A 72089-nucleotide genomic window follows, 5' to 3' on the forward strand; every position below is an offset into this window, starting at 1 on the left:
CCATTTATTAATAAAAATTTATTGTATACCTAACATATAACAATATCACATGTATAGGGAAAAAAAATATTAACCATAAAGACAAGTTATCATAAATATTAGCAAAGCCTACATGCTTGTGACTGTTGGAATTATACTTAAAAAGTAATAATTCAAGAGAAACAAATATATTACATCTATCAATTAACAATTATATCATGTGCATATGTAATAAAAATCAACAATAAGATGTGAGAAATTTACATACTAGATTATGTTATTCAAGGACCTCACAAGCAATCAGGATGCTCTCCCTAACTGGTCAAGATTAACAAGAGCTTTATTTTCTCTTTCACACCCCCTTGCAAGTGTGGCCTTGACAATATTTATAATATTTAGAAAGGACATGACCAGCCATAAAATCCTTCCTATCATAATAACACTTCATGTAACAGAAATGTTACATTTGTTAATAAACAACTTTATTAATTAGATTCATTAATGAAGAAGTTCATTAAAGTGTTATTACTTTTATAACTCCATGCTAATACATGGATTCATCTATCGTTCATATCCAAAACTACTATAATGACAACACCTTTAATAGGAGTTCAAGTTACTAGTATTGACACGATAGATTTATTAAAGCCAACACTCAACGTGCATGAATCTCATTATGGAAGGACTTCCGAGATTATTATGCACTAACCATTGAAAGACTAGCCCTTATTGTCTTCCATAGTCTAAGCAATTTTAACTTGCACCTCCTTTCCATCATGGTCCAACAATGTACATATCAGAATAGGCTACATCATGATGGATATGGTCAAGCCAAGGACTATAATGAATGCATTCATAATCTTAGTCTACTAAATCAAGTAGACCTATTTCAATATATCAATATCTTACATCATAAAAATATTGCATAATTTCACAAGAGACTGAATATTTATTTGTTAATAATAAAGGCATCATATATATTATGTTGGGTCACATTATTCTAACAACGTTGACATATTTATGTAGGATAACTATAAATATATTTCATAATAAATCTAAGGTTTGAACTGACATTTCCCTCCATTATCTGCTTATCAGTATATATAATTAAGAAATCAAGATTTCTATAAGACTAAATTTTAAGGTTTGTTGATTAAGTTGGACACGTACTTATGTCATTTTGTGATGATGGTTTGCCTTTTTTGTTATTGTAAATTGGTGAAGAACACTATGGACTCAGTGGTTCGAGCACTAACTAAGCCAAATTCCCACCATGAGCTGGGACAAATGTTCTCCATGGAACCATTCTTTACTCATTTGAATAACTTAAGGGACTTTTACTCTTAAAATTTTTTGTCTTCTTGAAATTGTTTGCTTGTAGTTTGATTGTTAATATTTAACGGTTGAAACAAATCTACTTACAAAAGCATCTCAAACTACAACCAAAAAAGGAAAGACATATTCAATAGAAAAAAAAAAAAAAAAAACCAAGCTATTATTAGGTCTTATTTTCATTCAACTTTATCACAACCAGTACTATAGCAATTAAGCAGCTTGCAATTTTAATAAATAATTCTACACTTTGTAGGATTATGGGTTAGCTATTGAGTTTTCTCCAGAGGGGTTAAACTCTTTCCAAACTTCAATCCAAGTCACCATGGCATCTATTAGCATGTTAAAGAGCAGATCGAGCTTGCTAAGCTTATCATTGACCAGCTTAGAGAGTTCCATGTAACATTTTTGAGGAGTTATGGATTCCTTAGAAAGAATGACAAATTGGAAGAATGGGATCAGCTCTTCTTGCCAGAAGAGACCATTATACTCTGTTTTAAGGTTAAAAAATGGATTGCTGGTTTTGCTGTGCCATAAGTAGGGGAGACTAGTCTTGACTCCCAACCCCAAATGGTCACATACAACCTGCAAGTGCATCAATATGATGAGTATATTAGTGACGAATTAAGTGTAAAGGTTGACACATTTGATTCTGAATAATATATTGAAAAGGCAATTAGATTGAGCTAGGCAATATATTCACCCTATAAACCTAGTAACCATTTATAAGACTAGGACAATAATTTACACCATAATGAAGACAGACTTGATTATGAGAATTTTGCTTGTTAAGATGAAATATAGGAATTATCAATACAACTAGATATCTAAACAAAGTCGTGTATGTTATCCAGAAAGAGACTAGTGTAGTTTCAAATGCTTACAAAATTATGATAAATGTAGATTTCCTACTAGATTGAAAAAATAACTTCAAAGGAAGACTTTGTCATGATCAGAACCCACTATCAAATCCTTATTTTTAGATAATTTTGTTATTTAAAGTTTAAAACTCTTCAATTGTATGACTATTGATGAAATAATCATCCTAAACTTACTAGATTTTCAAACAGAACCATGGAAAATAATGAATGGGAAAAAAGTGGGAGAATAATATGAATAATGACTAAAAAAAGATTACCTTAGAGCACCAGCCAGCCCACATATCACCATATCTTTGAATTGGCTGACCTTCACCAAAGAGTCCAAAGTACATATATTGCAGGTCCAGTCAATTCACAATTGAACACTAGATTCATACCACACACGGGGTATAGGGTTCCCTAGGGTATTGTCAACACAGCATCAACATACCTGGGGAGAAAATTGGTCAAGGCATACATATATTTAGCCTGTGCTAAACAAGTATATGTTCATTGAAAACATTTTACAGGGAAACAAATGAAGCGTTTAGATAGATGTATACATATACCTGGTATTTCTCTCCCTTGGCTTAACAAGTTGGGTAGGAGCATCATAGTCAGTGATGTTGAGCCAAAGGCCATGAGAAACAGCAGTAGGGACACCCTCGCAGAGACTGAAAGGGAATCCATGGATGAAGTCAGCACCCTCTCTGTATGGATCGTAAAGAGTGTTGAAGAAAAGTGGAGTGGATGGAGTTAGAAGATTCTCTATGTTCTGTTGAAGCGCATTGATGTCTTTCCCGAATAGGTCTTTGGCAACCTGCATATAAAATGTGAAATCTTACAACAACTTTGGATAATGCAAAGAACCAGATGTAATTCATGATGAAAATAATAAAAGGTTTCTTGAGCATGAAAGGGGCATGCTGTAAAGATCTAGCTCATTATCAAGTAGTCGAGACCTGGTTAATGGGTATAGGACTGTCTCCATCCAAGAAGCAAATGAAAAGTAGATTAAATATTATCATAAATTTGTAAACCAATGATGGATCATGGAACTTGGAGGATTACTAGTCCACTCTACACCTTATTAGCAAACTACACCGATTCAAATTAAGGGGAAAAACTAAAGAAGGAATATTTAAATTCTAGGCACATTTTTTAAGCACATAAAAAATAAAAAAAGGAACTAGAATAATGGAGATCTAAGTCTAATATACCATTTCAGCGATTTGTCCATATCATAAAGAATGCTGAAAATGTCACTACAAAAAAAGAGGGCTATAGATGCATTTGAAAAACGCAGCTATAGCCCATAAAAACGCAGCTATAGGCTATAACTGCGTTTTTATAGCCGCGTTTCCAAACATGGCTTATACTATGCGGCTATAACCCCTGTGGGGACCTAGAGCTGCATTTCTAAAAACGTGGCTCTAGATCGTTGTATAGTTGCGTTTATTTAGCCCTATAGCCGCGTTTTTCCACACTCATAGGTTCAGGACCTATAGCTGCGTTTTGTAGAAACGCGGCTATAGGCCCAGTTTGGGCTGCGTTTTATATGAAGTGCGGCTATACTACGATCTAGAGCCACGTTTATAGAAACGCAGCTCTAGGCCTTGGCCTATGGCCGCATTTGAAACGCAGCCCAAACTAGGCCTATAGCCGTGCTTTAAACAAAATGTGGCTATAGGTCAAGGCCTAGAGCTGCGTTTCTATAAACGCGGCTAGATAATTTTTTTTTCTTCCTCAACACATTACTGCCCAAAACAAGTCATGTAATTCCTGCCAACACTCAAATGCAACGGTACTAAACCAACAAAACAAATTGCATAGTATCAAATCATTACCAAAATATTAATTACATAAACAAAACAATTAAGTTCGTTGCCAAAAGATTAATTACATAAACAAATAATTACATATAAAATACAAGTTCCCAACAAACTTTGGTTTTTACATCACAAAATAAAAATATCCCTCAACGAATTTCCAGCAAGCGTCATGGTACAGCCAATTACCTGTGACAATGAGAACACCGGAAATAAGCTAACGTTTTAAGCTAAAACAAACAGACTCAAAACAAAACCAAGTATTTTGCTAGTTGCACTTTAACAAGGCCAACATCCCTTAAATTTTTAGAGTCTTTTTGTTGTAAATTCATTTAAAAGCATAGCATCTTAAAACAAGACTGAGAGTGAGACATAGTTCACAAGCTGCACTTTTAAAGGTTTAAATCTTTCCAAACTCTATACAATATCATAGATTCCACTCTCTTCAAATTCATATATATACATACATTTACATAATCCATATTCACTGCCATTTTATAAATATAACAACAAATGTTATAATTTCTTAGATGGAATGCTACCTTCCAGTAAGGTCCCTTCACATTCAAGCTCACTAGTCATCAAATTTCAATTCTTTCAAGTTTCAACAATAAAATGCGAACAATACTCCATGTCGAGTATACCATGTTCTAATTAACCACATTTCATGAAAGCATTTTCATTATGCAACAGTTCCATTAAGTAGAACCAGCCATTATTTCCAAAAAAGACCAAAAAAATAAAATCAAATATGTGTGTGTGTGTGTGTGTGGACACAATGGATAGGAGTCGCTACTTAGTTTTTGCAATGGTCTAGGAACCATATATATAGCGTCCTCTCAAGGAAGGACTATTGATCTTACTACCAGAAATATGGATTCGAAGTTAAGATATGGTCTTGAAAAGGTGTTAGGCACCCAAAACCGCCAAACTTTAAAGTTAGCTTCCTCTCATTATGTCTTATGTCTTAACCCTATTAAAGGCACACTTAATATTGTTATTCTAAACTCACACATACACACACTAACATTCATCTTACAATTAACATGGCTTCAAACATCCCTAACCACACATCTATCATGCTTGTCATCACATCATAAACCCTAACATGCATCTAATCATGTATATCATCACATCATAAACCCTAACATTCATTTAGCATGGCATCTCCTAACATTCATCTAACATACATGTCAAACCAACCTAGCATTCATCTAGCATGGTATGGCATAAACCCTAGCATATATCTATCATCATGTCATCATATTACATCCAAGGTAGAAACATGTAAACATTAAATCAAGGAAGACACACCAATATAAAAAGATTCAAGCAAACATATGATTAAGCATAACTCTTCCAAACAAACATGTTCAAGTCTATCATTAAATAAAATCATATTCAAAGATGCATGTTCATGTGAATACATGACTTACCTCACATATCTTGCAGCAACTCAGCATCTATGGCATTCATGCATGAACATGTGAATGTGTGTTCATGGCATCAAAATAAGAAAACATAAGATAAACCCTGATCTAACATATGAAAGGCAAATAAACAAACAAGCATGTGAAAGAGAAGCTCAAAACCATGAACATATGAAAAAGGATCTAAAACTGAGGCATTTCATGTGAATTCAGAAACAAAATCAGAAAGATTAGGGTTAGGATTTTTGGGCAAGATCATGTGCACGCATGAATAAGCCTGTGTGTGCATAATTTAGCCTACGCATGAAGCCAGGATTATGCGCACGTGAGTTTCAGCCCAAAAAACCTAGTAACACTTAAAACAGAGCGAAATTTCTAAACAAGAATTCTAACAACCTAACATGCTTTAAAACATAACAACTACAAGAACCTAAACTATATAAACATATATGAACATAAAGCAAGCAAAGAAACAATATTGGAAGCAAGACTAAAATAGAAAAGAGAGAAAAGAGTTTAGAACTCAATACCTCAAAGCTCCTAGGCTTGATTTTTTACCTTTCCCCTTAGTCAAATCTATTCACAATCAATAAAAAAGTGATTACTAATCTTAAACTCAAATATTAAGGCCAAAAAATGCCTCAATCAAAAGAAAATTGACTTAATGATGTTTTGTGAAAAACTCCCTCTTTGATTCACTATTTCTAGTGAATCTTAGTGTTTTCTTGTAGGATTTCTATCTCCTTTTGAAAAGGTACCATGTATGGCTATTTATATTGTGAAAATAAGGGTTTGGAACGACTCCCAGACAATGTGGGATTCATTTCAAACCTCAGTCTTTAATATAGAAAACTTGTCTTTCATAGTTTTTGGAACCCTTCATGCGCGAGCAAGATTGGGCCTACGTGCGCATGCATCATGGTTGTGCGCATAGGTTGATTCCTATGTGTGCATGCCAAAAGTTTCTTGGCTTTATTTTTCCAAAAATAGATTTATTTGCTTATTAAAAGTTATATTTTTCATTTTAACCTTTCTCAAGTCAATTTAACATTTGATTGGGCCCTAAACCAATCTTGGGTTTTAGAATTTCAGTATCATTGAGAAACAGGGAGCTGAGTTGTAAGGGGTACAAAATGTGGTGTCTACAATATATATATATATATGTACATTCTTTTTTTAAAGAATATTGCTACTATAAACTGCAATTTATAATTAAAAGCTTTCAAAATTTTGCTAAAAGAAAAACAGTTGTGATATTATGAATTTCAAGTGACATCTTACACCTAGTGATGTAAGGAATAAAGGCCCTTTATAAATTTCATTACTATAATATATATATATATATATATATATTGTCATCTTATACCTATTCAAGTCATTTAAACTAAAGATTGAAATCAAAATCTTATCTTAGAATTCCTTTCTTCATGTTAAAATCTAAAGATTAAATTGTAGAGATTGATGCAGAGAAGTGGAAGCAAGAAAGAAGAGAGAGATCACGAAGGTTATGTGATTCGGCTTAGCGGTCTACATCCATGAGATAAAACCTTTTAGGGCTACATCTTTACGGCACCCTCAATTCTGTGTTTCAATAAATCCAATGTGAGAATATTTAGAGCTAAATACTAAATTAACCATGAAATAAAGTGTAAGGGCACATTTTGGTTCCTAAGCTCAAAAAGTAAAAGGATTAAGGAGGCCCAAAGAGCTCAACACAATGAATTTGTAGAGAGTGGGCTGGAAACTAGACTTCAATGAGTTAGACAATAATCACAGTAGGTTGAAGATGACAAGAAAACAAATATAAACAGATTTAATGCAAAGAAAATCTTCCTCAGCAAAGTCCGAGGAGAGTAGTTCTTGTATATATCTCTCTTGAATTTGATTACAAGTCCAGTTCTTATTGCTACAGCATTTCTTCTTGTAATTGGGGTCTTTCTTCTTTGTATTACCCTCTTTTGCTTCATCTCAGCCCTCCACATGTAGATCAAGCTGCTGGCTTTGATTCTTGTCCTATTAGCCCCTTCCTGAAGTCCTTGGGAGTAGCTGTAAGGCTGAATATTACTATTCAGGTATCACCTCCACATTAATGTGACCAGAAAGTTAGCTTGTAGAGCATTCAATGCAAAGGTAGCTACTTTCCTCTAGATATTTCTCAACTTCCCTTTGTCATTTTCTCTCCTGATGCTTATCTTCACCAGTAAGATTATTCGGTGTATCATTCTTGACGGAAAATCAACCCTTTGACCTCTACCCTACTTAGCCAAGGAGGCATCTCTCCTCGGACTACTTTCCCAATCTTTTTTGTCTAGAATCCTTCTATTACTTACTGATTTGTATATCTTCGTTAATGTCTAACTGTCCTCGAACTGCTAAATATTCTTAGACAAGGCCGATGTCCAAATATACATTCTTGAGCCTTTCATCCCCACATAAAGTATGGTTAATGGACTAGTAGTATAAGTAATATCCTTGGTTTAAACATCAAGGATTGGGCTTAATACTTTTAACAATCCAAATGAACCACAAAGAAAAAACATAATTTTTATATCACATACTAAATAAAATACCATGAACAAGCAATTTTTTTTTTTTTAATAAAAAAAGTACCAAGCACAAAGTGCTTAATTGGCACCTCTTCATGCACAAAATGTTTAGAGGTAAGGAAAAGAGTTCAAGCAAAAGGTTTAGCACCATATTGTAATTATCTAACAAAAAAAAACTTCATACCAAACTTAAAACCAACCTCAATTAAATGTCTGTGTCGAACACGAATACGCCTTATGTGTCCTTGTCTGACACGAATACACCTTGAACATGGTTGCATGCATGTCCCCAACGTATTTTGCCAAAAATAATAAATGTTTTTCAAAGATTATTTTACTAACTTTAACTTCAATTCTTTGTTTAATATTTTTTTAATTGTTAAAAATGTTAAAATTTGGTTATTAATTAATGATGGTCTTGTTAGTATTAGATGGGTTAGACTCTTTTTTTTTTTTTTTAATAAAAGTAATTATATTTTAAACATCATTTAATCATAAATTCACTTTATTATCCATTAGTACTCTTAAATTGATATATGTTTAACAGTATATGAAAAATAAATGCTTAACAATATATACAAAATATTAGACAAAAAAAAAACTATATATAAAAATTAAAAATATCTAATAATTAATATATATATATTTATTGTCATATTCTAATTTTTTAGAATCTATATGTGTGCCCTTGTTCATGATTTCTAGCGAATATTATATGCTCATATATCTCAATTTTGCTACCAAAAACAAGATCACACAAAAGTCAGTTCAACAAACCACTTTCTCTTCCTTATATCAAAGCGTACAATTAAAAACTTTTCATAGCCACCAAAAAAAAAAAAAAAAAAAAAAAACCTTACAAAGCAATCATCATCAATAGTGAAAATATACTTCTTCCTGGAGAGAAGGAAGGAAAAGAAATGACAAGATGAGTCCTTGTAAGAAATGCAAGAATCCCTTGGACCTAGAATCCGATTAATATCATTACGATTGTATATCTCATAGTCGAAGCTTTTTGGGACCCCTATGGTCTTTGATGGGTCACCATCTTGCACTATGATCAGATGGTACTGCTTGAAAAAAGGCCTCCAACTCTCTAAGAAATCTGAAGTCCTGAGAGTGGGGATCACTATGTCTAGCTCATCTTTCAAGGGGGGTGTGACTTTGGTCAAAGGCTCTGCAATTAGTAACAAACAGATAGAAAGAGAGAGTTGCAGAGGTTTTAAGAGACAAACAGTTGGGTTGGACAAGGAAAGTAGAGTGATATATATAAAGGGTCATGCTAACGAGTGTCCTAGGGGCACTCGTTAACAATTTATTTTAGGAAAATTTTAATATCACTTTTATGGGAAATGAAAAAATCTGTCAAAATATTAATTAATTTTTTTTTCCCATAAAAACTTTCTTTAACTAGATTCTTAACCAGTGCCCTAAGGGCACTTGTTAGCATTTCCCATGTATAAATAACCTTGTGTATTTTTTTGTTGAAACTCAATGGGATATTTGAATTTATTGATTGAAATAAGAATTGTAATAAATAAAAGAAATTTGAGATTTGAACAAAAGAAAGATGAAAATATTTTGGTATGCTAAAAATTGAAGACGAAATACATCTGGAGTAATTATTTGCCATAAACAAAAATGGTAGAGAGGATGACTTGAGTTATTACTTCCTTAATTAGACTTTACCTAAATAATGGAGATAATTATGAGTGCAGGATATGCACTTATAATACTTTGATCTCACCTATGAAATAATTATGGAAAACTTTCAAGGTGTAATCTGGTTGAATATGATCCTCTCTAATCAATATGTTAATATTCCCAATAAATATATATAAATATGCATTAAGTGTGAAGTTGAGGCTAATTTAGGTTTTTAGCTGTAAATTTAAGCGGTAATGCAATCTTGCAAATCGCATGATGCTGAAAAAACAGAGGGAAATTGCATTTTCTATAACAACTCTCTTATTTGACTTGAGAAATTGGTTTAAGAAGCATGCCTCAGATGTTTGGAATCTTGTGATGGCTTGTTTGATGTGGTCAATATGGAAGCAGCATAACAATCATGTTTGTGAGGATACATAAAGATCCCTTGATCAATTGCAATGTTTATTGTTACCTACTTTCATTGGTATCAGGTTTGGGGTTTTACACATATGTTATGGAAGTATATGTTGCTTTACTAAAGAACAATTGAATATTTTTCTGCATTTCTCATCCTTAAATGTAGTCTCACCCACCCTGCCGTAAACCATGCCAAAATCGAACTTATCAGATATTTACTTCATAAAGATTTGATAAACAATTATGTCATAGATTTTACCTCCCAATCTTGTATCACACAAATGAGGAAAGGATTTCAAGTGAATAGCTAATACAACTTTTCGAGGGGAAAGGTATAGATTTTCTTTGGGAAATCATTTAAAAAATAAAAAAAAAAAAACCTACCACCCAAAGTGGCTTTTTTTTTTTTTTTTTTTTTTTTTTTGTGGCGTGTGACATTAGGGAGGATTTTAACAACAAATAAGTTTAGGAATTACAGAGTGATGTTTCATGTATAAAAATGACATTTTCTTTGGAATAAAATAACCTTTCATAAAAAAAACCCTTAACCTATATATATATAAACAATTGTTGTTGTAATGACTACCTAAAGCTGAAAGAGAAGAGGTAGAGATGTGTGCTTGTTCTAGTGCAGTGCAATTTGTGATGGAAGTTGGGTTCAACTAGTTATTGAGGGAAACAGTGGTAGTGTTATGAAAGCTATCTCTGAATTGGGGCCCATCTCTCTCGTTTGGGCCATATTGTAGGTAATATACAGTCTTTAATTTTGGGCCTTAATTGGTTCTCTATTAGGCATGTTAAACCGGAAGCAAATTTAGTTGCTCATTCTTTAGCTCAATATGTTAGACATATTCTTGAAGATGTATTTTGAATTGAGGATTCTCCCCCTCATGCTCGGAAGATTTTGTATTTTTTTTTTTTTTTATAAGAAGACTATAACAATACATCTTTTTTTTTTTTTTTTGAAAAGCTATAACAATACATCTTGAGTCAGACTCAATTATATATGTAATTTCCTCTATTCAAGTTACAAAACCAACAATATGAAAAAGCATACCAAACTAAAATATGAGCAGGCGATTACCTTGTCGACAAATATAAGAAACCTTGGTCATACTGAAATCATGCAGCTTTTGCCTGATGTCGTGTATAATATTATCTATTGCAATAGGTGGCTCACTGAGATCATTTAATTTAGTTCGGTTCATATATTAGCATTGAATGAAATTTAATCTCTTTTTTCAAAAGAAAAAATTACCAATTAAAAAAATATATATGCAGGTAGGTCATGACTCATGAGATGGAGAAAATCTACCTTATTTCCGTTGTATGCTTCATCTCCCTCACATGAGGTGGACCCCACAATTAAGATGCCACGTTTCTCTCTCTCTCTCTCTCTCTCTTCGCAAAACAAATAGATTATAATAAAAATTAGCTAGACGGGGGTTAGACTACACCACCTCTTTTCTATAATAAATGTTAAATTCAGATCATTTTTCATGCATATACACATGTAGTGGTGTCACTAGGAATTTTTCTTAGGGTGGTCATTAAAAAACTTAAATTAAAAAAAATAAAATTGTAAGGACACGATTCGTAACGACCCGTAACAGTGTTGGGTTCGTACGTAAAAAGGCCCAAACAATATCATTTGTAGACCGTGGGTTTGAAAGGCTAGGCCTTAGTCACCAGACGGTGGGTTTTTCGTGGTTTTCATACATGGTTAAGTCGTCTTCGCCCTAGGAGTCGTTCTCCTGGAGGCGGGCTGGGAGGCTCTGGTTTTTGGCCATTTTTCCCAGCCTCTTCTCTGGATTCCTTCCTTTTCCTTTTATACTCACATGTGTTCCTTATCCTTCGTCCACGTGTAGGATCGACTTTTCTCAGACTGATATTTGTCCCATCAGCCCATACCCAGAGTGGTTGGGGGTGGTTGTAAAAGCTGAAGAGTATGGCTCTGTCAGGTGCAGAGTATCGAATGGCAGTAAGGGCAGCTTTCCCTGGTCGTTATACTTTCCAGCGTATCCTTCTCTATTGACCTAGATATTTTAGATTTTCTTCCAAGCTAGTCTTATACCGTTTTTGCCCTTCCTTCCGGTGAGACCTCAGACATGCCGAGGACTGAATCATCCTCGGCTGTATCCCATGGCTATTTTATACTTGTATTACAGAACCTGGGCCATAACTTTCCTCGGCTTGGGCCTTTGGGCCCCAACGAATAAATGGGCCTGGCCCACAAATTATTGGGCCCCACAATAGCCCCTCAAAACCCTGCTGTCTGACCTCTTGGTTAAAGAGGAGGGTTTTGGTAATACCAAGCCTTTATTACGGCTCGTTTAACTTAGCCTTTCATTAATGTTGGCGTTTCTTCATTTGCCCAGGAAACGTACCGGTCTACTAGACATTCCTCTGAATTCATTCACAATGCATTCCTGCCGTTTGGTTATCCAAAACGTGCCTTTAATGATTTCCCTTTACGAGACCATTTGAATTCGACGGTTATTGATGGTGTGGGGAAGTGGAACGGGTATATTCTCGTTTACAGATTTACTTGGAAATCTGAACAGATTAAATACATTCTGTTTCGCCCTTCATATAAGAAGAAAAAGCAGGAGGTTATTTCTCCTGTATAGAGACCCGATTAATTCTTCTGAAATCTGAAACCCTTAGCCTCCTCCAGAATTTACTTTATCCGCTAGTTTACACTTTAAATTGTAATACGTTCGAGATAGAAGTAAGTAATGAAGGAACCATACCCTTCCCAGGAATACCATGTTCTTGTGAAGCTAAAAATGGCTCGGTCAGGGTAGGGATGGCAAAGACTCAAGATACCTCTCCTTCTCCTTTCAGCCAAAATCCGAAGCAGGGGTTCATCGCGTCAAACTTTTGGCGCGATTGAGCTGAGGTTACCCATTATCAGTACCAGCTGCTCTCTCATGAGCATATCTAACATGGCACCAACGTGTTAGGAGTCAGGACTGACGCAGGGACCAAGTATCCCTGCTTCTTCCTCTCTTCCTTCACTGGTGCCTCCTTTTGCCTCTCTTTCTTCTTCTTTCCAACACCAGATCCATCCTGGTGCTTTTCCTTCTTCCTCTTCTTCTCCTCATTCTTTCTCTTCTTCTCCTCCTTCTTTCTCTAAAGAAGGTCCTCCTCTCAATATGAGCGCTACTGGGGCAAAGTTTGGATGGACTTTGGAGACGAGTTTAAAAAGATATCTGACTGTTTATTTGTCTTATTGTTGTTGTTTTTTTTTTTTTTTTATTTATTGTTTTTGTAATCCACCTTCGTATAGGTTTGTTTAAGCCCTTCTTTGTACGTTGTAATACCTCTTTATATTAATAAAAGTCGTTATTCCTTTATTTCACATGTTCTATCTCTTTATTTCTGAAATGGTTACGCCGTGAATAGACATACTATCCTGTGAACTCTTTTTATTTTTACACTTTGACTGATGTCTAGGACCGAAATCCTAGTTAATAAAAAGATCTTACTCTGTGTTTATAGAAACTATCCGACTTAATAATACTGAATCGAACCAATGATACTTAGGGCTGAAACTCATATTAAGAAGAAAAAGAAAAGATATTATGATGAGCTTATTGGGGCGGTCTGGCACAATACCGCCGACCTTAGAGCACAATACTTAGGGCCAAAATCCCTTATCAAGGAAAAAGGCGCTATTATGAACTTACAAGTGCTGTTCGGCACAATAATTCCGACTTGAACTAATGACACTTAGGGTCAAAACTCTTGCTAAGGAAAAGATATTATCATGAATTTAATAGAGTTGTTTGGCACAACAATGCCAACCTGTGAAAACAACACTTACCCCAAAATAGCCGAGATGACAACTGAATGCTCGGTGCGGTGCAGGAGGTAATCATCCGAAGACATATAACCCAAAAATGAGCAGCCCTTCCAGGTTGCTGAGTAATAGGGTGTTTCACCATCTTCCTAACAACTGTCATAGCTTTAACCTTTTCTGGTATTTGAGCCGAGGATTGAGCAACTTAGAATTTTTATTAAGTAGCCGACCTTACCATAGGTTTGAGTCCGAGGACCATGCAATACCTTGGTTCTGTCCAAAACTCAGTTTTTCTTATCTAAGTAGTTGGTTTTCCCATAGGTTTGAGTCTGAGGATCATGCAATACCTTGGTTCTGTCCAAAACTCAGTTTTTCGTCCAAGTAGTTGGTTTCCCCATAGGTTTGAGTCCGAGGACCATGCAATACCTTGGTTCTGTCCAAAACTCAATTTTTTGTCCAAGTAGTTGGTTTCCCCATAGGTTTGAGTCCGAGGACCATGCAATACCTTGGTTCTGTCCAAAACTCAGTTTTTCTTCCAAGTAGTTGGTTTCCCCATAGGTTTGAGTCCGAGGACTATGCAATACTTTGGTTCTGTCCAAAACTCAGTTTTTCGTCCAAGTAGTTGGTTTCCCCATAGGTTTGAGTCCGAGGACCATGCAATACCTTGGTTCTATCCAAAACTCAGTTTTTCGTCCAAGTAGTTGGTTTCCCCATAGGTTTGAGTCCGAGGACCATGCAATACCTTGGTTCTGTCCAAAACTCAGTTTTTCTTCCAAGTAGTTGGTTTCCCCATAGATTTGAGTCCGAGAACCATGCAATACCTTGGTTCTGTCCAAAACTCAGTTTTTCGTCCAAGTAGTTGGTTTCCCTATAGGTTTGAGTCCGAGGACCATGCAATACCTTGGTTCTGTCCAAAACTAAGTTTTTCGTCCAAGTAGTTGGTTTCCCCATAGGTTTGAGTCCGAGGACCATGCAATACCTTGGTTCTGTCCAAAACTCAGTTTTTCTTCCAAGTAGTTGGTTTCCCTATAGGTTTGAGTTCGGAGACCATGCAATACCTTGGTTCTGTCCAAAACTCAGTTTTTCTTCCAAGTAGTTGGTTTCCCTATAGGTTTGAGTCCGAGGACCATGCAATACCTTGGTTCTGTCCCAAAACTCAGTTTTTGATAAGTAGTCGGGGGAAATAACCCCTCAGCTATGGCATGGGACCTTGGTTTTAGGGGAATTAGCTTCTCGGCCCAGCCCCTGGAACCATCCGTGCGGCTGACACTATGAAGCGTCGCCCCTAGTAAAGAAACATAGCCCCTAGTGGAACTTTACGCTAGAACACTAAAACCGGCTGTTAGACATGACAAGGGAACTGTCTCGACCTATCGCCTATGCCAAGACACAAGCCTTTCCCACAGACAACGCCAATTGTAAGGACACGATTCGTAACGACCCATAACAGTGTTGGGTTCGTACGTAAAAAGGCCCAAACAATATCATTTGTAGAGCGTGGATTTGAAAGGCTAGGCCTTAGTCACCAGACAGTGGGTTTTTCGTGGTGTTCATACATGGTTAAGTCGTCTTCGCCCTAGGAGTCGTTCTCCTGGAGGCGGGCTGGGAGGCTCTGGTTTTTGACCATTTTTCCCAGCCTCTTCTCTGGATTCCTTCCTTTTCCTTTTATACTCACATGTGTTCCTTATCCTTCGTCCACGTGTAGGATCGACTTTTCCCAGATTGATACTTGTCCCATCAACCCATACCCAGAGTGGTTGGGGGTGGTTGTAAAAGCTGAAGAGTATGGCTCTGTCAGGTGCAGAGTATTGAATGGCAGTAAGGGCAGCTTTCCCTGGTCGTTATACTTTCCAGCGTATCCTTCTCTATTGACCTAGATATTTTATATTTTCTTCCAAGTTGGTCCTATACCGTTTTTACCGTTCCTTCCGGTGAGACCTCGAACATGCCGAGGACTGAATCGTCCTCGGCTGTATCCCATGGCTATTTTATACTTGTATTACAGAACCTAGGCCATAACTTTCCTCGGCTTGGGCCTTTGGGCCCCAACGAATAAATGGGCCTGGCCCACAAATTATTGGGCCCTACAAAAATAAAATAAAATTTGAATATGTCGATATCACAAAAAAACGCAAATACATAAATCTTTAAAATTTTATTCTACAAGTTTTCATATTTTGAAATTGATATATGATAGTTTCATTATCAATTCTATCAACTGCATCATTTTCAATGTATACAACCAAACAATTATTAAACTACTGATATTCCATCCAATCACGAACATCTTGCCTAATAAGTAACAATATAAACAAAATACATCATCTTTTTTTATGATCTATTCCAACCAATTTTTGTATTCTTTAAACTAATTAGTATTAAATCAACACAATGCTCCATTAATTTTTTCTTTTAGGGAAATCATGGCCAAGAAATTGACAAAAACCTCTTTGTAAATATGCTCTTCTTATTTCAACCTGATTTTTAGGATGAAAAAATGAGACATTTTCTCATAGCCTATGATTTGAAAGAAAATTATTAAAGTCAACATAGTTTTGCTTAGAATATTAATCTTGCAATACAAGCGATTTCTTTATAAGAAATTTATTCATGGTGCAAAATAATAAAGGGTAAACTATAAGTTCATTTAATATATTCAATTTAGCCATTCAATTGTTATATTAATCATATTCAATAAAGTATTCAAGCATTACTTAATTTAGTACATATGCATATGTACAAAATATATCACATAAATGCAACAAATTTAGCTAAAGACTAAAATAAACACTAATAGACTAGCCATTTGAAAAGGGTGTCTTTTGAGAACACAATTTAAAAATTACAATTAGGGTCTATTTGAGATCTGCTTATTTTGTTGAAATTAAAAACTTTTTGCTGAAAATACCGTAGATAAAGGGAAAAGTTAGCAGAAATAGTACAGTGGGACTCATGAATAATACCAAAAAGTGTAATGAGACCTATAAATAGTAGTAAAAATAAGCTGAATAGTAAAATAAATTGAATTTTAAATTTGGAGCCAAAAGCACACTTAGATGAAATCTCTTCCCTCGTAAATAGGAGAGCAAGCAAGCCAGCAAGACTAGTAACAGCAGCATTATAAATATTTTCAATGTAAAATTGATGGGGAGAGCAAGCAAGTCAGTAGCATTATAAATATTTTCAATGTAAAATTAATGGGTAATGGTAAAGTCAATGGGTTGTTGGGATAGATAATGAAATGAATTGGACTTTATCACATGATTTTATTCTGGCACAAGGCACAAAGCACATCCATCCATAATACATGGTTCAAGTGTGGAGGAAGTTTGTTCTCTTGAAACAACAATTTTATTATTATTTTTTCAATTTGTATTAAAATTTTTGATATAAAAGTATTAAAAACCTCATAGATTCACTTCCCAAAAAAAATAAAATAATTGTTTGGTCACTAGATGTGATACGGATTACAAGTCTCTTGTAGTTTGTACATTGATACATTGTCAACGGCTTATATTGGCATTATTTAAACAACAGGGACAAACTGGGATTCTTAAAATATTTTCCTTCTTTTAATTATTATGCTTTGCATAGATATTAAAAGTGTTACTTTGTCAAATGGATCCAAAACATTTTCTTTAAAATAACCACAAAAAACAAAAAGGGTACTAAATGTTCATTTGAGAACAACTTAAGGTTTATTTGAGATTCGTTTATTTTGTTGAAATTGAAAGCTTTTTGCTGAAAGAACTATAGATAAAGGTAAAAGTTAACTGAAATAATACAGTAAGACCCATAAATAGTATCAAAAAGTGCAATGGGACCCATAAATAGCAGTAAAAATAAGTGGAATAGTAAAATAAGTTAACTTTTTAATTTTGAGCCAAACACACACTTAAACATTTGATTTGCCTTTTGGACTAAATTGTATTTGTTTGGGCAATTTTTTAGAAGTGTTACATTCGCAACATCTTTACAACACTTTTACAACAAATCCTAAATAAGCAGTTTTTACTAATTCTAATTTGAACCTGCCACAGAAATCACTTTTTTGTTTATCAATAACAACCAGTAACAACTTACTACTTAAGATTTATTTGTGAAACTATTGTAAAAATGTTGTAAAAATTGCATTGTTTGAAATTCTTTGGTTCAACTTTCCACGGACCAAAATTTTGGAGAGATCCAATTTTATTTTAAATGGACTCAAATTTTTATTTAGGGTGTTCAAGTTTTTTCAGGGTGGTCAAAATTTTTTTCTACGGTGGTCAACAACCCATATTAATTGAAAATTAAAAAATTTTAAGGTATTAAAAAAAAAAAAAAAAATCAGTTCAGGTGGTCATGTGACCACCCTAAGTAACATGTAGAGCCGCCAGTGTACACACACTACACAATGGGATTATAACAAGAATTAGCTAGATAGGGGTAAGACTACACCACCTCATTTCTGTAATAAATATTACATTCAAATCATTTTTCATGCATATACACACATGTAGCGTGCAAAGCACAAGACTTAAACTTTAAGTTTAAACTTAAACTTGGTAGGGTGAAACTCACTCAAGTTTCATGTCTTCTTCCATGCTTTCAATGACAAAAATTAAATTCTCATGTGAGTCTCTCTCTACTCCAAATTTTTAAATGTTTAATAATTTAGATTGTTCTTAATTATTGAATTGAGGTTTCACTTAAACATTAATTCAATTATTGTTTTGGATAGTTTTTAACTATTAAATTCAAGGGTTTTCCATTTAAATATATGTGATTAATTAATCCTTAAAGTTCAATGTATTATTGAAAATCATTTTATATATATTTTTGGGTACCCCTACTGTCACGCCCCAAACCCGATATCCGGATTTGTGACCATGACCGGCATGCTAATATCAAGTTTAAACCTGATATTAACAAGAACCAACTTAACTTTTACAAAACTTTTCCAAAAGCTTTCCTCTTTCTTTTCATTTTTGTTTCTTTACTTAAAAGATATAACATTTCACTTGACATTCAGAGCATCTACATTGTACTCCAAAGAATAACATAATTCACCAATTTCAAATTCGGAATTCCACATAATACATCTCTTAATACTTTAAGGTATACGCTTTCATTAGATCCTAAAATAAACAATGCTACAAATCTAAACATCATATTGCTAATTTAGGATCTATACATATAAAACTAAACCAGCTCCTTCCAAAACTCGACTAAGGCTCCCTCTACTCCAAAATAAAACCTGCTAACTGAAAGAGTGGAAGGGGTGAGCTACACAGCTCAGTAAAGGTAAGATATATGAGAATTCAATAAGGATACATGTAAATCAAATCATTTCATTCTATAAATATTCGAATAGGAGAACATCTTTTCATGCATAGTATTTAATACTATTCATAATAATAACTTATACGCTCTTCATAGAAAACAATTGTTCTTCTTTTTCTTATTAGGTTAACATTACCAAACCTTTCAGATTAAACTTCTTTCATTTCCTACAAAGTCACCATATATATATATATATATATATATATTCTCATTACAAAATAATTATTTTAACTTAAATCAGATAATCGGCAACTTTGTATTAAACTAGAAACATCTTGACTAATAAGAGAACTTTTCTTTATAAACTTCTTCTCATAGAATACTGTAACTTTCATGGTCATAAAACTTAACGTTTCATAAAAACAGATATCTGATAGCTTTTAAACATAAACTTGTACTTTTATTAGAAACTTTATCTTTATAGCACAACAGAATTTCAGAAACTTTTATCTTTAATGAACAGCTTTTTTTTCCTCAAAAACTTCTTATTTTCATTAGAGCTTTTAACTTTTCACAATGCATTTAACAAAATCATTCTCTCATGATTAATAACATAATATAGCTATTCATAAATAACTTATTGGTTAGCCCATATCTGATAAGTCTGTACTTATTTGGGAGGCTTCTAGCACCACGGTGCATCCAGCATTCCCCACAATGCCAGGTATTCCTGGGATTACATCATAATACATATCTTCCAACCATGGGGGTAGGTTGGCTTCCCCCACAAGTTGGCCGTAACCAACAAGGGGCGGGTACAGCAGAGCCAGTCCCACTTAATGGCCAATCATATAACATTTTCCACGGAAAGCCAGTAATTAACCCCTACTGACAGAGTTCAAATTACCAGAGGACATAACCCGAAAACATTTCGTACTTTACATTATACTGAAATTTCTTATTTTGCATAACATCTCATAATAATAGCATTTCCATTCTTTTCATTAAACATCATGTTCGTGGAAATTAGTAATGGCATCAATATGCTTAAATCATATAAATAGGGTTTTGAGAACTCACGAACCTATCTTGTCAGAATAATGATTATATGCCATATCTCTAATCAAAACATTTTAATGCATAATATCCTTTAAAATAATCTCATGACTTACCAAATACCCATATAACTTATCTCTTACCTGAAAGCAGAGGAACCGAGAGCCTAAAGTCGAAGGAGCTTTGACTTGGATACTGGTAACACCTAAACCAAATATCAAAGCTTATTACTATCTATAATTCCTTATCATAAACTTCACATTCATGTCAAAGCCTATCTCTTAGAATCAAGGAAGTCCTAATCCCACCTCAAAGAGTTTCCCACAAACACAAAATGCATTCATCAGACAATATGATGTACTAAATCATAGAGAAACCAATTCATAAAATTTATATATGATTCTAACATACTAAAGGATGAGCATATTAAATTATAGCTCAAAACATTCACCCTAACTTTGAAATTAAATCCTCAAATTTAGGCATGTCCCTTACTGTTCACTGTTTTATTCCAGCAGCATATGTCTCATTTGTAAAATACAAATGGGCTGTTCACGCATATCCAATTGTCATGAAAATTTACATAAATACTCCCCTTTATGTCCAGTATATACCATAAAAATTTCGGAGTCAAATCATAAACCCATGATTTACTAAAAATCACGCAAGACAACATACTCAAATCTGTCCCGACAGAATTTCATGCAACTTATAAATTAAACCATTATTTTTGTATTAATCCAAATGCTGTGAGACCAATTCAATAACAACCATAATTGTCTTAGGTTTCATAGGAATTATCTCTAGCATCCAAATTCACTATATAAAATTTAATACATAATTTAACATGCATGAACACAGAATCTGTCACAGTGACAGCTTTGCAACGTTTTATCGTAAATTCACAAACAATTATCAAACAATGGTATTTTCATATGGGGATTTTTATACACTCATAAGACATGTTATAAAACACTTACACACAGTCATTTAACCATTTAGAGCAAAATAAGCACAACCAAAAATCCCAGCAGCAGCATCAACAATACTCATCCTGACTTTTTCTTACTTCCTTAATCATACAAAATCATTAATTAATAAAAACCCTAATCTACCTTCAACAAATCACCAAAACAATTTCAAGGCTTCTTAAAACAGCATATATATATATATATATATATAAATGTAGACGTACATGAAAGGATTTTCCTTTCCTAGTGGCTGGACCAGAAAGTATGAGAGGTAGAGAGCTTGAGAGAGTTGAAAGAAGCTTCCTTCTTGCTGCTGGACTTTCTGTCTGGTGCAGCCAAGAAAATGACATAAGGGGAAGACTTTTGGGTGGGGTTTTGTCTTTCTTTTGGTGTGTGAACCGGTGGACTTGAGAGGAAGACTCAAGGGAGCTTCCTAGCACTTTCCTTAAGAGAAAAGAGTGTAAAGTGAGGTGCAAATTTCTGATTTGCATGGATCCTTGGGAAATGGGAGCAAAAGAGTTTCTTGAGTCTTCTTTCTTTGAGAAAGTCAAAGAAGAGATAAAGGTGCAACCAATAAGAACAAAGAAGGAAGAAAACAAAGAAGTAAAGCAAGAATGACCGAGGGAAATTTCTGGTGCAGCCAAGAAGTCCAGCAAAAATATCTTGGGTGAACTATCTTGGGTGACATACGTACATTGCTAAGGAAAGGGAGGATAACTCATCTTTTCAACTTTCTTGCATTCACACTCACTTTTCTACCAAAATAATTTCTTGCATTCACACTCACACTTTTCTACCAAAATAATATCACTTTGCATATACACACACACATATATAAATATATATATATATATATATATATAATATCCTTACCTTTATACACTTATATTCATCACATTAAAAGAGCATATATGTTCTATAATATCTCATGCATCATACATAGTTGAAACACCAACAACTATATATATATATATATATATTTATATATATATAATATATATCTCATAACTTAACCACTTAATATAGTTTTGCACATACTAAGTATATATTTATAATAAAAATAGTCATTTCAATTATTTATAATCTTTACAATTTTCATTCAATGACATTATAAAATAATATGCTTATTAAATACTCTTCTATTAATTTTTGTAAGTAAGTGGTTTAAAATATTAATAATACTTAACCACTTAAACACATAGTTTAATTAAAAAATTGGGTCGGGTTGTTACACCTACTATCTTCCGTTCAATTATATATATATATATATATATATGCATTTTATGATACCTTAGTCTCACACAACATGCATTCATTATGTAACTTAAAAGTAAAATATTAATTTATTTTTATTATTTATTTTAAGTAAATTAATAAAAAAATTATTTACATATGAATTTTGATTAAGTTGTGCATCGCACGGGCATGATGCTAGTCTTCAACTAAAGTACGTATAAAGTGGGTTGAAGTCCTTATTATGGGATATTTCTCAACATAAAGTATCTTTTGTAATAGGCATGTTAATTTACCAAATGTAACAATTTGATTGATAAGAGTAGCATATGAGAAAGCTGGTATAATATTAAAAATTTGAAAGAGATTCAATTTATGGTGTCCGCTCCTAATGATAGTTCTTTATTATCAGACCAAGATACCAATCAGTTCTTAGTGTCGGCAGGAAATGACCCTAGATATCTTATAAAATTATATGATATTCACTTCTCAAGTTTATCAAATAAATACATAACAAGTTGTGATACATTGAACATAAAAAATGGTTAAGAAAATTTGTATTTGTGGCATACGTTAGTTAACTGTCTTGATCTCATTTGTCTAACATTTGGTTTAGGAAAAGGTAATTGGCGAAATAAGAAATCCTTAAAAGTCAAATTCCATGCCAAGTATCTTGTAATTCAATTGTCATTTTTTTAGTATTGCAAAGAGATACGTTAATGGTTCAAATTCCACTCCTCAAACTATTGAATCATTAGAGAGAAAAAAAAATTTCACAACATTGGGGTTAAAATCGTAGTGGAGGCCAAGGTCCCCTACTAATATTATAAGCATACAAGTAGTTAGAGAGTGAGTATCACGGGGTTCCCATACTCGACTCAGTTTTTTGAAATTGGGTTTTTTGAAAAAGTGGGGGTTTCAAAAAGTGCGTTATAAAATTGGGTTTTTTTTAAAAATTGAGTGTTTGATAAAAACTATTAAAAAGTGTTATTTAAAAAACTGAGTGTTTGGCTAGTACTTATAAAAGTGGCAATTTGAGTGGAAAATTACCAAAAAAGACAATGTATGTATAAGGGAGTTTATTTCATACTTAAATTAACTACTTAATAATACTTACTCAAAATAATAATAATAATAACATTTATTGTTAACTAAAATTTGTTATAAAAATATTGTTAACTAAAATTTGTTGTAAAAATACTTTAGAGATAACATTACTCTAATATAATTTTTTTTTCATAAGCTTACTTAAAAAAAATAAAAAAAAAAGAAGAAGATTTGTTCCTGCCCTTGCCTCACACCACACGAATAACCAACCCAACACCCTTTTTTTTAGATTCAAATCCTTTAGATTTCCTATGGTACTTTACTAGTAGATTTCCTTAAATCCTAACCACTCTTTAATGATTTAATGGTTAAGATTCTGTCATGTCAGCATTCCACTAACAATATTCTTAAAATAATAAAATAATGTTGCAAACAAAACAATTAAGATTATTGTTAGTGGAATGCTAACATGACAGAATTTAGACCATTAAATCATTAAAGAATGGTTAAGATTTAAGGAAATATTTAATGGTCTAGATTCTGTCATGTCAGCATTCTACTAACTATAATCTTAATTGTTTTGTTTGCAACAGTATTTTATTATTTTAAGAATATTGTTAGTGGAATGCTGACATGACAGAATCTTGACCATTAAATCATTAAAGAATGGTTAGGATTAACAATATTCTTAAAATAATAAAATAATGTTGCAAACAAAACAATTAAGATTATTGTTAGTGGGATGCTGGCATGACAGAATTTAGACCATTAAATCATTAAAGAATGGTTAAGATTTAAGGAAATATTTAATGGTCTAGATTCTGTCATGTTAGCATTCCACTAACAATAATCTTAATTGTTTTGTTTGCAACAGTATTTTATTATTTTAAGAATATTGTTAGTGGAATACTGATATGATAGAATCTTGACTATTAAATGATTAAAAAGTTGTTAGGATTTAAGAAAATCTACTAATAGAGTACCCTAGGAAATCTAGAGGATCTGAATTTTTTTTTTTTCTTTTTATTCTCAGCCACATTTTCTTCACCTTTTGTCTTCTTTATTTCTCCATCTCTATTTTCTTCCACACACACACTTCTTTACATTTTGTCTTCTTTGAAGTTTCAACACCTCTCTCTCTCTCTAACTCTGTGTTTCACATATTGCATGCTTAACCCAGTACCCACACTCCAACTTTGCTATTGTGCTCTAAAACCAAACCCCATTGATCATGGTTTCTCATATTCCCTACTATGTGTGCCTTATCTTTTTCTCAATCTCTCACCTTGTCTCCACCTTAGCAGAATCTGATAACTATATCATTCACATGGATGTATCAGAGAAGCCCAAAGACTTTGGTAGCCACCAAGAGTGGTACTTGTCCACTCTAACCTCTGCATTAGAAACTTCTAAACTCAGCACCACCAATACATTTTCTACCTCCACTTCTAAACTTATCTATAGCTACACTCACGTTATAGATGGTTTTGCTGCAAGTCTATCACTTTCTGAGCTTGAGGCCTTAAAAAGCTCTCCAGGTTTTGTTTCTTCAATCAAGGACTTGCCTGTGAAGGCTGACACAACTCACTCACCTGACTTTCTTGGCCTTAGTGGCAACTCGGGCTTATGGCCAGTGACAGACTATGGCCAAGATGTCATAATTGGAGTGGTGGATACAGGAATTTGGCCAGAAAGTGAAAGTTACAATGACATGGGCATGTCCGAAGTTCCTTCAAGGTGGAAAGGTCAATGTGAATTTGGCACCAAATTCAACACATCTTTTTGCAACAAGAAGCTAATTGGTGCAAGGTTCTTTAACAAAGGTCTAATTGCCAAATACCCCAACGTGACCAATACCATTAAAAATTCCACACGAGACACAGCTGGTCATGGGACCCACACTTCAAGCACGGCTGCTGGGAATTATGTGCAAGGTGTATCATATTCTGGCTATGCCACAGGAACCGCTAGAGGCATAGCTCCAAAAGCCAGAGTGGCCATGTACAAGGCCTTGTGGGATGAGGGTCTTTATTCATCTGATATTATGGCTGCCATTGATCAAGCAATTTTGGATGGTGTAGATGTCATATCCTTATCATTCGGCATAGATGGTGTACCATTGCATACTGACCCAATTGCCATAGCCACATTTGGAGCCTTGAAAAAGGGTGTGTTTGTGTCCACTTCAGCGGGAAATCGAGGGCCTCTTCTTGGGACCTTACACAATGGCATACCATGGGTTTTAACCGTTGCTGCTGGTACCATGGACCGTGACTATAATGGAGTTGTTACTCTTGGCAATGGAGTTCAACTCTTGGGCTCATCTTTGTATATTGGGAAATGGAATTCATCTTCCAATAAAATCCCAATCGTTTTCTTTGATGCTTGTGACAATCTCAAGGCATTGCAGAAAGTTGGGTACAAGATTGTTGTGTGCCAAGATAGGAAAGGCTCATTGTCTAACCAAGTTCAAAATGCTTACCATGCAAAAGTGGTAGCTGCGGTCTTTATAACCAACGTCACTGACTTGGAGTTCTACATCCGAACCTCATCTCCAGCAATTTTCTTGAACATGAAGAATGGAGAAACTGTCAAAGACTACATCAAAACCAGCAAGTCCAACCCAAAAGCAAGCCTTGAGTTCAAAAAGACAACTCTTGGTATCAAACCATCACCAAGAGTTAGTAGCTACAGTTCTAAAGGGCCATCTATAAGCTGCCCATTTGTGCTGAAGCCTGACATAATGGCTCCTGGTTCATTAGTCTTAGCCTCATGGCCACCAAAAATCCCAGTTGCCAAAGAGGGCAGTTCCTTTCTATATAGTAAGTTCAATTTATTGTCTGGTACATCCATGTCTTGCCCACATGCAGCAGGAGTGGCAGCACTATTGAAATCAGCACACCCTGATTGGAGTCCTGCAGCCATTAGATCTGCCATGATGACCACATCGGATGTATTCGACAACACACTCAATCCAATCACAGACCTTGGTGATGATAACCATCCAGCTAGTCCTTTTGGCTTTGGAGCTGGACACATCAATCCCAACAAGGCATTAGACCCTGGTCTAATATACGATGTGAATGCACAAGATTATGTGAATGTTCTATGTGGTCTAAAGTATACCAATCAACAAATCCAAATCATCAACAAATCAGCTTCAAATAATTGTTCCAACAAGTCCTTGGACCTTAACTACCCATCTTTCGTTGCATTTTTCAATGCCAAGGGCTCCAATTCTAGTTTTAAAAGTGTACGAGAATTTCATAGAACAGTGACCAATGTTGGAGAGGGACAATCAACCTATGTTGCAAGTGTGACACCCATTAAAGAAATTAAAGTCAGTGTCACGCCAGAGAAATTGGTGTTCAAAAACAAGAATGAGAAGCAAAGTTTCAAGCTGAGTATTGAAGGTCCACAAAAGCTGAAAGAGGAGTTAGCTTTCGGTTATCTTCGTTGGGTGGATAGTGCAAGTAAACGAGTGGTCTCAAGCCCCATATTGGCCACAAGTTACAGCTCGAAATTTGTGTCATAGTCCAAACTTTAATTGTCTCTCTTTTTGCTTGTGATATTTTAGCTAAATAAAGCTTGATTAATTAGTTTCAAGTTAATCTATTTCTAACCGGTTGGTAATGTGAAGCCAAAGAAAAAAACAAAACCCAGTTGGTGATAAAAACATTTTAGTTTATTTTTATTGGTTATGGTTTTGTGTGGTTGTTAAGTTGTAGCTTGTTACATCACAAAACTATCAATCAAAAGAAGTTTCATACATTTAGCATCTAGCTAATAGTATAATTATACTTAGGGTGTTTACCAATCTGCACAAACCGCACAAACCACAAAAATCACACCTAAACCGCCCGCAAAATGGCATAACCATACCATACCGCAAGTAACAATGCACCGCATCACACTGCACCGCATGGTACAGTGCAGTTTGCAATTTTATAATAAAAAAACTGCACCGCACCTTCTCTATATATTAATATATTTATTTTTTTAATATTAAATATATTATTAATTAATAGTTTAATACTTCTAAAAAAATTAATTAATAGTTTAATAATCCTAGTTTAAAAATAAAATAAAATAACCCTTGTAAGTGTTAATTAGGAAAGTCAACCCAAAATAAAGAAAAACTAGCTCAATATTTTAAGACTTGGCCCAAAACAAATGGGAAAATCAGTTTTTTGCTAGGCAGGAAAAGCCCAAAATCTGAAATTTTAAATTGCATCTTATACACCTCACCGCATAAGTGATCGCAAAAATGAGGTGCGGTGCGGTTATGGTTTTTGCTAACTCTAAATTGTACCGCACCACACATGTAACTGCAAAAATAAGATGCAATGCAGTTATGGTTTTGCATAAACTGCACCGTAAAATGCGGTACTAAAAGTGGCTAAAAATCGTACCGCATCACACCGCGAATACCCCTAATTATACCGTAATATCTTGTGGGGGACAAGTCAATTAGTACCTAACGTCCATGTGGAATAAAAAGGTATGGGCAAAGTCAATGACGCATGGAAGACATTCAGCAAAAAACAAAAAAAAAACAAAAAATTGACACATGGAAGACAGAATATTGCATAATGAAAATTTTTATGCAATGATCATCTTTTTTTTTTTTTTTCTTGGCTTCATCATGTGATTAATTATGTATGATAAGGTTTATGAAGTCAAATTCGCACTATCACTAACATCATCACATTATTTGTTTTGTGCTAAGAGCATCCTTATCAAGAATTCTAAAATTTTTAGCATTTAACACTTCAAAAATCTACTTTATTTATTATACCATCCCACTTTAAAATACATCAAATATCAAAACTTCTATATTTTTTACCATTTCATTTAAATAATATAAACTATTCATTAAAATAATAATAAAACAACTTAACACAAACAACCAGCCAACCACCTCACCACATGAGAATAAAAAACTATTTTTGTTTTACAATTCAGGCTACAGTGAGCTTGTATTAATACCAAGCTCACTGTGCAAGTATGTCAAAAATTAATTTTACAATTTGAAAGCTTTGATGGAGTTGCTTTTTTGGTGTTTTGATGCTAAAATTTAGCATATACCTCTTTTAGCATCCTTGATAAGGATGCTCTAAGTGGTGTTAATAACGGGTATCAATTGGCATAATTATTTTAAGTTGGGTTTACTGAGTTGGTTTGAAATATGACTCATGGAGTTATGTGTTGTAAGCTTATACTAAGCCATTTATATATATTTAAAAGTTGAAATGTAGTATTTATTGTTACTATGCTTCAGTTGAGCCACATTATCACAATGTCACAAAGTTTTTTTTTTTTTTTTTCTTTTTGCACTTCACACATTCTCTTTAATCAATCTCATTTTCTCTCTCTCAACTCATCATCTTCCCATCAAACAAACAGCTAATGTTTATACTATTAATGAATTTCCATTGAATCCAAATATCCTTAAATTCAATAATCAACCCTTCTCTCTCTCTCTCTCTCTCTCTCTCTCTCTGACTTTTCATCTCCTTATCAAACAAATGGTTTCTCTCCCTCTCAAAACATTCAATTGTTTCCCTTTGAATTTAAAACCCATTGATTTAATTTTTTATATATATATTTTGAATTGCTTTCTTTCCACACCAATAGTTACCAAATTACAACTAGAATTAGAAAGTCCATTTGAGATCAGTTTTTCTTTTTCTTCCCTTGAACTTCTTTTCTTTTCTATTGCAATTTTTATGGTTTATACTGGATTTTCTTTTCCGAGGTTGTAAATACCATGTTTCTTTTTTCTTTTTTGAATTTTCAATTGATAGTCTATTTCTTTGTATTCATATTTACAATTTTTCTTTACATAATTGTGTTTTACTATTAAAATTTTTTATGCCTAAAGAATTGGAATGTGTTTTATTGATTTAGTACATGATCATTTCCCTCCCATTTGTTTATTTTATTTTCTAAATGGATTTGTAATTTTTTAAATTAAATACTACATAAATTCTTGCTAATTTTCTTTTAATCTCATCTAAATCTATGCTAATTTTTAACTTCTTAGGATAACTTGGAAGAGGAGACAAAATATTATGATTGATAAGTATGGACTATTTGGTGTTCATCTTTTTCTTAGTATTTGGGATTATAACTTAACTTTATATGATTATTTTCATTAATTTTTCAACAAATTATGATGTAAATTACATTATGGTAAGTTAGACATACTAAAGTTTTTTTATTAAAAAAAAAAAAAAGATCTAATCTCTAATTCTTACCATATATCTTCTAACCAAAAAAAAAAAAAAAAAATCTTACAATTTATAATTTAAAAAAAAAAAAAAAAAAAAACTTTGGGGTGCTTACAATGTTAAACTATTGCATCCATTTTATGATTGTGGACATACAGTATTGCTTCATGTTTTTCATGGTAATATTAATGTCCATTACTTTGGAATTAAAAAATTCTCTTAATTGAAGCATATACCTCAATGCGATCTCATTCTCAGGAAATTTTGCAACTTAATTCAAATCATGCTAACCAATAGATATTTTATATATACATATCCAACACGAATAGAATGATTTTGTACAGTCCAACACAAATTAAATCATATTACCTTAGTTAGATTAAATAAACTTGTCTAATTCTCAAGAGAAGAAAAAAAAAAAAAAAACCTTAAACTTATATCTTATATCTTATTTTGAGTTCAATTTGGCTATGATATGTTGCGCTTTAATCCATCATACTCCTTAAATATACAAAAATGTGATAGAAATAACATGGGAAATATAATTGATAAATACAATAGGAAATAATCTAGGCATTTCTTTTGTACTTGAAAAAAAAAAATCTTAATTGCATACTATAAATTCCACTATTATAATAATTCTTAAATAATATGTACTTTTTTTTGAAGAAAAAAATAAAATGTACTTAAATATTCACTATTAGCTCTTTTAGATATGCAATCAATTTTTTTTTACCCTAAAGTGGGATTAATTTTCCTCTTAAATTATTCATAACACACACACACACATACACATATTAGTAACTAAAAAATCTTTTTTTTTTTTTTTTTTTGGGAAGGGACCTTGGGGGGGGGGGGGGGAGGGGGAGAGAGAGAGAGAGAGAGAAACCTAAAAGGCAAGAGTTAAAATAGTTAACTTCTACATACAATTTCCCTTTTGGTATAAGTGGGGGTGAGAAGTCATTCCCTACCTATATATTTCTTCTATCCAATTGAAAAAAAAAAAAAGAAAAAAAAAACCATAAAATTCTCATTTATGAAGGAAATTATTTTCTCCGATAAAAAGTTTTGGGAAAAAAAATAATAATATGGAAAGTCTCAAATTTCTCATAAACCTATATGGTACCCCAAAAGTCCTCTATTCGGACTTTCTACTTATGTTACCACATTGGATTTGATGAGTTTTTTTAATTTATTTATTTATTTATTATTATTATTTTAAAGAATATACAAGGTCTCTTCCTCTTTCCCAACCTTTCCCTTCCCTCAACACTTCTGTATCGTATATACCTTTTTCCTTTCCCCTACATATATATTTTTCTTATTTATATATGTTATCTTTTAATCTCTCTTAAAATCAATAAGAGCATCCGTAGTAGCTGTTGCAAAAATTATGCCATTTTGCCACACTAAAAGCCTACTTTATTATTCTACCACATCATTTTACAATATCCCATTTATCAGATGTTCTATATTTTTACCACTTCATTTAAATATTATTTTTAAATTTTTTTTAATTCTTATTTTATTCTTTCTTTATTAGTTGTTCCTAACAGTAATATTTGTTCCTAAACAGTCATATTTTCAAATATTCTTATTCTATCGGTAACATTTTCAAACAATCCTCTTAATTCAACTGTCATATTTTTAAAAAAGGATATTTTCTTAAGCAATTTTTAAAAAAATAAAAAAACTTAGAACCTACCACCTTCAAAAAAAAAAAAAAAACTTAGAACCTGTCACCTTAAAAAAAAAATGAGAAGAAGGCACATCCGAATATCAATATCAATATCATTGTAAAACATCAAAAGATAAGCAATTCATCATTGCCGTATCAATATCAATACCTAAATCCAAATCTTTGTTTTTAAAGAACTAATTGCAATTACACATCCGAATCCCCAAAAACCAAAACAAAACAAGAAAAGTTTTTGTGTCAAAACAAGAAAAGTTTTTGTGTCAATACAAGAAGGGAATTACAACTTTTCTTCCCTTGGGATAATCCTCCCCAAAATAGTTTGGACAACTCACAAGCTCAAACAAACCTCCTCTTGGCACCCTATAACCTTTACCTTCCTTTTTCAGAGCCACCAAAACTCTATCTGACCAAATATTCAAAAGCCATCACGTTCATAATCCTTATATTGAGACACCCTGTCAAGGCTCATATCAAAAGCCAAAAACATATGCAATCTACAAGCCAACCTATCAAGTTGAAGTTGTTCCAATTGAACTAAACTACCAATGTAGTCCATAGAAAACTTACACAAATAACTTATACCCAATAACATTAACTCACACAGAACCCATTGAATTAAACATAGTTAAGCTTGCCACTTCCTTGATGACAAATGGAACTTAAATTTAACATAACAAAACAATTGGCTAATACTTACCTACAGTGCCCATTGAAGTAGACACCGAAATACCGAGAGAATCACAGAGAAGATGGAGAACTTACCTGTATGCAATAGATGTAGAACAGAGAATTGGTGATATCGAGATTGAAAAGCGAATCGGCGACTCTGAGAACAATGAACAGTGAATCAGCGACTCTGAGATAGAACAGAGAGGAGAGAGCGAACAAAAGGGGAAAGGGAAGAAGAAAGAGTATGGGAGAGTGGAGATGGAGGCGGTGAATAGTTGAAAGAGAAGAAGAAAGAGATATGTGAGAGAGTGGAGATGGAGGTGGTGAATAGCTGAAGGAGAAGATGAAAGAGATATGAGAGAGAGAAAGAGGAATAAAAAAAGAATAAATCCATATGCCACACCCGTTCCGTACCATGGTAAATTTGTGACTCTACTGTATCATGTTGCAAAAAATATGAGATATGACACATCTGATATATGGGGTCAAATGGTGTTTGGTGTGCCAAATATGCCAAATATTTAGCATTTGGCACATATGGCACATTTGCTGTGGGTGCTCTAAGCATAATATATTTTTTTTTTAATTATCACTACATGTTTGTTTTTTATATCTACTATCAAAGATACTTCTCTCTCTCTCTCTCTCATTTCTATATAATCTTGATCTTTTATTTGTTAAAATTTAGAAAAATTAGAAATTGTGCTTGGCTTCATCTTGCTAGGTTCTTTTTTTCATGACCATTGGTTTATATGTTGTGAGTTGGGCTAAAACTAAAGACCTAGGAAATATCAAACAAGATATAGTTGCTACATGAATATTTTAGAAAACAAGAGCATTAACATATACAAAAACAAATATGGACATATATAAACAATTATACCATGAATATGTTTGCTTTCCCCTACCCCCTTTTATGTTATTTATTGATTGACTAAGATCAACTACACATTTAGCTTCCTTAGTTTTTCACATTTTTAAAAATTGAATGGTAGGGAAAAATAGAAATCAGTATATGTTTTGTAGAGAAATTTTTTTGTAATAGTTGATTCTCATATAGGAGTTTAGTGATTATCAAAATATAAATTGTTATAACTTTGTTTAATAGTTCTTATGTGATAAAATGGAAACAAAGTTTGGATAAATTGCACACTTAACTTCTCCAAAAATGCAAAATAATGTTAGCTTTCATATGAAACCATCAAGATTCATTTTCATGTTCTAATAAAAATTATACATTTTCCATTTTCTAATTCTGTTGTGTTTTGATGCATATCTCACTCTATTATAATGTATGTCATATATAATAATTGAAAGTAAAGTTCAATAAGATTTGGAAAAAAAAAAGTGTAGTGTGTTTCCTTGCCAAAAAAAATCAAGATATAGACTTCTTTACTTAGATAAAATATATTATATATATTACTTATATATAGTTTCACAGAATATTAAACTCCAGCAAACCGTTACTTATGAGGGTATCCATAACTTATGCTTTGAGTGTGGAAGAATGGGCCATAAAAGAGAGGCTTGTCCTTTTGTTATTAGGCCGGTGCCGCCGTTTGAGGAAGCAGAGAAGGGAGGTGCAAGTGATACAGGGGCAAGCACACACATTGTGCATGATGCTAACAGTGCTGAGGTAAATTTGGGACCACATGGAAAGGACGATGCCGTGCGAGAGGACGTGCATGAGGGATCGTATGGACCTTGGGTGGTCGTGGCACGTAGAAAGAAAGAGACAAAATTCCAGAGGAGTGGTGGGTCCTTACCTAGCCACGGTCTTGCTTTGGAGCAAAGAAGTAACGGTCATTAGATAGCTAATAGGAGGAATTAGGTTGGTGTGGAGAAGTCTGAGGATTCCAACGGGCTTAATAGGGAGGCAAAAAGGAAGCTGGCCCCTTCAAGGATTCTAGAGAAAGCCCAAGTGGAGCAAGTCTTACATAGAATTGGGAAAGAAGCCCAAAATGTTTCGGCCCATAATGCAGGTATGAAAGCTATTATTCCAAAAAATGTTAAAGCCCGTAAGGCTGGATCAGTCAAAGCAATGAGGTGGAGGCACGTGCAAGGGCTGGAAGCATGAGTTTGATCGGTGCTGCTGGGGAAGAAAACTCAAGGGATTGCTTGCCGGCACACATGATGAGCCAAGCCGGTGCCGTTGCCGTCGCAGGGGCAGAGCTGAGGCAGATCGATGTGGCGCACCTCAATGCACCGTCGCCTAATGGAGAGTTCCAGTTCGCTGTCGTCGACGAGTCCGAGATGGGTCTGGTTCGAAGAGGTGGTTCCGGTAAAAATTATGGTGATCGGAGTGGCTGTGAGGCGAGGAATATGAACTGGGAACATGGGTCTGGTCCATGTGAAGATCAAGGCTTGGATGGAGGGCTGACTGGCGGCAACGACAGCATGCTGGGTTGTCCTGGTGATTGTTCCGTCAATGGAGAGGGTTTTCAGGTAACTCGATCTGATCATGGCTCCTTAAGTGATGAGAGTGGGGGCTGTATAGCACATGGTGCGGATCTGATGGTTTTGGAAGGAAGATGTGATGGTGGGTCTTCCCATTGAGTTTTGTCATGTCCCAGCTCTAAATGTCCTTATGAATAGCATTATTTGGAATTGTAGAGGTGCTTCAAAGCCCTCTTTTCAAAAGCGTGTTAGGGAGATGGTGCAGAAGTATAATCCGGCTATTTTGGTGGTAATGGAAACTCGTGTTGGGGTTAACAAAGCAAGGGAAATCACTGAGAGACTCCCTTTTGATGGAGCTCTTCGCTCTGATGCAGTTGGGTTTGCTGGTGGAATATGGGTGCTGTGGAATTCTGAAAGAGTTAACGTTGCCCATTTGGCCAGTACTGAATAAGAAATTCACCTTACGGTTAAGGTACGCAGTTCAAATGTTATTTGGCTTTTCTCTACTGTGTATGCTAGTCCTAGGTGTGCTGAAAGACACATTTTATGGAATAACCTTATGAAAGTAGCAGCCCTTCACAATATGCCTTGGGTTATAGCAGGGGATTTTAATGAACCTTTGGTTAATGATGATAAATTTGGTAGTAGAGCGGTTAGTTTGAACAGCTCTCTTTTGTTTAAGAAGTGTTTAGATAAATGTAATATGATGGACATCGGCTTTGCGGGACCTCGTTACACTTGGACCAATAGAAGGGAAATTCAAGCTTTGATTTAGGAGAGAATAGATAGGTTCTTTGTGAACCCTCAATGGTGTTTGCTTTATCCAGATGCTAAAGTCACCCATCTTCCTAGATACCACTCTAATCACTGCCCTGTTCTGTTAGAGATGCAACCAGGTGTAAGCAGGGGGAAGAAGAGGTCGTTTAGGTTTCAAACGTGCTGGTTGCTTGACCCTACCTTCCCTGCTATTGTTTCTTAAGCTTGGGGAGGTGCAGATAATCTTGTTAAGGTCGTTGATAGCTTCACTAGGAATGTTGTGGATTGGAATAAAAATTAGTTCGGGAATATTTTTACAAGGAAGAAAATTCTGATGGCTAGGATCAATGGTATTCAGAAGGCTATTGCTTTTAAACCTTCTAGTTTTCTTCTTAAGTTGGAAGTGGATCTCCTTAGGGATCTTGATCTTGTTCTCAATCAAGAAGAGGAGTTATGGGCTCTGAAGTCTCGGGTTAATTGGTTGGTTCAAGGGGATCGTAATACAGCTTTCTTCCATGTTTCAACTTTGGTTAGGAGGAAAAGGAATCAAATCCTGGCTATTAAGAATTTAGTGGGGGAATGGATCCTTGAGGAGAATGATATCAAAGAGTTTATTAGAAGCGGTTTTAATGGGATATACGCAACATCTCATGAGGCTGTTTCAAGGGATGAACCTAATTTTGTCCAGTGTCAGGCCAAGCTCTCGGATGGGGAGAGGGAGAGCATCGATGGAGAGGTTACTGAAACAGAAATTAAGACTGCCTTGTGGTCTTTAAAACCATTTAAAGCCTCGGGTCCGGATGGACTTCATGCGGGCTTCTTCCAAAAATCTTGGCCGGTAGTGGGGGACTCTATGATTGAGGAAGTTAAGCAGATTTTTAGGAGTGGGAAAGTGCCTGAGAATCTGAATAAAGACTCTTATTGCTTTGATTCCTAAGATCCAAGGTCCTGAGACTTTAGGTAATTACAGACCTATTAGTCTGTGTAATACGGTGTATAAAGTGGTGACCAAGATTATTGTGGCAAGGCTGAGACCTTTTCTGGATAAGCTTATTTCTCCCCTACAAATGGCTTTTGTCCCGGGTAGAAAGGGTATTAACAATGTCATCATTGCCCAAGAGATAATTCATTCCCTTGGGAAAAAGAAAGGGAAGACGGGGTACATGCCTTAAAGATTGATTTGGAGAAGGCTTATGACAAGCTTGAGTGGGGATTTATTCGGAACATGCTTATTAGGATTAACCTTCCTACACAGCTCATAGATGTTATAATGAGTTGTGTGTCGATGGTCTCCACCTCCATATTGTTTAATGGGGAAGTTTTGGATCCGATTCTTCCTTCTAGAGGGATAAGGCAGGGTGACCCGCTCTCCCCGTATCTTTTCATCATTTGCATGGATTTTCTTGGTCAGTTAATAGAAGAGAAGTGCAATATAAAGACTTGGCAGCCAGTTAAAGCCTCTCAAAGTGATCCTGAATTCTCTCATCTCTTCTTTGCAGATGACCTCATCCTTTTTGCTAAGGTAGATTGGATTAATTGCGCCACCATTAAAGATGTTCTTGATGATTTTTGTGAGTTATCTGGGCAATCAGTGAGTGAAGCTAAGTCGATGGTGTATTTCTCCCCAAATGTAGACCGTGACACAAGGGAATCTCTTTGTGACATTCTGGGGTTTGGTTCCACTTCTTTCTTGGGGAAGTATCTTGGCTTCCCTCTCAAGCATCCTGGCTCTTCTTCTTAGGAGTACAACTTTATCCTTGATAGAGCAAAACAAAAGCTTTTAGGTTGGAAGGCTAACATGCTCTCTTTGGCGGGGTGGAATGTTCTCATTCAAGCCTCTTTAGCTGTTGTTCCTTCGTATGTTATGCAATGAAACTTGTTGCCTGGTAGAATTTTGAATGAGTTAGATAGATTGAATCGAAATTTCCTGTGGGGTTCTTCTAAGGCTGCCGAGAAGATTCATTGGGTTGGTTGGGATAAGGTGATAAAGTCTAAGGAGGAAGGGGGGCTTGGGCTGCAATCTGCAAAAGGGAAGAATATAGCTCTCCTTTTTAAGCTTAATTGGAGGTTCCATATTGAAAAGGAGGCCCCTTGGGCTAGAGTTTTGAATCTGAAATATTGTAATCCGAGAAGAAGAGCTACTACCAATGCTAATAGGCTTCCTTGTTCTCACATTTGGGTTGCGATGAAAAAAGGTATGGACACTTTCAATAAGGGTAGCAGATGGATGGTTGGTAGCGATAGTGGGCTTAATGTGTGGCAAAGCAATTGGACTAATGGAGGTTCTCTTAGAGGTTTGATTCAGGGTCCTATCACGAGAGAGGCTAGCCAGCTAGAAGTTAAAGACTTTATGATAGACACTGGTTGGGATTGGGGGAAGATTCCCTTTGAACTTCCTATTGAGGTTAGAAGGTTGATTCAAGCAACCCCAGTGACTTTGTTGAGTAGAGGTGTTGATAAGTTGGCTTGGTCGGGATCTCCTAAAGGCACCTTTGACTTGAAGAGTGCTTATAGGATTGCCATGGGGGATGAAGGGATAGATCCTTCCCTAGCTCGTTGGATTTGGAAAGTGAATACTCTTCCAAGGATTAGAACTTTTCTTTGGAAGTGCGCCCATAACAGCATTGAAGTTAAGGTTTTCCTTGAGAGGAGGGGTGTTAGTCATGATATTACTTGCCCTTTATGCTAGGAAGGAGCTGAAAGCATTTTACATGCCCTGAGAGATTGCCCTCTTTTAAGAGGCCTGTGGAATCAGTTGGGGGTTTTACCCTCTAATCAAGCCTTTTGGAGTAGCAACCTTCAAGATTGGCTGATGTTAAATAGTAAATTTAAGTACAGTTTAGGTGCTACTCATCCTCCATGGAATGTTGTTTTTCCTTTTGCTGTGTGGAATGTCTGGAAGAGTAGAAACAATGCGGTCTTCAATGGCAAAAGTAGGAACCCGAAGCTTGATTTGGTGATTATAAACCAAGCAGTGGAATTTTTTCATTGCCTTTCCTCTCCAAGGTTGATGACCCGGAAAGTTTTAAGGAGGATTAGATGGGAGAAGCCGGTTCAAGGATAGTGGAAGCTTAACATAGATGGTTCTTATTGTGGTAACACTGGTTTGGCAGGTTGTGGAGGGGTGATTAGAGATGATGCAAGTAGGTGGGTTATTGGTTTTAGTAGGAGTATTGACATGACCAATAGTTTTGCCGCCGAATTATGGGGTTTAAGGGAGGGTCTTCTTTTATGTAGCAACCTTAACATTAATGCTCTTGAAGTTGAACTTGATGCCAAGTCTATTGTGGATGCCTTAGATAATCCTTCTTATGTGAATAATGTTATATCGCCTCTATTGGATGATTGCAAGCTATTGATTTCTTGCATTCCGCAGTTTTGTATTAAACATTGCTTTCGTCAGGCGAATAGGTGTGCGGATAGTCTTGCTAGATTGATCTTTTGTTTAGATGCTAATTTCTCTACCTTTGATAGTTTGCCTGTGGACTTAATAGATGTTTTTGAGGATGACCTCAATGGGTTGTTTTGTAATAGGGTCTGTTCTGATTGTATTGTTGCTGCTTAGTTTGTAATGAAGCATTTTTTTACCCAAAAAAAAAAAAAAAGAATATTAAAAAATAATAAATTATTCAGGTAGTTCGTGTACAGCCTGTTCTAAAAAAAAAGGAAAAAAAAAGGCCATCGTAAATTAGTGAAGAGCGGGCTGTTTTGGAAACTTAATGGGCCTGGGCCGACCAAAACCCCAAAATATAATGGGCCATAGGCCTCGTGTATCGGTCTTGAGAGTTGAAACTGCAGTCCAAGAGAGCTGCTAGCTGTCCTCACCGGTCTGGCGAGTTCTGTTCTGGATATCGCCGTGTATCGGAGACGATATGGCGGGCATTGACTCGGAAGAACCGGCCATTCCCAACATGACGACGATATCTCGGCATAATTTCGGCGATGATACTGTCGAACCGGTCTTCTCCATCTCCATCATCGAGGTTCCTCCATCTCTCTTTCTTAATTCTTTAATAGCAATTTAGAAAGAAAAAACAACAAATCGAGTACTAGATCCGGATTGGTGATGCGTTCTTTTGGGTGGGTTTATGTAGAAATTGGATTTTGGAGGTTTGATTCTCTGCGGCAGATGTCATTCATTCTTTGGTGAATTGCTGATGTGGCCACTTACAATTGGAGATGATGTTTAGATGGATGCCACGTATGTGAAAATTGGCCCAAGTGTTTAAAACTTTAAAAAGCCTAAAACCCTCAACACAAACTGCAAAACGGAACGAGCGGTGCTCCTCCGCTGGTACGAGCTCCGTCTCCTACGCTGCACCCTCCCTTCATCTCCGCCGTCCGATTCTCCACCGCCGCCTCCTCAACCGCAGCCGTCCGATCATCATCGAATTCACTCTTCACTCCTCAACGACCTCCTCTCTTCAATCGAGGCCGGCGACTATCTCCGCGCCCTATCCTCCGACGCCGCCGCACTCGTCCTCCGACAACTCGCCGATGACGAGTCCTCCTCCTCCGCCGACCGAGTCTACTCCGAGTTGCTCCGTCGCGTCGAGTCCTTCCTTGTTTCAGAACCCGAAGACGACGAGGACAAGGCTTATAGAGCGTTGCTCGTGGTCAGCATCGCCGTCGCCGCGTTCCTCGCCTTCACTCAGTGCAACATGACTGGGTGAGTCAGTGAAAAAAATTGCAACTTTTTGAAATTTTGAATGACAAAAGATCGAACTTTTGAGTCTGTCTAATTGTGTGATTGAATTTTGGAATAATAGGCCTTTGAAGGAAATGGCAAAATGTCCATTGGCATTGAAGAAAGTGGGTGGTAAAGGAGAAGATGAGGAATTGGTGGAATGGGAAAACTGGGCTCGTAATCAGCTAATGGCTGCTGGCTCTGACTTGCTTGGAAAGTTCTCTAATCTTCAGGTTACTCTACTTCTGAATCTAATTCTAATTTGCTTCACAACTTCAACTTCAACTATACTTATATGTGGGGTCTACCTACTATGTATAAGTACAATGAAGAAGGGGGATTTGAATCTTGAACGTCTCCATTGGAGACCCGCAAGGTGCCAATTTTAAGGTCATATTTGAATGGTTGGGACTTTGTACAATGCAATAGTAGATTGGATTGGAGAACAAACATTCAAACCGTTTTAAAGGAATCTCGTCCAACCTATTGTGTTATGTGGTCAATAAGATGATTATCTGTGGTGGTCAATTAATTAAGTTATTCAAAAAAAAAAAAAAAATTTGTTACATGATTAGTGGAAAATAATTTTCCATTTTCTTTCCTCTAGATCAATTTGGAGGAAAATTCTGCCCTAGATTGTAGGGGATGTCTAAATTTCCATTTTGTCATGGAAATATTTACTCTTTGTTACACCAATACTACCAAGCTACTGTGCTTTTTAACTTGAATTTCATACAACTGTTTGTAATTTTATGAATAACATCAACTTAATTTATGGAAGGTGAAATCTGTTGACTGGATAATGGTAACTTCTTTTTATTGGTAAATTACACATGAAGATAGTGAGTTTTTGAACCTATGATCTCATTCTCTACTTACAATTGTTAGAGGAGGAGGTATCATTTGAGCTAGGACTCATCGGAAATTGGGTAGTAGTATTGCCAATAGCCTTATAGCTTGATTGGCATCTCCTAGTGTGTTTCTAACAAAGACGTCTATGATTCAAATCCACCCCCCTAGCTATTGAATTCTCAAGAAAAGAAAAAGAAAAAAAAAGGGGTAGTAATATTTCATAACTATTATTATTGTTGTTGTTATTTTGAAATCTTAGACAAGTCTTTTTTGCTGTAATGTAGTATTTAGTTTTTGCTAAGATGTTGCTCACAAGGACAAGAGACTTGTTATTTGGAGAAAGTGTGTCTTCCACGTATGGAATTAGTAGCATCTCATGGTGGCTCGCTAGGTTCATATTTCTTCAACAGAGAATTTTGGATGAGCGGTCATCTTCCTTGTTTGATTTATTGCACGTCTATGTGGGCGAGACTCTACATCACTTTGACACTTTGGAAAAAGTGACGAGTTATTTTGGTTCAAGTTTACACAATGAAGATGCTTTAGCAATCATCTCGATGGTTCATTTAGAAGCTGGGATAATGGAATACAACTATGGAAGAGTTGATTCTTGCAGGTAAATTTCAATAGGGGAAGCTATTTTCTTTGATGAACTAATATGTGGTTTATTAAAAAAGGCCCAAAAAAGTAACTGGAGTCATGCTTATTTTAACTTGAAATAATGTTTGCATGATAAGATATAATGTATTGGTAGATATTTAACTTGTGGGAACTTATTTCAATATTTATATTGTAAGAAAAATATTGCCCCTTAGAAAGCTCTGGTTGTTAGAACATCATTATGAGTTTAATGTGGAGGGATTATTACCCTAGGTATACTTGGCTGTTTTGAAATGGGATTTGGGTTTTTGATTACTCCTAGCTTCTCTTTATTTGCTGAGGTACCTATGTCATATCAGGCAACATTTTGAGTCAGCTGAAGTGGCAGCTGGGCTTCAGCTTTCTGTTACTGGGATTCTTGGCTTCCGTACTGTACATCAGGTAATTGAAGTACACATAGTTGGACTTTGCCAGAGATGCTTACTTCTTAGATTTACAGATCATTCTTGGATATAGGTACAACCTAAGGCACAGAGTGTACTTGTTACCAACACAAGCTCATCCAACTGTGTCAGTAATTGCCCCTTAGAAAGCTCTGGTGTCCAGGCCCACAAGTCTAGTGTTGGAGAAGATAATTTGCATCTACGTCAACCTGAAACCTCTGATATATTGATGACCCCAAAATTGTTAGTGGATAATGATGAAGGAAGTAGATTGCAAGGCATTCAAAATGGGGGTCCTGCTACAGCCCCTTTGAGGGGGATCCAACAGGCAGTGATTCTGGTCCGATGCCTTCTTATTGAAAAGAGCACTCCACATGGTGAAATGCAGGGTGAGTTCTAGACACAAACTTCTGGTACTAGTATCTGCTGCATCTTGGTTGACATGATCAACGCAAAATAAACTATACTTTTACTGTATTTTCAAAATGCATGCTGTATCATTTCAAATTATTCCTTAACTGATATGAAAGATTGTATTAATAAACCAGACCAACTTAGATTTTTAGAAAGGGCAAAAAAATTGATTTTTGTCTTTGAACAGTTTGGGGAATGGAGGCTGAACTGCCTGTGGGTTCTCCTAAAAGTGGCTTTCAAATTTTGAACACATTTTTTTAACCAAAAAAAAAAAAAAAAAAATCTACTTAATAAGAGTTTTAGAATTAAAAAAAGAAGACATTGTTAGTAGTTCACTTGCCCATTAGTTTCTTATATATATATATATATATATATATATATTTTACTACATCATTCAATATGTCTACTTTTTTTTTCCTCCTTAATTAAAAAAATGATCAATCAAGCATTGAAGAAGCTTATAGAGAGAGGAGATTCAAGAAAAGAGAATTTTAAGTTAAAAATGAACAATGAAAGCCTGCAGCAAATAAATAGATCTAAAATTACATTGAAACATGATCCATCACGCCTTTCCTGCTTAGAGATCTACTTCAAAGCTGTTCACCACTGGGTTCAAGCGGTTAAAGTTCTATCTGCCACTGTAATGCTCAAACCAATCAGCACAACAGTTTCTGCTTCTATCATGGTCCTGACATATTTGTTTATTATCTTTTTTTTTTATAAGTATATTTGTTTCTTATCTATATGGCAAGGATCTCCTTTACTAGAGTTCCTTTTCCCCATTGCTGTTATTTTAATTATATTATAAAGTCGTTTTCTGAGTTGAGGCCCTCCTCTTTTGGTTATTCAACAACCCTATTTCTGTTTCAGGATGGGATATGGCTCCATATATAGACGCAATTGATTCTCAGCAGTTGTCATACTTCATTGTAAGTAGATAATTACTGCAATATGTATTTACTCACATTGCATTTAATATTTTTATAAATGAGACCATTTATTTCTTCAATGATAAATCTGTTAAATGTTGAATCTTCTGATAAAAGTCATTGATAAGCCATTACAATGGGTACCACAATCAAGTATAAGAAATTTGAAATTTGGTCAAGACTTCATTATAATTAGTTGGGGCTTTCTTATACTTTAGGGGTTTGAGCAGTAACAGTTGGTTATGGGACTTGCCATGAGATTAATTTACCTAATACTCCATATAGGGATGCGTGTTTTAACCAATGTCATCTGGGTGTTAATGTCTTATAGATAACCAAGGTCATCTTGCATTACTATTGAATTTTGATTCCTGCATGACTTGTTTAAAATTTTCCCCCTTTCAGATACAGTGTTTCTGTGACATCTTACGTATTCGATGGGAATCGACTCGCAGTCGCACAAAGGAGCATGCATTACTGATGATGGATAAACTGGTATGAGGTGCATCATTGTTATCATGTTATCTATATTTTCTTCAGGATATCCAGTTGTTTTTCCAACTGAATACTTTTTCCTTCCAAATTTTTGAACTGCTGCCTGCTCTCTAAATTTATAGGTTTCCTGTGCAAGTTTTCATTTCTTTTGGTAGGGAAGAAATATTAAAGAGCAAAGACACCCATGGCAAAGCTAGTAATCCCATATACTATTAACAAAGAAAAAAAGAAGAAACTTTCTAAGATAAATAGGCCATTTGATATCCCTAAATTATTAGATACTCAGCTACTTGGTTTGCTGTCCCAGATTATGGTGTCAAGGCTTTATGTATTGGAGTCATATGAGGATCCACCAACAAGTTGCATGTTTTCCTTCATTGCAATTCATGATGAGCTTCTTTGCTACTACTTGAAATCTCGTAGTTTTGTTATTTCAGGCCTTACAAATCACCTCACAGCTTTTGCTTTTTATGGCTTGCCCCTTTTTAGTTGCTTCTGCTTCATAAACTTCCGTAATCTCTGATAATGTAGTTCTTGTTCTTCCTTAATTAAATAGTGTAGCCCTGGAAGAGAGAGAGAGAGAGAGAGTGTGTGTGTGTGTGAGTGCGTGTGCAAACATATGTAGATACAGGGGTGTGGATATGTACATGTGTATGTATATACTGACTTTGTACTCACCAGAGTCTGCACCCACTCAATGCTACCTGAGTAAGCATGAGGCCAAGTAAATATCATGCTGGATCTATTCAAATAAGTCCTTCCTATATGCTCAACATGCTTTATTTTTTGTCAATTTGCAGTGTGGATTATGCTGTTTATGTTATTAGTATTTGGCAGTCAGAGTTAGCCATATCTGTCAAACTACTTTTGTGTTTCTCAAAAAGTGAGCAACCAGTCCTTTTAAAAAAAAAAAAAAAAAATTGTTCAACTAGCATGCGAAACTCTGATCCTTATTGCCCATAGAGGGTTTAAAGATAAGATATTATTTATTATTTGGACAGGGACTTTTCTATAATTTATATTGGTGTGTGTACTATGCAACTCATGATCAGTAAGCTAATTGTATGCATATGGGATTCACACGAGATAAGGGAGTGCACATAAAAGCTCATAATAAGGGAAGCTCATTGAAGCATCTTTTCAGAACTATATATTTTTAGGTCATTGCTCATTAATTCCTACCTTGTTGGTTAATTAGGTGTTGACTTAATAAAAAATGTTACTACTTACTAGATATCTGGTGTTTTTGTTGATTTCATGTGTTCTGAGGGTTGATTGATTGCTTTGATCTCCTCCTTTCTAGCTTCCCAATGGTCTTTTTTTTAAGGAAAGTTCATGCTATGAGGCAATCTAGTTTTTTAGCTCCAGTATATAAATAGTCCTCATTTATTTATCATTCTGTTATTATAAATCTCACAAAAAGATTCTGCACTATTACAGGTCCAGAGTGTCAGTGAGCCTTCTCCAGGAGTGGCACAACGAATTCCTTTTTGTTTTGGGGTTTATATCCCTACTATTCCTGCCTTGCGAAAGTACAAATTCACTTTCATTGTCTTTATACACTATCACCACCCCCCCAAAAAAAAAAAAAAAAAAAAATCATTTTTCTATTGAGCAGATCTATTCTTGTGTGTAATATTTCATACATAAAAGCTCTTTTCTTGCTAGATTCGCATGCATGGTTAACTTCTCTTGATTTTTTTTTTCTTATCAATTTTAGGGAATATGGTGAACTTTTAGTGCGCTGTCATTTAATTGGTGAGGCAGTTAAAATTTTTGAGGATTTAGAATTATGGGATAATCTTATATTTTGCTACCGGTATGTTCATACTTGACAGCCCTTTATCTAAGTCAATTTCCTTCATTAGTGTATTTTTCATACTTTGTTGCTGGGAGTCTCATGTGAGACTGAATATGTAAATCAGCTTATTGGAGAAGAAAGCAGCAGCTGTTGAACTCATCAAGAAATGACTATCTGAAATGCCTAATGACTCCAGGTTATGGTATGTAAGTTACTTGTCTTTTCCTTTCTTTCTCCTTTTAGTTGAATTAATTTTCTACCTCAGCTAATGCAATCGAATTTCGAAATTTCCACTGGCATGTTATTTTGGAAGCAAATATTCTTTTTGATATATATCCTGATTTAAAATGGACAACTAATTAGCTCAAAGATGAGTTCTTTCTGATCTGTTTTGACTGAAATGAACTACATTTATGACACAAAAATGTTAAAAAGGAAGACTATTTAATTATATATATTGACACATGTTGGGCCTTTTCTAAATAATATTGTGCTTGTTTTGCAAAGCTTGTTGTATCAAATCATATTTACATGCCTGCTAATATCATAGAGTATATGGTATTTGTTAACTTGATATGGTGATGTTATACTTTTGCCTACAACATGAAAACTTGTATTCAGTTATTTGACTTCTTTCATTCTTGCATTTATTGTATATAAATGTTTTTAAAGTTAAATTATGCAAAGAATTTCTGGCGAATGTCTCAGATGAAAATAATTCAAAAAAGACAAAGTGCTAAAAAGCCTTGATGGCTAATCACTTGCACAAGTGTTAATGTGGTGTTGGCATCATCTTGAAGGTTTCCTAGCCATCTAAATATCTTACTAGGGTCTCGGTTAGATTATTGGATCAATTTGTTTTACATTTTGACTATATCTCTCTCTTTCTAATCTTTTAGTATCCCTAGCTATGATGCACATGCAAGCATGTGCATAAAAATTGGAAACATTCGTTAAAAATTGATAACAATATTTTTTTTTTTTTGGGGTGGAGGTGGGCTGAAAGGAGTGGTAGTTTGAATAATTATAGATTATCCACATTTTAGATGTTTTTGGTCTCAGTTAGATTATTGGATCAATTTGTTTTACAATTTGACTATATCTCTCTCTCTTTCTAATCTTTTTGTATCCCTAGCTATGATGCACATGCAAGCATGTGCCTGAAAAATTGGAAACGTTCGTTAAATACTACTGAATAAGCAATAACAATATATATATTTTTGGGGCGGAGGTGGGCTGAAAGGAGTGGTAGTTTGAATAATTATAGATTATCTACATTCTAGATGTTTTTATGTAAGTTAGATGGGTTTTTTTTTTTTTTTTTTTTTTTGTAGTTTTTAAATTTGGGAAGTGAGTTATGGAAGAAGGTATTAGGTATTTAAGGGATTTATACGTAAAAAAAATGCAGGTTATCTACCAAAGGTCGTCTTTTATTTGGGTCTGAAAGTGCCCAAAAGTAAAGCTTTGCCTGCCTCATTATGTAATTTTTAAAAAGTGCATCTATTTGAGATTCTGTAAGGAAAAGAAATGTGTTAGGCTCATTCTTAAGAAATGTGTTAGCCTCATCTATTTGATATATACTTATCAAAAAAAAATATGTGTATCATAAGCAAGAAGGTTGGTCCATTTGCTTATTACTTGGTTATTCATAGAAACATCAGCTTGCTTTCTTGTTTGTGTCAGTTTTATATATTCTTGTTCACTGCATCCATATCAGCTTATCTGTAAAAGGCTTCTTCAGAGTTCTTTAAGAGTGGTATTTTCTGAATGCATTATTTTAGGTGATGAGAGAATAAATAGGAAAACACAGGTGGAATTGGAATCTTATTGGTAATTACTTCTAAAACTTATTTCAATCAAGAGGGGTCTAAATTATTCTTATAGTGGTGTTGATTATTGTTGCTTAACATTTTCTTTAGCAGTTGCTATTTGCATGACTCAAATGATGCTAAAACTGAAATAGCATGCTGTGACCTTTATTTATTTATTAAAATTATCTCACTTGCTTAAAATTTATCTTTGGGTTTGCAAAATATATCTTACTTGCTTAAAAATGATTCCTAGGTGTTCATTGGGTGATGTTACAAATGATGATGCTTGCTACCAAAAAGCCCTGGAAGTTTCAAATGATAAGTCAGCTAGAGCTAAGGTGATTCCATTTCTTGCTATCAACCTTTTATCAGTATGCTTTTTATGTGGACTTTATGTTAATACTATCAAGTCTGTTTGTCAGCGATCCCTTGCTCGTAGTGCATACAATAGAGGGGACTATCAGACATCTAAAATCCTTTGGTAATTTTCCTCTAGTGGATTCTACTATATTATTTCTGTTATTTAGTACCGATGATAATATGTGTACTTCATGGCTGATTTGGTTTTACAACAATTTTGTTGTGATTATTATGTTTCAGGGAATCTGCAATGGCCTTGAATTCTTGTATCCAGATGGTTGGTTTGCCCTTGGGGCTGCTGCTTTGAAGGTGACTTATGTGATCTGCATTGTGTTAAATTCCCTATTTAAGGGATTTTTCCTCGCATTGAATTCTTCAATTTATCAGAAATTTCTGAATCTTTTGCTGAATAATTGTTCCAGGCTAGAGATGTTCAGAAGGCTCTGGATGGATTTATTCGTGCTGTTCAACTTGATCCTGATAACGGGGAGGCTTGGAACAATATTGCTTGTTTGTATGCACCCTTTGCTATGAGTCATCTTGCATTATTTCCATCCTGAAATATACTGCCTTTTGTTTTCTCATCTCAATACAGTGCTAATATCTTTTATTGAACTTTTGCATAAATTTCCTCCTTCAATCAGACAGCATTTTTTTTTTTTTTTTTTTTTTTTGAAAATTATCATTAGTTTTTTTATAATTAAGTTTTTTGACAATTATATGGACTCCCTCCTTGTTTGGAATATTACAATGGCCTTTGCTGTCACAACAAAAGGGTCAATGGTGTCACAACAGTATTATTTTTTTGCCTTCTTTTACTCAAAAGGATAGTATACTTGCTAGTGCATAGTCTAGCTTATAAAACAGGAAGGGAGTTATTGTAATGTCACAAAACCTCACGAGAGATCGAGGTAACTTACCTTTTATTTTTTTCATGGGGGCTTCCTCCTAATTATTTATCTTATTTTTGTCTTTGTTTCAAGAGATTTATTAAATGCTTATACTTTTCAACAAATATTTTTAAATTATATATAAAATCTAAATTGCTGAAATTACTAATGGCTGGATTCTTAGTTTTATCCACCGCATAGCCTCTAAAATCCTGACACCGAACCTTTCTTTCCAGATTAGTTGGTTCAGTGTCTGCTCTTAGATTGGAATCTAGCATTTGGTGGTTAGGATTTAAGACACTATGGGTGTGGATGATATTAAATATCCAGCTCTAAAATCTCATTTTGGCTTGGTTGTCTTTTATTTCATTTCTTTCTTGATAAAGTAATTGTCTTTTTTTTTTTCCAAGTTGAACATTTTACCTGTGCAATAATGAATTCAGTTGCTTATCAAAAAATAATAAATTTAGTTTGAACTATGTGTTTAAGCCATAAGTTGAGTCAATTCTGTAGGGGCTTCATTAGGATTTTTAGAGATGTGATGGAAACAAGAATACCATAGGTATCAGGAACAAAGGTTTTGTTTCAAGGCTTTGAGATGGTGGAAGCAAGGAAATGAGGGTTGTTTCCGTTTATTTATAGAAAATAAGCTGATTATTTGTTTTTGTTGAAACACAGTCTCCTTTGTGGCGAATTATTATATGCAATTGTTTTACCTTGAGATACTGGCAAGTCATTTTATATGTGCTTTGCATTACGTGTTAATTAGTGTCCCTCACTTCCTCTTAACAACATGAAATACTAAAGGTTATGTTTTGAATGAAGACTAAATTTAGTCATTTTATATTTTTTCATAACTGAAAGTCATTTGTGATTAGTTGTCATTCAAGAATTAATATTGTGAATACTTGTTTGTCGTTTAATTCCTCTAATTGGCTTTAATAAATTATATGCATGCCTTTATATTTTTTTTTAGAGAATAAATTTTTGCAACTTACCAATTATGCAGGCATATGATCAACAAGAGGAGCAAAGAGTCTTTCATTGCGTTTAAAGAAGCTCTTAAGTTCAAGTTTCGTCTTTCTTCCCTTTATTATAATGATGTTTCTGCACACCCTCATGCCCGCACACGCACATTTCTAATTTTTGGATTTGCAAACATATGAATATGTGGTGACAAAATGTGACTTGGTGACAGGCGAGATAGCTGGCAGTTGTGGGAGAATTACTGTCATGTTGCTTTGGATGTGGGCAATATTGATCAGGTAAGTGCTTTCTTTTAGCAAAGTAGTGCATTCTTCTAAGTCTTCCTTTGGAGGCTTCATGTGATACAGCCCTTAACAAGGGGGTACTTTGTCAGGCCATAATATGAAGGATTCTAGTCGGCACACTGAAACATTGTGCTAGTTAAGTATACAAACCTGACCTATGGTTCATTCTTGCGGCTTAGCTCAAGCTCTTTTTTTGAATGGTCTACATCCTTAAACTACATACTTATCAACAAAAAAAAAAAAAAAAAAAAAAAAAACACCCTTAAACTACATGGAACCACCCTCTCTGCTTGAGATGACCCTGTTAAACAATTATGCTAGGTTTGCGAATTATGTTTATCCGAATATATATTTTCAACCTGATGTTGTTAGTTCAGTGGCAGTTAATATTGCTTACCCGGAAGCTATCTTCCTCTGATAAGTAATAGAAATAACTCCATCAAGGAAAGAATTTGGGAGGACATGGATGAATTGATTTAAGGGTTACCAAATGAAGAAAGATTTTCAATGGGAGACCACCTAAATGGTCTTTTTGGAAAAGATAGTAGGGGGTTTTGAAAGAGTTCATGGATGTTAGAGATATGGAGTAAATTGATGGATGAGCTTGCCAAATTGATTCACGATGAAGTTCATTGGTGTATGCTTTTTGCACATGATATAGTTTTAGTGGATGAAACTGTCTTTGAAGTTAATGTTAAGTTAGAATTTGAAGAGATGGTTTGCACACTAAAGCCTTTTGGCTAAGTAGGACTAAAATAGAGTACGTATAATATAAATTTAGTAAAAGAAGAAACAAAGATGAATGGATGAAGAGATTGAAGAGGATGTGAATCATATGATAAGTGCAAGGTGGGTGAAGTGGAGAAACACATCGGGAGTAGACTGTTATACGACCATTTGTACTCTATAGTATTGAATGTTGGAATATTTAAAAGTAACATGTTTATAGCTGAAATGATAATATTATAATTAGGATTTGATATGAGGAAATTAACTGAAAGATAGGGGTGACCCTTATTGATGAGAAGATGAGGAAGAGTCACATGAGATGGTTTAGTCATGTACAAAGAAGAACGATTAATGTACCAGTGAGGAAGATTGAGTTGATTCAAGTTGTGGGAATGAAAAAAAAAAAAAATAGGTAGAGGAAAACCTAAAATAACATTAATAGTAGTACAAAATGACATCAATTAAAGAGGTAATAGAGAGTATGACTTTGGATAGAATCAAGTGACAGAAAAGAATTCATGTGGCTGACTTTCCTTGTTTGTTGAAGATCACTAGTCAAAATACTTTGGGAATAAGGCTTGGTTGTTATTTTAAAATAACATGACTGGGCATAGTTGCAAGTCTGCTTGACTATGGGAAAAAAGGATTTAACTATTCTTTAAAAAGATATAAAATTCTATGATGTTGGAATGTGGTTTGATGGAAAACCAATAATTAAAGGCTTCATCTTCAATACAATTTTCTCACTTTCTATCAGATGGACTAGCTTAGGCCTCTAAATTGTTGGGCCTTTTTTCATACTTAACCGTCCTTTGCATAGTTGTTACATGTGAAAATGCTTGTTTAGGCCATGAAGTCGATATAGATTTTTTTTTATGATGGCATCATTCTAATTGTCTATATGTCCTTGTTTTTCATTTATATATTGGCTCTTTTAGGCTCTGGAAGCTATACAGAAGGTTTCGGACATGACTAGTAATAAAAGAATTGACATTGAATTATTAAAGAGGATTATGATAGAGGTGGAAAGAAGGGCTTCAACTGATCATTCTGGATCTCCTTTGATGACCAATGACGATAATTTTACTTATCAAGAATGTCCGGCTGATTCTCAAATAGACAGTCTTAATGAGTCAACAAATGCACAGTCTGTGGAGAGATGGTCAAGGGAAACTGAGCATTTGGAGATTCTTGGGAAAGTTCTACAGCGGGTATTCAAATACTTTCATGATTATCATCTGGTCTTGCTTTTTCTTCAGTACCAGTTGTGTAGTCCTCTATCTGCCTACTTGCATTTGTGTTTACTGTCATATATTTTGGAGTTTTTGTTTTGCTTTTCTTCTAAATGTATAGGCACATGATGCATATGTGTCCATCCTTGAATCAAGTCAGTGCACCAATTGATCATTGCCATGCTAAAATGAACGCATATTAGTGCATATAGCTATTGATCTATGCTTATTTGTGCTGTGGCTATTCTATTTGTAATCTAACATTCCATTTGTTTTGGTGGAAATTTCTTTATTTTCTGGTGTTGATATGGCGCACTATGAAAGTCAATGGAAATTATTTTCCGTGGTCAACAGAAAATGAGCTGTTTAGGATGGTAAACGTTTCCTCTTTTCAAAGGTGGAAAACATTTTTTTGGGCTAACTTGAGTCATGGAAACTTAGACGCACCTCACACCAACAGTAACAATCTCTTCCTTTTCTCTCTCTCACCCCTGTAACCACCATACACCCACCCCACACGACCCCAAATCCTAACCCACAGCTGCCTGTCTGGAAGTGCCACATCTCCTCTCCACACCCACCCTGTTACATTCACTGGCTAAAACCATGGCACCCATCACTCATTCCTTCACATCACTGTCATCCTATGATGATGCTCCCTAGGAAAGGAGGTAAAAAAAAAGAGAGATGTAATGGGTGAGAGGTGAACGAGAGAGAGAGAAGGAAAAAAAAAATGAAGAGAGAAAAAAAGAGAAAGATGAGGATGTACAATAGGTAGTGAAAGAGAAAAAGGTTTTAAAAAAAAAAAAAAAAAAAGAGGAGAAAGAAATAGAAAAGAGAGAAGATATGATGGGGTGAACATGTGATTTAAAAGAAAGAGAGAAGATAAGGAGGGATGAATGGGCGGAAAAGGATAATAATAGGTGGGTAAGGGGGGAAAAAGAGAAATAAAAATGGGTTTGGGAAATTTATTTATTTTTAAAATGATTTCCATAAGAAAGTTGTAAATATGTAGAGAATAATTATTATTAGCTTTATTTGTTGTTATGACTTTTATGTTTGTGAACTAGTAAATGTGTACATGGAAAAAGGTTGTTTTTCTAGTTGCTCTAAACAATATTCATGTTATGAATGAAAGTGTTTGTTTCTATAATTATATGGAAACTGAAATATTAATGATTTTCTGTACAAGCCAAGCATTGCAAAATGTTTTTGGATCATTTACAGGGTTGTGACCAAACACTAGAAAACAAGTAATTTTTCTAGAAATTGTATTTCTATTTATCGAAACAAATGGAGCATAACTTGTTCAATAACTTATTTTATACTTTTTGGGATTTTTTTATGAAAAAAAATCTTTGGTTTTGTTCTTGTAGTGCTCCCTTGGGAACCGAAATATTAATGATTTTTGTGTGACCCAAACAACACATTGTTTTTCAGATCATTTCCAAGGTTTTGACCAAACTTAGGAAACCAATTAATATTTGTAGAAATTGTATTCTTTCCATAAAAACAAATGGAGTGTTACTTGTTCAATAACTGATTAAGCTCATATTTGGGGTTTTACACAATGTATTTCAATTTCTGCTTTCCTACAATATGTTAGCTTTAGCTCTTGAGCTTTTTGTATTTTTTCATGTCCAGAGTGTTCATCATCATGAACACAATATTTATTTTATTCAATAAAAGTTTTATTACCTAAAAATAAAAATTAAAAAAACCTTGTTCAGTAACTGATTCTATATGTTTTGGGATTTAAAAAAAAAAACTTTGGATTTGTTCTTGTGGTCATCCCTTGGTTTCATTCTTGTGATTGTAAGTAGGATCAGCATGGCTTCTCATTACATATTTTTAATTGAGTATTTCTCTTTCTGATATAGATGGTTCGAAGTGACGGTAGAGCAGATATCTGGGGCTTATATGCAAGGTGGCACAAAATCAAAGGAGATTTGACAATGTGCTCTGCAGCCCTCTTAAAGCAAGTTAGATCATATCAGGTATCACTGGCAATGACTAGTACATCCTTTTTCTGATGGAAAAAAGAAGAAGCTTTGTTTGATTAATTTTAGTGCAATTCACTGTTTTTCCCCCTTTCAGTTAGTGTGCCCATTCTGAAAACTGTTTTTAGTATGCCATACATTTAAAGAGGAATAAATGAACAGATTATCTATTTAGTCTTATCAAATAATTTGTGAAGGACATTTCCAAGATTTATAGAGTTATGAGAAAGGAGCACCACAGGTGCCTATATCATGTACTTATTTTAATAATATAATTTTGAATTATGAAGTCTTAAATTGTTTTAGTTAATATATTTGATATTTCTTTATTTTTTTTGTACTAGATAGGTTATTATTAAAACATTGCCAGTCTTGTGTCAGTTATGTGTCATGCTTTGATCATTGTTTCTATTGTGCCAAACTTAAATTCATAATGCTCATGTCAAACTCATATTAATGACCCCTAAAATATTGTCATCGTACCACCTGTGGCAAACTAGAATCATCCTGTGGGGGGAAGATTTGTAGTATGATTCTGTGGGAGTTTGTTAATTGTGCATCAAATAGGGTTTTGGCTTGGATCTTTGGTTACAGTGAACTAGACTATGATCCCATAGAGCTTTTCTTTCTTGCCTTCTATATGTTAAGTATAGAGGAGACTGATGCATCCATGGAAGAGATTGTTTGTTTCTACTTCGTAAATTCACCTTTTTTGAGATTTGTCTATGGAACGCACTTGTGAAGTCCAATTGAAATAAAAGTCGTGATTTTAAAGGTCTAGTTATCTGTGTCTTAGGTTAAAATATTTTTTAATTGTCCCAGCCACCTTAAAAAACATTTGGATTCAAGTGGAAAATTGTAATTTTGGCAATCCCTATGAAATAAGGGCATTTTGGTAGTTTAGTTGAGTCTAGAATTTTCTAGGATGTCCTAAGTATTAAAGGTTTTATGTTTTTAGAGTCCAAATGTCCAATTTAGTCTTTTATCTGATTTTCAGTTTACTAAGTCAAACTAGGAGTCTTAATACTACTCTAGTCCAAGAAAGAATCAGTATATTTATTTGTGCTCAATGTACTTGAAAATGGATGGAGTTGATTTCTAAAAATATTGAGTGTTTTGAGCATTGAGTGATGTTGACCTTCGTATGTTCTCCCATTCTCTTCTCTTTCTTGTGGTATTGTTTAAGCCGTTTCTTTACCTATCAAAACCTTAAAACCCTACATACTTCTCTCAAATAGATGTAAGAAAAAGTCTAATCATATCATACCATAATCATATAATCCTTTTTTAAACAATTCTAAACTCTAGATTAATAAAATTCTCCTAGCACTAAACCTGCCACAAGTACATGCAGACAAATCCCCAATTTTCCCTATGTCAATTTGGTATCAAAGATACCAAAGCCAGGTTCCTACCACAAGTTCTTTGCTGTAATTTTCATCCCCAACCACTTGACAAATCTTCTCATCCAAGATAATGCTGACTAATGCAGAATTAGAGTCCAAGTTTAGGACTTCTCAATACTATTACGAAACAAATAAGGATTTAAACCAGTTCTGTGAAAGGGAGTGTTCCATGCAAGAAACTTTGAGTAATCTGACAGTTGCTATTTGACAAAATAACTTGCTAGAACATTAGTTGATTAAGAACTTAGATATTCTAAGTTAACCCATGTTTGTCCCCACCCTTGTCTGCAAACATTGTACCCGTTATCCCTTTGAAAATTGATGGATATAGCTATACCAATTTGCTATCACAGAAACCTCAATCAAGTGTTGGTTCAATGCATCAATGTGTTATATTGAAGAGCAAAATCCTGCCTTTCAATTCACATTTCCAATTCCAAGAACAACCAAAGGAATACCTTGCAAGGATAATGGAGACCGCAACGGAACAAGTTGAGCATAAGGTTGATCATGGTAAAGTCAAGACCGAGGAAGATATTGAAATTATTGCTATATGTCAATTCTGGGACTGTAAGTTGAGAAGTCCTCTAGTCATTGATTTTATCATTCCAAATGAATTTAGTGTGATAGTGGGCAAAAAAAATCATTATTCTTAATGCTTTCGAAGGTGATTGAAGATTTGGTGCAAGTTTCAAGTTCAAAGGTTGTAATACTTCAACGCTAAAACTCAAAGCTGAGTTTTTCCTAGCTGGGGGAGAATGCTAACAAATATTCAAGATTTATGTTATGGGACCCACATGTGAAGTCCAATTGAAGTAAAAGTCATGACATTTTAAAGTTCTTGTTTTATGTGTCCTAGGGCTAAAATAGTTTTAATTTGGCTTTTTATATAATAAGTTACAATCTATTTTGTATTCAAATGCAAGTTTGTAATTTCTGAAATCTTTGGGGATTAAGGGTATATTGATGGTTTATTTGAATCTAGAATTTCTTAGGTTTTATGTTCTTTTTTTTTAAATTCCAAGTTAGTCTTTTATCAGATTTTTACTTTACTAGTCAATGGAGTCTTATTACTTCTAGTACAACAAAGAGTCCTTATATATATTTGTGATCAATGTACTCGAAGATAGATGGAGTTGATAATAAAAATATTGAGTGTTTTTGAGCATTAACGCATCTTGACTTTTGTGTGATGTTCTTCATTTCTCTCATCTTTTTCCCTTCTCTTTCTTTTGGTTCTGTTCATACAATCCTAAATACCATTAAATTTATTTTCTTCCTTCTTCCTTACAACCACAATTCAAGTCCCTTTTTTTACCTATCAAAACCCCAAAACCCCAAATGTAATTCTACCAAATAGCCATTAAACAACTCATCAAGCCAGCTTTTAATTCCTTTTTACCCCATGGCCCTTTCTTCAATAACTCTAAAGCCTAGATCCATAAATTCTCCAAATTCTAAACCCACCACAAGCACACATAGACAAATTCCCCACTAGGGACTTAGCTTAAAATCTGGTTCATGTGAACGAGAATTTCTGTGCATGAAACTCTTATTTTGGCCATGAGATGCTTTCTGCGATTGCCCATAAGGGGCTCAGTATGTTTTTTTTCCCCTTTGATTGGTGGTGGATATTATATTTACCTTTCTCTGCATCAAATTTTACTTTAGACAAGAAAGCTATAATCACATTATTAGCACGATATTCTCTCTCTTTTAGGGATCTGATTTATGGAAAGATAGAGATCGTTTTAAAAGTTTTGCACAAGCCTCCTTGGACCTTTGCAAGGTATACATGGAAATTTCTTCATCTACTGGTAGCCGTCGGGAACTCCTTGCAGCTGAGATGCATCTAAAGAACATAATTAAACAGGTAAGATGTTTATATTTTGATGTTTGAGAACACATTTTCATATATATGTGTGTGTGTGTTAATTTGATAGTTATGATGGTGGATGGGGAATTTGAACCCAGGATGTCTCTATTGGAAACATCAAGAGGTGCCAATTGAGCTACAAGGCTCTAAGCAAGAAAACTTTACTTTGGAACACTATGTTCTATATATATATATATATATATATATATTTTTTTTTTTTTTTTTTTATCTTACTAAATTGTGTGTAGAACTTTAAATTAGCTTAGCTGCTATGCTGGTGTAACCATTTTTGCATGACAATATGTAGGTCAGATCGCCTTTTAATTTGTCAATCATTTTGTAAAGTTGGATTTATAAGATTCATTTATAAAATCACAGGCGGAGAGCTTCTCAGACACAGAAGAATTTAGAGGTCTTCAGGCTTGCCTTGATGAAGTGAAGATGAAGCTCCAATCCAGTCCTTTGCCTACCTAAATTATTTGATGATGCCCCTTGGATATGTTATTTACCTTCTTAACACAAGGTTGGACCTATAGTTATGACATCTTTGTTCATACCATTGTCCAAGGTATGAACATGAAATTTTTTTATAGTGGCAGCTTCTTCCTTTCTTTTGTCTTAAAGCGGCACTGATGCTTATCTTTATGATGAATTACCTTCCATATTTACCATGATAGCTTTAAATTATATAAATAAGAGAAAATGTTGCTTCAGTATGTTGGCTTTTTTTCCCCCTAGGAAAAAAGATCCATCACGGACCCAAAAATTTTTGGACTATGTCTTGGTTGTTATAATCGTGTTTCTTGATATGATCTAAAAATTTGATGTGGCTTCTTTATGTTATCGAATTTAATGCAAAGAAATAACTATGTTACATGCATGGGTGACACTGAACTCTAGCTCAAATGACACCTCTCCTTTTAAGAGCAAAGTGGAGGTTAAGGTTGTAGATTTATAATTTACTGATTAAAAAAAAAAATGTTTCATGCACGGTTGATATACGGGGATGGGTCCTTTCCTGATTTTGCACTTTGTCCTCTTTTTATTTGCAGGGATATTGGAGTTTAGAATGCAAGCCTTTTTGATGGATGTTTGCAGGGTGTCAAAAGAATACAAGTACATGATATAGCCAAATTCTTTTTATCATAATTGATTCTTTTGCTTCCCAAGGAGAAGAGTAGATGAATGGATGAATGCCTACAATTGATTTTACTCATGAATTAAACCGTTGACCATCAGATTGATCACTTCTGGGTATCTCTAGCTTCACCACCGGGGGTGGGGGGAAGAGAAGAAGAAATCGCGGAGTTCAGCCATTGTTGTATCTATATGGACAGCAGCTCTACTTCGATAATAGTCCCTAGGAAATTAAATGAAGTTTAAAATAATTGTGAAAAAGTGTGGTTCTGAAACCACCTAACCATTTAATTTATGAGATGTGCTTTTCCTAAGAATTATATATATATATATATATATATATATAATTGTTTTTATGATAGGCCAGATTGGGATGTCTTTTACTAAAGGAGAAAGATGGATTTAGTTGTCAATATTGTCGTTGCCACCATAACCATCTTACTGTCTACCAGCACCATCGTAATTCTACCACCACATCAACCTTCAGCTCTTGCATTTCCAGTTTTGAGTTTGAATAATATATGGGGGATTTGAAATGAATGAGAAAAATGTTAGAAATGGATAAGAATTGGTCAAGGTACTTTGTAAGTTGGATACATTAGCTATCTCAGATGATCCATTGAAATATTTAGGAAACGGCAATGCACGTGAATTATATAGAAAAAATTAATTAAAGGTTGAACTATGAAACCCTATAATTAATAGTTTAGAAACTCAAATTATAATAAAAATGTCATACCTAGTGCACAAAGCTGTGGCTTTTGCAAGGTCTAGGAGAGGTTATGGAAAGAGCTGTTGTTTCTACGAGGTATAGGAGAGATTATGGAAGACAGTTTTACTCCTATTATATTTGATGCAACCAATTGGAGTTACTGAATTTAATGTAAAAAAAAAAAGTATGTTACATGCATGGGTGACAATGAACTCTAGTTTAAATGACACCTATCCTTATAAGTGCAAGGTGGAGGATAGGGTTGTAGGTTTAAGAACAACTGGGTACATGTATAATTTATTTATTAAAAAAAATATTTCATGCATGGTTGATATACAGGTATGGGTAATGGGTCCTTTCCTGATTGTCCAATTTGTCCTCTTTTATTTGCAGGGATATTGAAGTCTAGACTCTAGAATGCAAGTCTTATTCATGGATGTCTGTAGGGTGGCGAAGAATACAAGTGCAAGATATGGCCAAATTCTTTTTACCGTAATTGACTCTTTTGTTAAGTAAGGAGAAGCAAAGAAATAGATGAATGCCTATAATTGATTTCTCTCATGAATTAAACTGTTGACGATTGGATTGATCACTTCTGGGTATCTCTAAGCACTACTAACCAAAGGGAAGGAAAAAAGAAGAAGAAACTGAAGAGTTCAGTCTTTCTTTAATTTTTTAATTTTTAATTTATAAATTTGAAGTAAGATTTTTTTTTTAATTAATAAAGACTACTTGATGAGCGAAAAAAACGAAACAGCCGAAACAATACCAGGAAAACTAAAAACTATGTACAAGAAAGAAGAGAATCTATAAATGTAGAGACCCAAAAGGAGGCTTTTTAATTCATAGAATCTCACATTGCCTAGAGAAGCACATGGGGATGTGTTTAAAAGGATTAAGGAGTGATTTCCCTTTAATGTGTAGTGGCTTTTCCCCCACTATTATGTGCTTTGGGGGAGAACAAAACCTTGAGGGTATGGGCCCTAAAGCGAACAATATTTACACAGTTTTTTATTTTTATTTTTAAAGTGAGTTTTAACTTATGACGTCCGCTCCTGATGATAGCTCTTTATCATCAAATCAAAGAACCAATCAGTTTTTAATGTAGGTGAGAATTGAATCCCAGATCTTTATACAACTATCAAAAATTTTACCAATTGAGCTATCTGGAACCCATGAGGTGAGGTTGTTACACAGTTAGGGTGGGGTCGTTACAATAAAATTAAGAGTTTTATAGAATCAGTTGTACTTTTGATAATAGTCCATAGAGAAAAAAAATTTAAGTTTCAAAAATTTGTAATAGTGCACAGTTTGAAACCACATCACCAAATGGGTAACCACTTTAAAGAAAGCTATTTATTTTTTTTTGGCCAAGTCAGGGGTTCATTTGAACCCCTTTGGCTTAGCTAGCACCGCCCGGAATCATTCTCCTTATTAAAATATGTTAATTAAGGAGTTAATAAATTTTTTTTAAAAAAAAGAAAAAAACTTAAATTTTATTTGAGATAGACTTTTATATATATATATATATATATACAAAACCGGGTTGGGTTGTATCTTGGCTGTTTGAAACCACCCAACCTAACTTGCCACTTTAATAGTTGAATCCATCCAGCCACTTGAAAATAAGTATCATATACATGCATGGTGGTGTGGAGCGGAGTGGGCAGGCAGATTGAGCTGATTGTTGCACATGCCTACAAGTGATAGATAGTTTTGGGACAATCTTTAACTCCAAACATGATTAGTGCTATCATTTTCAATCTATTACATAGAGATTTATAAGACTATCATGTATATTATTTAAACATGTTACATGATTTATTAAAAAAGTTATATGACTGAAACTATATATGAATTGTTTCTTTAGTAGCCACATAATAGGATGAAGTAAAATAGCTCCAAACACATTTGTAACCAAACTTTTTCCCTTCCATTTATAGACTGATATGGCCAGACTCTGCCTGCCCATGCTATTCTAATTCGAAGAAGGATGAGGTTACCCTAAGCAGGCTAGGTTGACCAATGTGTACAAATTCTTTTTGGGTTAGAATTTAGTCCGAGTCCATGAGAGTCCTAAAGGACTTTCCAATAGAATCTGGGCCCAAATTTATTCGTATTTTTGCATTTTTCCATAGTTTGAATTTAATCGTGTCTTTTGTATTTAGAACCACACTCTCTATTCCTCTGTTTTTCCAAAATACAGAAAACAAAAAACTCTCTATTCTTCTATGACTCTGTTCTGTTCTGTTGTTATTCCCATTGCCGTCCCAAAAATGTCCCAAACACCACAACCACAGATCCTCCAACGTCGGAAAAACTTGTAGGAAAAACATAGTTTGCATCGCATACAAAACATACACAGCGGAAAAATTAACGAATCTACTTCATTCGCAATTGATAACATGTACTATGTAAATTTCAGAATTTAAGAACAAGAGAGCGTACCTTGGTGCGGTGAAATTCAAAACCAAAGATTAGAAGTACTTGGGAACACTTTTAATCTTCAATCCAATTCCATTTATGCCCAAGAAATGTGGTCTCTCAATCAGTTTATACGTATGTGTTCAAGGAGAATAAGAGAGTGGTTTTCACTCACATACACATCATTTTCATATGTTACTAAATTCTGTATGTTTTTCTCCTTATATATAACTAATTATCTAATTGGGTTAGCCTTTTGGGCCATTCCAATTGGGGTTTAGTATGTGGCTTGGAATGGGACCAAAAGGGACAAATAAGACAGTAGCTTCAATGGATTTTGGGCCTTTCTATCAACTCTTAACAAGCCCAAAATTACCATTAATTATATTTAATATCACTATATAAATATAATTGCACTCTAAGCCTTATTAATAAATAATATCCCAAAACTTTATTATATATACAACCCCTTCATTAAAATATTCGTAGTAATACAAAGTCATGAATGTTGACTACCACTTTGAAGATTACTATATCTTTATCATTGAGTACCCGATTTAATCCTTTAAGTTATTCATCATATATTTATGAAATCTAATTTCATAAATATATATTTTAGTAACTTCTTACTAAAGTGGTTAGGTCTAACACTCTGAATAACCAAACCCATTATTGGTAAGTTATATTACTGATAACTGGTGAGTTACCATCTAAATACTTCTAAATTTGAAAAGCCATGCAAAGTTTTGATGTTGGTGGCTTAACATATATGTTAGAAAGTGAAAAGATAATTGGCTGGTTAAACATATACAACTACCGAATGCAATTGACAAACAAATGCATAAAGACAAATTATTGCAAAATCCTAGATTTCTATGCAGCTATTGATCTCTCAAGTAAAAGGTTTGGGGGAGAAATTCCGAAAATTGTGGTGAATCCAAAAGTACTTCATATGCTCAATATTTCCAACAATTTTCTTACTAGTTCTATCTTGTTGTCATTGGTAAACCCAACAAACCTAGAATCATTGGACCTTTCTCAGAATATGCTAGTTGGAGAGATTCCTTAGCAACTAGCAAAGTTCACCTTCCTTGAATTCTTGAATGTGTCCCACAATAATCTTACATGACTTATACCATACGGGGGAACAATTTTCCACATTTCAAAACAGTTCATTGATGGAAATGTAGGATTGTGTGGAAGTTCATTGTCAAAACAATGTGCCATATCTGAGGACTCACCATTATCCACCATCAAGTTTTAAATAAAATCAAGGCTCAAAGTTTCCATTTGAGTTTGACTGAAAAGTAGTTGCGACGAGGTATGGATGTGAATTTATAGCTGTAGGACATATTATAATCGAAAGGAAGACCGATTGATTTATGTTAGTTTTTGCAATTGGCCATCCAACAGGAAGAAGGTTGAAGTGGAGGAGACATCAAAAATAAATTTAGTCAAATAAGAAATTTATTATAAATAAAGCCATGCTTATGTTGTTACCAGTACTAGTTTTTCCATTTTTGTTTTCTAAAATTTGGGAGGGGCAATGGATAAATTATTGTACTGGATAATATTGGTTGTCTACTCCAACTTCAGTGTAATATGTTTGTGTGTTGCTTTTCTTATTTTACCTCTTCCTTTTGGAGGCCTTAGCTTTGCCATAAATGAAAAAAATGATGTTTTGTAACGTATTTTAGATTTTAATATACTTAAAGCTAAAATACATCGTCTTGAATCATTAAGAATGTATGTTTCACATAGAATGATTTTAGACTAGTTGAAGATGGACAAAGACTATTAAGTCCAATATGAGTTAATTGGGTGGATTGTGTACTGTGTGCCATGTTAATTATTAAAATCAGGGTCTTGACTTTGTTATGTAGGGTACTGGAACTAATTCCAAAACATTCTTGAGCAATTCCCAAGAATTTTGTGTGTGAGAAAAAAAAAGGTGCAGTTTTTCAAAATGGAAGGGCACAAAATCGACAGCCAACATGAATGAAAATAAAAGTTGTGTACAAAAACGAGGACTAGTAGGAATTGAAAACTTGGACGATTGAACACAAAACGTGAAACGAAGACACCACGAGCCTCTATTGAATGAACAGAGTGAATTGAAGGAGAAGTCAAAAATAAATTTAGTTCGGCAAGACATTTCCCTAATAAATAAAGTGTTGCTATCATTACTAGCATTCTATTTTCTTTAAGAGTTTAGAAGGGACCATGGATAATGATAGGCCAAAAATGTATTGACGTCTTTGATAAATTAATCAATTAATTAGCCAAGTGAATTAATTAAATTCAATTATATGCAATAAGTGTGGTAATACAAACAAATCACTAATTAAGTTAAATACAGCGGAAAATAAATTTGACACAGGTGATTTGTTTACGAATGGGGAAAACCACCGAGGCAAAACTCCATCGAGTGAATTTAAGGCCACAACTCCTAAGAATCCACTATTATCAAAACAAGCGGTTACAAATAAAAAGAATCTCAGTACCTAATACCAACCTACAGTTGAACCCTTACCCCAATACTTAGTTGGACTTGTGATGTAGCAGTAATCTCTTTGTTCAATGCACGACTCACAGTACATAACTAACCAATGATACACAGATCCCAATACGTGACTAACAATGAAGATCAAGAAGTTTCTTAGTCATAAAACCCTTGGAGCAAAGACGCAGTAGCTTCAAAAGAGAATATGATGAACTAGGGAAAATTGTCTCTAGTCACAATATGCATGTAACAACAAGTGCAACAACCTTTGCACCACTTTACATCAAGTGTGACGGCCCTTAAAATAATCCTTATATATGTCTAGGGCTGTGAAAAAAGAAACCCTACACAAATACTCATGGATATACATGAAATTAGATCTAGAAATTCTAATTTCGTAATTCTTGACAGATTCAGCTTCTATCGAGCTTCTGTTGAACTTCAACATTAAACCTCGATAGAAAGACTTCTGTCGAGACATCTGTCGAGTTTTAATAAACAACACTTCTTCACTTGTTTCTTGGACAGATCAGACTTCAATACTAAACTTGAACACTTGTTTCTTTAAGTACTAAACTCATCCTAGATCTACCCAATTACAAGTAAAGTGTGTTTGGTCAAAAGACTAGCCAATTTACATAACATATGTCTCTAACAATCTCACATATGTCATAATAATTTCCCCCTTTGGCAATCCGTGACAAAACCACAACAAACAAATTTAATCATGAGAGAAGTTTTAAATCACTAAGCTCATAATCACTTATTGAATTACAAACAAATCTAACCCTAACACATACTCTTGAAAAACTTTGCAAAATGAGAGTTCATGGCATGATAGATTTTCACAACCTGTCTTTCTGAAACATTTTAAACAAAACTCATCAAGGGATCTTAGTGTGAAACAGAAATAAAGATTTGCATACATAAAGAAATATGTGTATAAAGAGAGAAAAGAAACAACACATGGAGAGATAGGTGAAAAACAACATACATCATCATATATATATATATATATATATATGAAAATAAATACAATGTATGTCATAAATAAATGGTCACAAGACCGGTGTACAAGAAGATAATGTAACTAAAGAGAAAGAAAAGAAAAGCACATAAAATCCTCACTACATCCCTCAAAATATATAGACAATCCCCCTAACAAAAATATCATATGCTAACTCTCCCCCTAAATACAAGACTACCCTCATCCCAAAACTACTTCCCCTTTTTGTCACGAATGACAAAGGGTAAGTCACCGAGAGGTCGTCATCTCATCATCACTGGAAGAGCTAGCATCCTCATCCTCATGTCATCACCATCCTTATCTACCGAAGCCTCCAGAGAATGAGATGGAGAAGCGGCAAAACCACCAAGGCGAGCCTGTCGTCGTTCTAAACGACTGACATGGGTGTTCACCTGACACAACTCATCAATGAAACTGTCAAGGCTAGCATCCATGCACTGAAACTGTGCCATGATGGCCCCGACGGTCACACCTCCAGCCGAAGAAGAAGGAGCTGAAGAAGAGGGAACAGCAAAAGTTATAGGATTGATCATCTTCGTCAATGGCCGCTTCGATCGAAGCTAGGCCTCGCTTTGCCGAACAGAAGCTGTGCTAATGGCTCCCATAATGGTGTAATAAGGAGAATCAGGAATAAAGATAGAAAAATGGCGAAGGATCCGCGTGATAGCTGAAGGAAATATAAGCTTATCACGGGTCACCATATCTTGATAAACATCAATGACAAAGGTGATGAAATGAAAGGGGAAGTCAATAGAAAGATCTTTTAAGAAGGAGAAAGGGAAACAAGCACGAGACTCTGTGATAAAGTTATAGTGAGACAGTGGAGTAAGAACAAATGTCATCACCATATTAAGGAATCTCGGACCTTTTGCAAAGCTCGAGCATGGGGTGTTTTGCCTCTTACCCCATACAAAAGGTGTCTCATAGAAATGAGACAGAAGCTCGTCTTTGGATACAGTCCAAAGACGCTAACAACCGGGGTAATCAGGATGCAATACCTTCAGAACATGTAGTACCTCGAATATAAGATTCAGGGTAATTACGATACGTGTACCTCGAAATGTCGTGGCAAACCGAGGTACAGAGATATCGATACCGTGTATATTGGAGTAGAACTCCTGTATAAACAAGATGAGACACCTCAAGGGTCTCTCACAAAGAGATTCCTAGCCCCGAGTTTGAATTACAGCAGGGAGAAAAGTGTCAGAAAAGTCCGACAAAATAACATGGCGCTCCAGATGAATGCCACATTTCTGAAAGTTCTCAAGGAAGTCCTGTTGGGCCTTCCCATCACAGAACCGAACGTGAAGAGGGAGAATGGGAGGATCAGAGGAAGAAGACCCAGAACCAAGAGCATTCTGAGCTGAAGTAGATTTGCGTTTAGGTGCCATGCGTAGTCTATCTAAGAGAGAGGAAACACATCACAACCAGAACAAAAAGAAAGAAAATAAAGGATACATATGCATAAAATATGCATGAACATGTGATGTGCAAAAATTAAATTGCTTCATGAGTAAAACCCAATCCAAACCTACTAGCACACATCTAAATGCATAAAACATTGTTAAAATGCAAGGAATATGCAATGCATGATCATATAGAATCAAAACAACAATACCCAACTCAACAATTTCACAAAAATCTCAAAAACCCCAAACCCATGGTCTAAAATGCAAGAATGCATGAGAAATAAGGGTTTTAGGAAGTTTACCAAGTGATTTGATCTTGATATAGGCCGAAAATGAAGTGGGTAAGAAGATTTGAGTGAGGGAGAAGTGTTAAGGGTGAGAGAAAGAGGTTTCTGTCGAGAGAGAGAAGAGAAAATGAAATATGATTTCGCACTCAACCCTTAAATAGAAATCGCAGCTCGATGGATCGAAGTATCTGTCGAGCACTAAATCTTAACAGAAGTTAATCTGTCAAGGTGCTGTCAAGGATCTGTTGATGGCAAAAGCACTTCGATGGATCGAGATTCTGTCGAGAATCTATCGGTCAAATAGAAAGTTTCTCGATAGATCGAGAAGCTGTTGAGAAGCTATCAAGAAAAAATCCAAAAGGCTCGATGGATCGAGAATTCAATAAGATCCATCGAGACAAGAAGAAAAAGGGCTCGATAGAAGAGAATCTGTCGAGGATCTGTCGTGAAGCTGTCGAGCTTGAAGAAAACAGGTTTTTCAAAGAAAGGAAAAACACATAGAAATGAATGCAAAAAGAAAGCTACTCAAATATAGATCCAATCAAAATATTAAGCTCTCAAAAACATCTCTCAACAAGAAAAAAAATGCAAAGCATTCATGATCCAAAACACACACACACACACACTAAACAAGTCTAACCAATTTTGTATTTCAAAAACAAGTTATGACAGTTTAGTGAGCATACATTAACACATGTATTCCTTGTGATGGCCAAATCTTATTGTACCTGCACATGTATCAAAAATAGTAAAGAATTTGCGTGTTATGTGTGAAAATATAGTAAGAGTGCATAAGTGTCTCATATTATGACGATTTGAGATAAGATAAAATACAGTTACACACAATCATAACTGCATGATGGGGACTATCACCTTCGAGGTAGATCCTGTAACTCTCATATCTCCTAAAAACATGCTTGCAGCCATATTTAAAAGCATTTTGATTCTTTTTACTTTTGATTTTCTTTGCATATTCTTTTTCTTTTTAAGCATATCATGCATGGGCATATAAGAGAGAGAGAAAGAGAAGAAATACCCAATTATGTGAGTTTAAACATCACAATTTTGCTATGCCAAAGCACACAGATGTTATACATGATTGGCGGGCTTTAGTGATGAGATATTTATTTATGCATTTGTCTTAGGATTTTTTAGTCCTTCCCGTAAAAAATAGTGATATGAGTGTTAAGTATAAGAGATTACTTAATCGTACTTATCACAAACACGAGTCACAAAACTCACTTACTTAGTTGTGCATTAAGATGCTCATCTAAATTACAAGAGATACAAAGTTTAGAAAACTTTGTTTCAATGGCCATCCAAGGTAACAAGTACTAATGTACACAAAACACACACTTTTTTGTATTTTTCTTATTTTTCAATTTTTTTATTTATTTTTATGAAAAAAAAAAAAAAAAAGCAAAACTGAAAACAAATAAACAAAAACATGTTAAACAAAGCAAAGCATAAAACTAGACTGACTTAAAAACAAGAAAGCAAAACAAATAAGTAATGCATAACCATAAGGGGAGAGAAAGCAAAAGTGACTAAATCACTTTGAGTCTTTTTCCTTCCACACCTTGGAAGAACCTTTCATTTGAGAGAACCTTTGATCTGATGGTGAGGGGGAAGAGTTGAAACTGTTCAAGTTTAAAAGGAACATGAGGGCTTTGAGAATATCTCCAAGAGAAGTAAAAGAGAATGGAAACTGATTCTGGCTTCCGAACGAGAGCATACTATTGCTTTATTGAGTGGCTAACCACTTATAGCAATTTAGACGAGTAAGCCATGACACTCCACATTAATGACAAAGAAGCGGCTTCTTCGGTTGGGAATTTTTGTTGTTAACCTTCTTAGTCTTAGGGTTTCTAGTCTCTTTCTTTTCAACCTTAGGGATTGCTCTTAGAATAGATTTGCCATTGTCTAAGTTCTCACTAGCTATTTCGGTTTTAATTTCATCATTCTTAGAATTAACATTATTAGCAGGTGAGACAAAAACAATTGTACTAAATGAGGCAATATGAGGAGAAGAGAAATCATATCCCAAACCAGTTTTGTCAGAAGCAGTTTTCTGAAAGCTAAGCATCTTATCGAGCTTTGCACTTGAAGTCCTCTCTAATTGAGCTCTAACCTGGAACAGTTCTACTTCAAGCTTCTTTATCTTTTCAGCAAGGAAGTTGTTCTCGAATCGTAAAGCTTCAATGGTTTGGTTTGCTTCATCAACCTTTGTAGAGAACTCCTCCCGATCTAGCTCAACATCACTCAGCTTCTTGGTGGCTAGCCTATACAGTTTCTCATGCTTCTCGAAAACCTCGTACAACTTAGCATAGGCTGTATGGATGTCATTTTGTTCATCCATTTTCTCAAACTTAGACTCTACCAAGTCCTCTTCTTCATCTACCTCTTCTACGATCCCTTCAGTAGGATTCAGTGTGGTAGTGAAGGCATTCAAGATTCCCTCATCATCATTGTCATCTGACTCATCCTCAAGCTCAATATCACTTAAGGTTGTAACAAGGGCCTTACTTTTCCCAATTGTCTTGAGATATGTTGGACATTCTTATTTCATATGTCCAAAACCTTAACATCCGAAGCACTTTGCTCTGGAGGGAACAATGTACTAACCGCCATCATTAGCATCCTTATTTCCTCTGTCTTGGCTTTTAAACTGAGACGAATTGGATTGCTTTCGGTCTTTATCAAATCCTTTCACATTGGAATTCTTCATAAACTTCTTGAATTGCCTAGTGATGTAGGATTTCATCTTGGAATCTTCATCATCAAAAGACTCATCAGTTTCGTTACTTTTGACCTTTAGTGCCATGCTTTTACTTTTGCTTACTTTCTCGATCCTAGTCAAACCCAATTCATAGGTTTGCAAGTTGCCAACCAGCTCCGTCAAAGGAATTTTGTCAATGTCCTTTGATTCTTCAATGGCAGTGATCTTGGCATGGAATCTCTTAGGTATAAATCTTAGCACCTTTCTTACAAGTTACAACCTTGGGTTCAGGAATAGTTTCCCCAAGATTAAAGGCTGAGTTAACTATGTCTTTTAGCTTGGCATAGAACTCATCAAATAACTCATCCTTCTCCATCTTAATCTCTTCAAAGCTTGTAGTAAGCCTTTGCAGCTTTGAATTCTTGACTGCCTTAGTCCCTTCATAGGTTGTCTGGAGGATAGTCCATGCTTCCTTAGCAATTTCAGTTGAGGATATCTTCTTGAACTCCTCTTTGGTGGCCGTACTGAATAGAACATTCAATGCTCTACTGTTGAAATTTGTTGCTTTGATCTTGGCATCATCCCAATCAACCAGTGCTTCCTTTGGCTTAGTCTAGCCAATCTCCACAGTTTGCCACACCTTCTCATCTAAAGACTGCAAAAAAGCTTTCATGTATACTTTCTAATATGCATAATTAGTGTTATCAAATAAAGGAGGTATAATTAGAGATTGTCCTCTATCCATGACAAACAGTGGTCAATGGATCACACAGCAAAGATTAACCCTAATCAGAGTGTGCTTGCTCTGATGCCACTTAATAGGCCAAGAATGTATTGACCCCTTTGGTAAATTAATTAATTAATTAACTAAGTGAATTGATTAGATTCAATTACATGCAATAAGCGTAGTAGCATAAACAAATCACCAAGTAAGTTAAATGTAGCGGAAAATAAATTTGACACAGGTGATTTGTTTACGAATGGGAAAAACCATCGAGACAAAACCCCACCGGGTGAATTTAAGGCCACCACTCCAGATAATCCACTATTATCAAAACAATTGGCTACAAGTAAAAGGAATCTCAGTACCTAATACTAACCTACAGTTGAACGCTTACCCCAATACCCAATTGGACTTGTGATGTAACGACAATCTCTCCGTTCAATGCATGACTCCCAATACGTGACTAACCAATGATGCACAGATCCTAGTACGTGACTAACACACCAACTTGAGAAAGATGTTGGCTACAAAGTTCTTCAGTTCATCCAACAATAAAGATCAGGAAGCTCCTTGGTCACAAAACTCTTGCGCAAAGACATAGTAGCTTCTAGAAAGTGTTAGGACATATGTGTTTCACATGCTAAGAACATATGTCATTCTTTTATGTAATTGGTTTATTCTTTGACAAAACGCACTTTACTTGTATTTAGGTAGATTTAAGATGTCTTTAAATACTTCAAGAAATCTTGTTTCAAAATCAAGTATTGAAGCCTTCAAGTCTATCCAAGAAAACAAGTTCATTGTGCAAAATCATTAAAACTCAACAGCTGGCTCGACAGCTGCATCTATCGAGCTTAAGGAAGCTGTTCTACATTCGGTGTGTTCGACACCTTCTTGACACCTACTATCTGTCGAGGTTTAAGATTTTCAGAATTTCAATCTAATTTTCTTGGGATCCGTGAATGTGTCATTGGGCTTTCTTTTCTTCTAACCCTAGACATATAAAAGGATCAGTTTAAGGGCCGTCAAAGAGTTCACAAGTTGCACAAGTTTTGAACAAATTTTGTTCAAGCAAATTGTGACCGGATACGAAGTTCTTGCCCTAGTTCATCTCTTTCTCTTGAAGAAGTTGCTATGTATGTGCACCGTAGGATTTTGTGACCAAATATCTTCTTGATTTTCATCGTGTGGATGAACTGAAGAATTTTGCAACCAACAATCTTCTTAGTTGGTAATTGAAGTCGCGTACTGTGATTCCCATAATTGGTTAGTCATGTACTTGGGAGTCATGCATCAAAAGGGGAACTGTCACTGTAGAACAAGTCCAATTGGGTATTGGGGTAAGGGTTCAACTGTAGGTTGGTAAGGTACTTGGATTCCTTTACTTGTAACCACTTGTTGTGATAACAGTGGAGTTTCGAGAATGGTGTCCTGAAAATCTCCTGGTGGAGTTTTTGCCGTTAGGTTTTTCCCATTTCTAAACAAATCACCGTATTATTTATTTTCCGCTGCATATTGGTGATTTGTTTGTGCTACCACGCGTTTGCATGATAAATTGATTAATTAATAACTTGGCTAATTAATTAATTAATTTCTATCACAAAGAGTCATTTAGTTTGTGGCCTATCAAAAAGAATACGATGAACTAGGGCAAATTGTCTCTGGTCACAATATGCATGTAACAACAAGTGCAACAACCTTTGCATCACTTTGCATCAAGTGTGATGACCCTTAAAATAATCCTTATATATGTCTAGAGTTGTGAGAAAAGAAACTCTACACAAGTATTCATGGATATGCATGAAATCAGATATGAAAATTCTAATTTCGTAATTCTCGACAGATTCAACTTCTGTCGAGCTTTAACAGTAAACCTTGATAGAAAGACTTCTGTCGAGATATCTGTCAAACTTTAATGAACAACACTTCTTCACTTGTTTCTTAGACAGATTTGCATGGTTTCAATACTAAACTTGAACACTTGTTTCTTAAATTACTACACCTTTCTTAGATCAATCCAATTACAAGTAAAGTGCGTTTTGTCAAAGGATTATCCAATTTACATAACATATGTCTCTAACAATCTCACATATGTCCTAACAGATAAAATTATTGTTGTTGATTATATCTGTTACCCAGACCAAATTCAATGATGCAATGAGTAATGTTATAAACAC

At 34.7% G+C, this 72089-nt stretch overlaps 3 protein-coding genes, 1 long non-coding RNA gene and 1 pseudogene across 4 annotated transcripts; 3 read left to right on the plus strand and 2 right to left on the minus strand.

Moving 5' to 3' along the window:
* Positions 1-1569: 1569 nt before the first annotated feature.
* On the minus strand, positions 1570-9160 carry LOC126719997 (UDP-arabinopyranose mutase 1-like; annotated as a pseudogene).
* Positions 9161-18845: 9685 nt separating this feature from the next.
* Positions 18846-21725, minus strand: LOC126719065 (uncharacterized). The gene is made up of 3 exons (XR_007653181.1): positions 21365-21725; positions 20313-20374; positions 18846-19094 (listed from the first exon to the last, which is right to left on the minus strand). It is a non-coding gene; the product is annotated as an uncharacterized LOC126719065 (long non-coding RNA).
* Positions 21726-24538: 2813 nt separating this feature from the next.
* On the plus strand, positions 24539-27114 carry LOC126719064 (subtilisin-like protease SBT3). The gene has a single exon (XM_050421616.1). It carries the CDS (start codon positions 24652-24654, stop codon positions 26953-26955), a length of 2304 nt encoding a protein of 767 aa, XP_050277573.1. The 5' UTR covers positions 24539-24651; the 3' UTR covers positions 26956-27114.
* An 8394-nt stretch (positions 27115-35508) lies between these two features.
* Positions 35509-36111, plus strand: LOC126719998 (uncharacterized). Its single transcript, XM_050422486.1, has one exon. It carries the CDS (start codon positions 35509-35511, stop codon positions 36109-36111), a length of 603 nt encoding a protein of 200 aa, XP_050278443.1.
* A 2838-nt stretch (positions 36112-38949) lies between these two features.
* Positions 38950-58424, plus strand: LOC126719062 (uncharacterized). Its single transcript, XM_050421613.1, is given in 22 exon segments — positions 38950-39843; positions 39944-40094; positions 40998-41329; positions 41673-41754; positions 41830-42145; positions 43041-43099; positions 43505-43594; positions 45035-45126; positions 45315-45413; positions 45520-45597; positions 47460-47544; positions 47629-47687; positions 47807-47826; positions 47829-47875; positions 47989-48080; positions 49466-49528; positions 49655-49721; positions 51395-51667; positions 53569-53685; positions 56815-56967; positions 57349-57493; positions 58023-58424. Coding segments are annotated over 21 exon segments (2379 nt in total). The 5' UTR covers positions 38950-39835; the 3' UTR covers positions 57445-57493; positions 58023-58424.
* The last annotated feature ends 13665 nt before the right edge of the window (positions 58425-72089 follow it).

The sequence above is a fragment of the Quercus robur genome, chromosome 3, assembly GCF_932294415.1.
Source record: "Quercus robur chromosome 3, dhQueRobu3.1, whole genome shotgun sequence".
NCBI classification, from domain to species: domain Eukaryota; kingdom Viridiplantae; phylum Streptophyta; class Magnoliopsida; order Fagales; family Fagaceae; genus Quercus; species Quercus robur.

What these genes read in the sequence shown, in the direction of transcription:
- LOC126719064 (XM_050421616.1), top strand. Translation starts at nt 24,652, where the DNA reads ATGGTTTCTCATATTCCCTACTATGTGTGCCTTATCTTTTTCTCAATC.
- LOC126719998 (XM_050422486.1), top strand. Translation starts at nt 35,509, where the DNA reads ATGGCTAGGATCAATGGTATTCAGAAGGCTATTGCTTTTAAACCTTCT.